General features: G+C 38.0%; 1 protein-coding gene and 1 long non-coding RNA gene across 16 annotated transcripts; one reads left to right on the forward strand and one right to left on the reverse strand.

Moving 5' to 3' along the window:
- Positions 1-4,100: 4,100 nt before the first annotated feature.
- On the reverse strand, positions 4,101-27,736 carry LOC149231876 (uncharacterized). Of its 15 annotated transcripts, none has more exons than XR_016248086.1 (6): positions 27,257-27,736; positions 26,809-27,027; positions 25,138-25,601; positions 13,388-13,771; positions 4,702-4,851; positions 4,101-4,453 (listed from the first exon to the last, which is right to left on the reverse strand). It is a non-coding gene; the product is annotated as an uncharacterized LOC149231876 (long non-coding RNA). The 15 variants fall into 15 exon arrangements; XR_016248093.1 differs by lacking the exons at positions 4,702-4,851; positions 13,388-13,771 and adding an exon at positions 24,766-24,866 and having other exon boundaries at positions 4,102-4,453; positions 25,138-25,198; positions 25,363-25,601; XR_016248094.1 differs by lacking the exon at positions 4,101-4,453 and having other exon boundaries at positions 4,461-4,851; positions 25,138-25,198; positions 25,393-25,601.
- Positions 27,737-28,951: 1,215 nt separating this feature from the next.
- LOC149231877 (uncharacterized) lies at positions 28,952-38,011 on the forward strand. The gene is made up of 5 exons (XM_089381775.1): positions 28,952-29,099; positions 34,216-34,445; positions 34,663-34,785; positions 34,930-35,124; positions 37,745-38,011. The coding sequence occupies exons 1-5, from the start codon at positions 28,952-28,954 to the stop codon at positions 37,877-37,879; spliced, it is 831 nt and encodes a 276-aa protein (XP_089237901.1). The 3' UTR covers positions 37,880-38,011.
- The last annotated feature ends 33,557 nt before the right edge of the window (positions 38,012-71,568 follow it).

Consider the following 71,568-nt stretch of genomic DNA (forward strand, 5'->3'; position numbering starts at 1 on the left):
TTGTGTCCGAACAATCGACGAGCTCTATGAAATATGGTAGGAAGGCCCTCTCCTATACTTCGATTTGCAATATCCCAATGTGGTCCCAATCCCACAGATCGGTGATCGCAAGTGTCAATGGGAGATACCAAAGGCAAGCATTATAAACCGCCGATATGCGGGATATACGTAACAAAAGAAAAAAAGCCCCGAAGGGGAGTCTAATGGCCCTATTGCCCGAGGACTAAACACATGGGCATAGCCCCCAATCACATGAAGTAAAAGGGGCTAAAGTGGATCTGAAAGCCCCATCTTGTAAAGGTTTTTTAATGGAAAATCCCCATGTGATAACTCCGCGACCAGGTAGTGCAGAAGGCGTGGTGGGTCGGCAACTGGGGCATTTAAGAAAGGAGATGGAGCATTCAAACTCAGCATGGACTGACCCAGAAAGGCCCCTTGTGACACAAAACCAAAGTTGACACTGACAGAAGTAAACAAAGACTTGGAAGCTCGAGAGGACTTGATTGTCCAACATAGTGCTCCATACATAGGGAAGACGAAGTATCGCCCAGGGGTCCTTTGCTTCTGTATTGCTGCATGAAACTGATAGTTGCCCACTCCCAGTGTTAAAGAATGAATGATTCAAGCAGTTAAGGCAAAAGCGATAGAAACCGGTCGAGCAGCAAGAAAAGCACATCATGGGAGAGACGTGGCCTGATCAAGGGATTTCACAGGGACATCAAAGGGATATTTCCGCCCCTCATCATTAAGTTTTTATTTTCATTGTATTCTACAATTGTTGTCTTTCAATAAAGGAATTAGATGCTTGCAATCTTTTGGACAACAAGACATCGCTCACCGCGACAACTAGTCTAGCAGACAGCTGGATACTCTGGGAAAGATATTTTTGTAACTGTAACCCAAGCTCCCCCTCTTCTTATAAATAGGGGGGAGAAATACTTACATGAGGTTCCGGAATTTTGCCCCCACTGGGTCTGAATTCTGTGATTCCCTTTTTGATTCTATTTCCCTGTTGAGGGGGGACTTGAGTTATATTTGGCTGAATGTAATGGACTGGTATGTTCTACTCATATCGGATTAATGAAACTCTTTGGTGATTCCAATCAAAGCAAAGTGCAGTATGTTTTCTCCTTTGTAAATCTCATTTCATATATGTTTTTCTTCTTACTGAAATTGTGTAATGAAGTTGTCGGTCTCATGCTTTCATGGTCGTATATTTTGCTTCTAAATAGAGAACAGTACCTGTGTATAATACTTATTTACTTGTGTTATTCAATAGCCTAGAGTACATGTAGTAACTACCAATTTACTTGTGTTATTAGATGAACCTGCAGTACCAGTATGCACACAGATTTACTCACATTGTTTGCTGATGGAGGTACCCATGATGTATATGCATGAAACCTTAATTCACACTCCACTCTTTCTGCTCTTTCATCTCCTCAGTGTTCCATACTTCTACTGGAACATTGCTACTTAGGATTTTGCCCTGTTTACATCCCTATGCATCGAATTCCCTCCTTCCTTCCCTCCTCTTCACTTTACTACAACTTCAATATAAAGTTGTTTGTTGTTGTGTCAGCCACCAAAACCAGATATTTCTCTGAGTTTGGCCCAATTTATCCCCTGAGCATTTGGATCCATGTATCGGATTGAGTTTACTTGGATGACAGACTATTGAACCAAGCCCCATTTATTCTTTTTTAAATTACGTGACAATTGGAATGTTGCAGAAACCTCCTCACAGATAATCTTTCATGCACTCCTTTATCTAAGATGTCCTAGGCACTGGTCTACAATCAACCCAGAGGTTGTCTCTAGGAAGCTTTCCATATTTCCTGAGTCACTTGTGCTCCAGGTTCTAGAAAAAGCGACAATAGTTCTAAACATTTTACTTTATTCAAACTAGATGATCTTTCCCAAAGCAAATTAAACAAGTAGATTCTAATCTTTCTACTATCATGTGCTTCTATCTAAGACCATGCTTTTTACAAAACCAAGACTACTTTCTACTCTAAAAGAAAGACAAGAACTTGATAGAGATGAGGCTTCCTTCAATAGTAGAGACCCTTGGTATCTTTTCCATTTGGCTTCTTCTCAATTCTCCCCTTTCCTCCACTATGTGAGCTTCACTTCTTTCCATTATTTTGTTGCTACGTTTGATGTTTGGACAATCCCTTTTGTAGTGTCCATATTCATTGCATCCAAAGCATTGAATAATGGACATGTTTGTCTTCTTATTGGACTTTTCCAAAATTCCCTTTCTTTGACTTCATGGTTCTTGCAATGAAGGCTTGAGATATTTCATTTGATTCAGTATTATCCTTTGCCTTGATCCTAAATTCTTCCAAAATACATTGAGCCCACAATTCATCAAAGGGTGTAGCATGTTTCATTGAGTAGATGCTAGTTGCAAAACTACTCCAATCAAGAGGCAAAGCAGTCAACACAAACACAGTCATTTCAAAATCAGAAACAGTCTCCCCAAGCCCTTTTAATTGATCCCTTATTTGAGAGATCTTCATCGAATAGGTGGTCATGTCTTCATCCTTGGATTTCCCTATTCTATATCGTTGATCTCTCAAGGAAACATTTTGACCTAATGTACTTGTAGAATACAACTTTACCAACTTATCATACATAGACTTTGTTGTCTTCAAATTCAGAAACAGTGTCCCCAAGCCCTTTTAATTGATCCCTTATTTGAGAGATCTTCATCAAATAGGTGGTCTTGTCTTCATCCTTGGATTTCCTTATTCTATATCGTTGATCTCTCAAGGAAACATTTTGACCTAATATACTTGTAGAATACAACTTTACCAACTTATCATACATAGACTTTGTTGTCTTCAAATCAGCAACAAAAGGAGAATTTTCATAAACCTTCTTTTCATAATTCTTATTGTACTCATGTCAATATGTATAGCTTCGATGCCCCTGGCTCACAGTTTCATAAGCCACGGGTTAAGCCTAAATTCAAACTCAAACAACTTGACAAACAAAAAGAAGGCTTATGAAAATTAATTCAAAATAATAATAAGTACAATCGTTCAAGAGGTGATTACAAAGCTTATCAATTCGCTATCCTTGCCTTGATGAGCATTGCTGGGTTTATTATTTAATGAATTACGCAGTACAATATAACACTTTATTTTCTCCAAATTTAGTTATGTTGTAGCAAAGATTGCTCTAGTCCTTACCACCAAGGCATAAAAATACATTACGATTTCACAACTCACTTTGGCATGTGTTGATTACCAATTATATGTATTAAACAGTAGACCTCATCAAGCAGCAATAATAATAATATTGTGATGTCTTCCGCACAACTTCAAGACTATCCAGCAACATTATTGGGCAAACACGGAGGACATGGGCTGCATCCATTGCAAGTTCAATGACTTTGTTTTAAGATTCAGTTTATAAATCTTCGCTTTTACATGTCTGGATAATTCTATGATCTCCCCACTTGCATGAGTGTAAAGTCTTGCTTTGAAATACAAGCAAATCTTCACCCTCCCTACACGTCCATGATCTGACAACTTGCATGAGTGAAAGTCTTGCTTTGAAATATAATGAAACCTTCAACCACCCTACCTACCTCCAGTGTAAGACAAGTATGGCCAAATACTAAAGTAAAACAACACAAGTTCTTAGAATGAAAAATATAGTGCGTCTTACCATGGGCAATTTTAAAATATATCACCAACAAAATACTTGAAATCTCATTTCAAATAAGGTTAAATCAGTTATTATAACATAACACATTGCTTTAATGTCCACTAACCAATATCTTTAGGTATTTCAGATGTATATTCATCATTGTGATGAATATTGTTATTGAAAACATAATTGGATCGACAGATTATGTTAAGATACAGTGACTAATATGTGGTATTTGTGTTTCAGCAAAATTGATCAAGCAAACACTGGAAAATGGCTTTGCAAATATAACACAACAAGACGCCACTTAGTAAACAATCCAGTGAGTTTGAAGGATATGAGTGCATTATCTGTGACGTGCCCGAGATGTCTATTTATATGTCACATTATTTATTGTGTTTACATAAATGAAATAATCATATCCTACATGTAGTTATAAAGATATAGCATATTTAGAACAGCCTTAGTTTTTCCAGGAAAGAAAAATCAACATTTGTATTCAAGTGAAACGAAGTTTACATTTATCACCTATCAGCAACCAAATTGATATGATAAACAGGATATCCTTCAGCCACCGCAAAATACAAAATAATGGCACACCATATGCCAATCAGCTAATGAAGGCAGATAACCAGAAATATCAGAAAACATACAAAATAAAACGGCCGAAAAAGATGGGATAGAGAACGCTATCCGTGAGCACAAAACATTGAGTCCTGCCACCATGAGAGAGGGATGCACCATCTACATGTACCAAAAACCATAGCCCCCAGCACCAACGAAATGTCCCCTGTTGAAGAAGCACACCTTGACACATATTAGAACAGCCTTAATTATAAAAAAGAAGTGTTAAAATGCTTCTCCTAGAGTCTCGTACACTTTGCTTAAAAAAATAGTAAGATAATCATAAGATCTATTTTTTATAGGCCTTTTTTATTTTAAGTTTTCGAGGATAAACACAATTGATTTACAAAAGTTTGTATTTTCCTACTTTAGAAGGAGCCTTGACTGATGCTTGGTAGTTCAAAAAAGACTAACCTTTGATCCATTACTTTAATTTCACTTAATGTGACCAATCAACCATATATTAATCTATAATCCAAGGACTTGTGTGCATTGCTAGCTTGCACCATAAATCCGAAACTTGTGAAGTCCAAGCCTTTAATCGAAAGAATACAGTTCTTTTCCCTACACACAAAGCAACTGATTGGTCAACCTCTCATCCATTCTATATTCATAGTACAATACTTATATTACTCGAACAATCTCGAGGACATTAATGCTATGATCTCTCAGCACATAACTCCACTCACCTATAGTTCTAGTGGTTTATGCCTTTCTCTATGCAACAATCTATTCTTTCACTCCTTACAATTCTAGCTTCTCATGTTTTTTTCTACACTGCAATTTAGTGTTAACCACGTGATGATGGTTCTTCAAACACATTGTTTCTTTTGTTCACCAAACTCAGGTTACAAATAAGGTTAATTGCTCACTTGTTTGTCTCCATCCGAACTTTGGTTTCAAGTGTTCCTTTGACGACAACAAATAGAAGTGGAATGTTACCTTCCTAGTATCGGTCGTGCAATGTGGCACAATTCAGACCGGAAGTCTACTTGTACACAACTTTTAGATAATCAATAAAAACAGAGTTACACAACATTATCATATTCTTTATACTTTAATGTGATTCAACGATGCCCAATGCATTGTTTTATATGTATATTTCTAGTGAGACCCAAAATGGTTTCCCTAATGGATTCTAAAAGGTGATTTTTTTGTACATCTATGCCATCCTCATGCAAAAAATTATTTTCTTCCTAATAATCTAGCTTTTTGTAATTTTCTTTTTTATCTAAAAATGATAGCTGTTTAAGCATGTCATCAGATGCACTATACTGCAATCCACTATTTCACATTTGATGGAGGCACTCCACACTGCCTTTGCCATTTTCTTTTTCAGTCTTCTTCTCAAAAAATAATAATCTCCCTCCTCGATTGCCTTTGGCTTAGCTTCCACTTCACCCTTTCTAAATACGGGATGGCATCTATTTTAATTGGGTTCAACCTTGATCTGTCACCAAATAAATGTGGGTTGTTGCCTCTATTTTCATCTTAAAACCAGATGGTTGTCGGATGTTTCCTTTATTTTCATCTTATCAGAGACATGTGGGGTGTTGCCTCTACTTTTTCATCAACACCAAAAAGATGTGGAAGATTCCATCTATGTTTAGCTTGCATATGTTACTAATGCATACTAAGGGTTTGACACTGGTGTATCTACTGTGAGATGATCACAATTGCAGAACGTATAAACATATAGAAGTTATAAATCTATAGATAAACATAAAGGAGTTATAATAATATCATACTTCTTTAGATTAGATTGTTTATAGAAGACACAATGGGCAAACCAATTTAAAGGATTCATTGGACAAGCATCTATAACAGTTATCATAATTTAAAAGTGATTGCACAAGGCAAAATGCACTTTCCATCCTGAATACAATTTAAGTTTCAGTCATTTCCCATATTGATCCTCCTATTGGATTTTCATAATGAATGAATTGGTTAAATCTTATTTGCAAGCATCTCAACGTCATCACTAACTGATAATACAAATCCCTATCAAAGGGTGTTATATTCTGCAACACCTCTTTGTGGCTTCTGGTTATGCAACTCCCAATTACAGGATGTTGTATTCTGAAGTTCAGGGTGCTGTATTACGCAACGCCTCTTTGTGAGTTTGTCATCTCCACAATGTCTACTTATAAGCAGTTGAGTTGCACAGTGCAAGGCTATAGCTTACTGCTTTCAGAAAGATAGGTTTACTGTAATCCCATATTCTGCAACTTGAGATTGCAAATCTTCTAAATTCTGTAACATTGGGTTATGCAATTTCTCTAAGGAAACTACCTTCAGGGAACCGCTTGGCATCTTTTAATCAACACTAAATAGATGTAGAATTTTGTTGCCTCTATGTTTTCACTTGCATATTTTCCTAACGTAAACTAATACTTTCGACAATAGTGTATCTACAGTATATTCACAAATGCAGGTGGAATTCTACAGACGAGCACTTTTCAGGAATCATTCAACAAACATATAGTATAATAATATCGTACTTCTTTGGATTATAGTGATTGTACAAGGCACAATGCGCTAGATATCCTAAATACAATTTAAGATTCATCAATTATCCTATTGGAGAATCACGTACATCAGTTACAAGATCTCAGTTATAACTGCAAAGAATATCAATCACCACCCAAATGAATGAATTTGTTAAGCTTCTCAAAGTCATCGCTGACTGATAATGCAACTCTCTATCAAGGATGGGGTATTCTGCAATTCAAAATGTTGCATTCTGTGACACTTCCTTGTGACTTCTGCTTATGCAACTCCCTATTGCTCGTGTTGTATTCTGAAATTCCAGGTGTTGTGTTGTACAATGCCGCTTTGTGGATTTGCCATCTCCACAATATCTGCTTGTGAGCATTTGAAGTCCACAATGCTAGGTTATAGGCTCTCACTGTTTTCAGAAAGATAGGTTGTAATTTCCCTATATTCTGCTACATAAGATTGTAGATCTCTAGATTCTGCAGTATTGGCTTAAGGGGATGTCCATGTTGCCTATACAATTTCTCTACAAAGCTACCAATTCCTGTTGTTGATGCTACCTTGCAGGTATTTGCTTGTATCTTCATTGCTCGACACCAAATAGATGTGGGATGTTGTTACCTCTATTTTTCACTTGCATATTTTACTAATGCATACTAACACTTTTAACACTACCGTATTTATTGTGCTATGCTTACAAACGCAGGTAGAAATCCACATGGACAATTTCAAAAAATCATTGGACAAACATATAGCAGTAATAACAATATCATACTTCTTTAGATTATAGTGAATGTCAAGGCACAACGCATTCAATATCCTAAATACAATTTAAGTTTCAGTCATTACCCAAATTAATCCCCCTATTGAATATTCCAGTGTTACATGGGGATGCATCCCCCAGATTGGAGAGCACACCCCCAACATTTACCACACACTCTAGAGATGGGGGTTCCTGGAAAAACATTTCGCCACATCCCCCTTTTGGGGAAACTCGGGGCAACATTTCCCTGGTGTGAGAAGCATTTTACCAAAAAGGGGATGTTTGGTGGCCCCTCCCCTAGAACAGGGATGCCCAAGACCCCCTCGCATCAAATTTTTTGTTCAATAAAATGAAGATACGAAAAAAGAAATAGGAGATTGAGCTTTGAGTCTATTTTTTGTTCAATAAAATGAAGATATGAAAAAAATAGGAGATTGAGCTTTGAGGACTCTGTGACTTTAGTAATTTATAGTAATATTACATTCTTGAAGTAAAGTAAAAATTTTCATGTGACACTCCTTTATCTCTCGGTCTTAAACTGTTTCGAGATGTTTGAGGGTGATTCCAACCTCATCAAACATCATATGGAGAATGTAGAATTTCATATCCCATTCAGAATTCAGCAGACTAAACAGATTTCAGGATTGGCAACATTATAGTGCTTCCACTGGCTTGCACAATGATGAATTTGCATGGGATGAATTGTTATTGTTGAGATTTTATCATTATTATTTTTTTTATAATTTTGGAGATGGGGACCCCTATGCTAGGGACCCCAACGTCCCCCTGTCCTCCCTGAAGATCTTTAAAATTTAGGGATGCTCCCACATATCTCCCTTTTAGTTCCCCCCACTTCCACACCCCCCCATCCTGGAAACTTGGTGGAACATAGAATTATTCATGTGCACCAGTTACACAATATGTCTGTTACTACTGCAAAGAATATCAACTCACTATCCATAATGAATAAATTGGTTAAGCTCCTTTGTAAGATTCTCAAGGTCGTCATTTAATGGTTATACCACTCCCTATTGCAGAGTGTTGTGTTCTACAATTCAGGCTGTTATATTCTGCAATGCCTCTGTGGTCTTTCCATCTCCACAATCTCTGTTTGTAAGCATTTGAATTGCGCGATGCTAGATTATAGGGTTACTGCTTTCAGAAATGTAGGTAGCAGTTTTCCTGGATTCTGCAACTTAAGAAAGCAAATCTTCTAAGTTCTACAATATCTGGTTATAGGGATGTTCATCGCCTTATGAGCTCTTGTTGTGGATGCTACCTTGCAGGGATTTGCTTGTCATCTTCATTGCTCAATGCCCAAAAGATGTGGGATGTTGCCTCTATTTTTCACTTCCATATTTTACTAATGCATAATAAACCTCTGACACTAGTGTACCTATTGTGCTATTTCATAAATGCAGGTAGAAATCTACAGAAACATTTTTAAGAGTCATTAGACAAAAATATAGCAGTTATACTATCATACTTCTTTAGATTATAGTGATTTTACAAGGCATAATGCACACAATATTCTAAATACAATTCAAGTTTCAGTGACTACCCAAAATTAATCCCCTATTGGATGAGTATATACATTGGTGACAAGATCACAACTGCGAGGAATTTCAATTTGCCTTCTATAGTGAATGACTTGGTTAAGCTTATTTCCAAGCTTCTCAAGGCCATCGCTGACTGGCAATGCAAATCCCTATTGAAGGGTGTTGTATTCTGCAATTTAGAATGTTGCATTCTGTGATGCCTGTCTGTGGATTCTGGTTATGCAACTCCCTAACGCAGGTCATTGTATTCTGCAATTCAGGGTGCTGTGCTTGTGAGCATTTGAATTGCACAATGCTAGGTTATAGGCTTCTTTCAGAAAGATAGGTTTAGCAGTTCTCCCATCTCCTGCAACTTTACAATGCAAAATTTCTAAATTCCACAATATTGGGTTATGGGCATGTTTTGCAGTTCTCCCATCTTCTGCAACTTTAGAATGAAAATTTTCTACATTCCACAATATTGGGTTATGGGCATGTTCCTGTTGCTTATGTGATTTCTCTATGCAACTACAAATTCTTGATGTTGATGCTACCTTGTAGGTGTTTGTCTATATTCTTCATACTAATTCCATATAGCCAACTTTGTACATTTCCTGGTCCCACAGCAAAAGTATTCAATTTCCATGATACAGAAAGCCATGTGCTAAATTGAATACAGAATCAACAGCTAGCCGATTACCAATTAATGTGCAAAAGCAGCAAACTCATGTCCCGATTTCATGACAAGAACCTGATCATATCATGCCTAAAAAATTTCCTTTGTAGTGCCTTTGAACTAATAATAAATGTAAAGGTTCACAAGTCTGTAAAAGGAAATTGTCCACAAGGACACACAAGTCAACATTGGCAGTGACTGTTTTCAGCACATTTTACCCACCTTGCATATAAGAGTATAAATTATCCAAAGCCTTAGTGCATTGAAAAAACATGACGCCAGCGATTTGATTAGAGATCGCAAACATTTCTAATTACAGAAGTTTCTTTTATAGGAGGAAAATCAAAAACAAACTGGGATTATATCCCTCTCGCTAAGTAACCGGATTCGTTGAAACCCCCTGGCGAATCCGAATCCTGCGAATCAGATACAATTTGCTGGGAATTCGAATCCCAGAATCAGGATTTGATGTGTCCGTCCAGGATTCGTACGAATCCCGTACGGGCACATTGAATCCTGATTCTGGGATTCGTATCCCAAAAAACGACTTCTGCAGGTTAAAAAGCACGCTGTTCCTTTATTCATTCACGTTGTTTCTCATTTCATTTGCATAGTTTGAGCTGTGGACAAGGAGCTAAGGGTTTGGAGCAAGGAGCTAGGGGAGTAGAGCGTTTGGCAAGGAAATTCAAGCACCAAGTTCATTTCAGCTCCATTTTTTTGCATTTCTTATTCTATTACAGTAATTTGTATACGATTTTTTGTTTACAAATTTGTGCATGTTTTGTTCATTTTTTTTTACAGTATTCATGGCTCAATCAAAGGCAACAGTTAGGGGGAAAAGGAAGGGGAAGAATGTCTCCATTGGAGATGCCCCTCCTCCCCCAATATCATCAGAGTCTGCTGCAAGTAATGTTGAGGGAAGAGGAGGACCTAAAGACAACATTGAAAAATATCCCTTGTGGAAATATGTCACAAAAGAGGATGGGACAAGCACCAAAGGGAAGGGAATTGGAGCTTGTAAAGCTATTCCTTTACAAAAGAGAAAAGATATGGACAAGGAGTCCAATGTTGGTATGGAAAATGTGGCTGCAAAATCAAGAAAAACCAAGAATGAAGACCCCCTTCCGTTTTAGAGGAAAGGCACCACAAAATTTCCATTTGAGAGTTCTACTTCTATTGGGGGACAAGCGACAAAAAGAAGAGCAATTGCACTTGGTCCAATGGACAAGATTTTCCAAAAAGAGAGACAAGAAGAGCTTGATCTCACCATTGCCTTCTTCTTCTATCAAAACTTCATACCATTTAATGTTGCATGCTCACCTCTATTTATTGAGATGTGCCAAGCTCAAGGGGCTCCATCAGGGTATGTGCCCCTAGGTCAGAGAAGCTGAGAACCACATTGTTGACGAAGGCAAAAAAAGAGGTGCAAAAAATGCTTGAGCCTATTGTAGCATCATGGCCAACATTTGGGGTTAGCATTGTTTCTTATGGATGGACAGATCCAGCACGACACTCAATCATCAACTTCATGGTGTCTTCCTTGAATGGTCCAGTTTTCTTGAAAGCAGTGGATACACTTGGAGAATACAAGGATGCACAATTTATTGGTGAGTTATTTATTAAAGTTATTGAAGATGTAGGTGTTGATTCTTATGTGCAAATCATTACAAATAATGCACCTGTTTGAAAGGCTGCTGGCATGATTGTGGAAGCTAAATATCCACAAGTGTTTTGGACACCTTGTATTGTCCATTCATTGAACTTAGCACTGAAATCCATTGCTTCTGATGTGCTTTGGATTGGTAACATTATTGAGGATGCACGACATATCCGTAACTTTGTGCAAAATCATAAAAATGCCCTCACTATCTACAAGGAGTATACCAATCTATCATTGTTGAAGATTGCTGATACACGGTTTGCCTCTTCATTCATGATGTTGAAGAGGTTGAGGGAGGTCAAGACCACTCTTGGGTCCATGGTTATTTCTGAGTTTTGGTCTTTTTGGAGAAAGACAAATCAGGTAGCCTCTAAAAGAGTGAAGGACACAGTGCTAGATGATGCTTGGTGGGAGGGTAGATTTAATTATTCGAATCCTGGACCCTAGCATTTCTTTGCTTCAATTTGCAGATACAAACAAACCCATCCTAGGAGAGGTTTATGAGGGATGGGATTCCATGATTGAGTCTGTGAGGAGCATTATTCTACAGAGTGAGTGCCCCGAGTATGACACATCACTAGAGGCCTTCTATGATACTATACAAGATATTCTTGTCAGCAGATGGGACAAGAATTGTACACCTTTACATTGTTTCGCTCACTCACTGAACCCAAAATACTACAACCATGAGTGGCTGAATGGTGGACCTTCCTGCAGATTCCCTCCTCGCATGGATAGTGAAATCTCACAGGGGAGGAAAGATGCATTCAGGCAAGTTTTTCAGGAAGCATTGCTTGATGAGGTGGAGGATGCCTTTGTAGAGTTTTCCACCGGCACTGGTCGATTTTCAAGATATGATGTGATTAGAGACAGGGGGGCTAAGAAGCCCTATTCTTGGTGGGCAAATCATGGGGCAACAAGCCCTCCTCTTCAGCAGTTAGCCATGAAGCTCCTCTCTCAGGTGACTTCATCCTCTTGTTGTGAGAGGAATTGGAGCACATATGGGAATTTGTATAGTGTGAAGATGAGCAAGCTTGAGCAGTCCAGGGCAGAGACAATGGTGTATGTGCACACCAACCTTTGTCTTATTTACAGGCAAAGGGAAGAGTGGTTGAGGAGAAAGACAAAGATGTGGGATGTCTTTCCCGATGATATGGGTCTGGACAGCAGTGTTGAATTGGCATTGGCCAACATGGATCTCAATGATCCAGTGCTAGAGCTTGTTAGATTTGATGATTTAGAGGGGTCATCCTCCACACCAGCAAATGTAGAGGCGCCTATGGATATAAGGGAGGAGGAGGATGCAGAGGCGAGCAGTGGTGACCATGATGATGAGGACATTGATGTTGATTCTAATGATGACTCTGAGGATTGATGACTACCTATTGCCTTGAGGCTTGTATACCTGTAGTTGTTTTATATTTTCTATTTCTATTTGCCATTGGCATTGCACCAGCACTACCTATGTAACACATTTTGATTTGATGACTTAATGAGAAAACTACAGTTGTCAAGGTCTTTATCTTACTATCTTGTAGTTGTAAGTTGTCTTTCATTTATGAATTATGAATCATGATTTATGTGACCACTGACATGTATTTGAATTTTGTATGTACTATGCATGCTATAGATGAAGATCTATGTTTGCAATCAATGAATTTGTATCCTTAATTAGAATTTGTGTAAGAAATATCTAATTTTTAATATATATATATATATATATATATATATATATAACGAATCCTACATGTCCTGTTCCAGGGGGTCCACATGTCCGAATCCGACACTCGAATCCCAAAATCCTACGAATCCTGAATCCCCGTGTCAGATGACTTAGCCCTCTCATTGATTGAAACAGTCTAGAAAATATTGGAACTACTTTAACAAAGATGATTTTGCACCGACCACCTTGTTCTTGAAGCTTTCTAACTGCAAAAGAAAACATTGAACATCAAGTTGACATTCACCTTTGAGGCTGAAGCTATAACAAAACACTGCAAATTGATAGAGACAGCACCATAGAATCTGAAATAAATTCAACGGCGTTGCCCGGTACAAGGTCTCTGCAACATAGAGCAAACCAAGACATGTCATTTGATCATTCCGAGGTTACCTCCGTAAATAAGATCCACAATGGACATACATTAATAAAAGTGTTAAACAATGGAATTTTTTTCCCCAAGAGGGGAAGAGATGGAAGAATTTTGATGATTGGAACTGCTGGGATGTTCTTGGGTAATTGTTATATCTTCTGATCATCTTTGAATGTTCGCACTCATAGCCCCTTGAGTCATCTTCTCTGTCTCTTCAGAAGTGCAAATAAAACCATCTGCACAATGCTATAGAACGCCCTGCGATTACAACATAACATACAAATAAATACATCAAATGTCATGGGACATGAAATTGAATCATACTGTTCAAAGTTCAAACAATCAAACAATGTTTTTATCAACAACGATCAGTTGAATATTGAGCTGTTGTACTTGATGTCATGGCATCCCCTACAAGAATCATGTCTCCTTCACTGTCCTTCTGGTTTGGCTGGCACTACCGCAAAAATCCATGGTTAAACACAATTGGTTTGAGATGCACAGGCAGATCAATCTTCCATGTTATCAAAAGCAAAATCTGACAAAGGAATGTTCTCTTTGTTTTCCATAGGACATCAAAACTAGGACTACTCTCATGATCCATAAAAGAAAAATTGGAGAGGCTATGCCAGATTATCACATTCACCTATTGGATTATTTATCAGAGAAAATTGTTCTGCACGCACACTTTTCGAGACCACACAGAACAGGTTCCTCCAAAGTATCTGACTGACATTGTCCACCGTATTGTAAAAAAGGTTGTGGACTACCACTGGCCATCAAAACAATAGCGAGATTTGACATTGCATAATCAAAATTGAGAAGATGTCATAAGCTGCCGTACATAAAATTGAAACATATACTGTTGAAACAATCAAACAACTTTTCGATCATCAATGGTGAGTGAAGTATTTCTCCTAAAACGCATCATATCTCCCACATTATCAGTGCACACAACCCACAAGCCCCTGTTAGGATCCCGAAGTTCTCCATCCATATGAAACATTTGAGGGACAGGCGAGTCTGCTTCATTCTCCCTGGCAATGTTGCAGAAATTTGCTGCTCCTTGAAATGAGATGAGACTATTTACTCTTGTCATATACCCTGTTATTGTTTTGATGGCCAGGCTAGTCTGAATCACTCATCTACAAAACAGTGGAGCACTCTGGTTTGGAAGGTGTAAAAAGCATGATAGCACAGCAATTTTATCCTATAAACATCTCATCGAGTGGATATGATTATGCTGAATAGCCTGTGCACCTCTTTGTTGTGGAACTGCAGAGCTTTATTTTTGCTTTCAAATGGTAAAATTCGTGTCATCAACACCTCTAAAATATGAATAGAGATAACTGATATGTTTGACTCTCCCAAAAACTAATTAACCTCGACTAGCCAACTCCGATAGGCTGATCTTGGGAGGGTCAGGAACCTTGTCACGATCAGCCTGGACGGATAAGTTATGCGACTGAAAAATCATGCCTTATTATTTACTCCCCCGTGGAGACAAGCCAGGCCCCACTAGACCATGACAAATCAACCTCGCTTTTGTTAGCCCGAGATGCTAAAAAGACGAAGCACCTTGAGTCTGGTATATTTGCTTCTAGGTCTCAAAGAAAGCCTATTTTCTACAGGCGATTCTTTTTGGTGTACTGATCTACTATTTGCTGCAAAACGAAGACTCAAATAATTGGCTAGCGAAGTTTCTTTGTAATTTTATTTATAATAAATATTCAATAGGATTTACAATAAAGATACAATCATTTGATTACGGTAGTTGTCGACTTGCAGAAAATTGCATCCCAAAACAAAAACACATCTACATAAACACAACAAAAAGAAAAGCTCCAGTCAGAAGCCATTTATGACAGAGCAAAAAGAGCATGGACCAACTTACCTCACTAACCAATCCCGAATGGATGAAATTCCAGACTGCTGCAGAGATGGAGGAGTATCGCACCTCACAGTTACATAATTTTAACCCTGCTTGCCGACCTACCCCATCCATCAACATAACACATTTTCATTCCATAGACGAGGGAATTTCATTCCTCGATTCAACTATGTTATAAAGACAGTTATTCATAAAAAAAAATTTCATATGTTTTTATTTTTTTCCAAAACTAGGTTGAGGCTAAGTCGGCATAATATATAGTAGCATTAACATCCACGGGTGGCAGGGAAAAGAATTGGGGAAGAAAACCATAGAATTTTTTTAAATAAATATTTATAATTTTTTACTTAAATATTTTATTAGTAATTATTATTATTAATATCTAATTTTAAGGTCACAAGGTCACAGCCAAGCAAAACACCAAACATCCACCTCGGTGTATTACACTTTTTCGTTTATGGGACAAAGGACCCACCTCTGCGCAGTGGTTTGTGGGACAAAGGACCCACCTCCGCGCAGCCAAGCAAGACACCAAACATCCACCTCGGTGTATAAGTTTATAACACCTTTTTGTTTATGGGACAAAGGACCCACCTCCGCGCAGTGGTTTGTGCAGAGGTTTGACTCACTGCTAAATCTACGAAGACATACATACTCTACCCCTTATTATAATAGCATAGCATATACTATTGGTATGTGCAGAGGTTTGACTGACTGCTAAATTTACGAAGACATACATACTCTACCCCTTATTATAATAGCATAGCATATACTATTGGTATATGCTAGCCTAGATCCATCTTAACTCCGGATCTATCAAGCGCAATCTCTTGAGGTGCAAACCTCTTTTTTGAGTGCAAAACTTGATGAAAGGTTTGCAGCTCTAAAGATTTGATCCCCTCTCGGCTTGATAGATCTGGAGATAAGCTTGATAGATCTGGAGTTAAGATGGATCTAGGTTGGTTTCAGTCGTGTGCAGCCAAAGAAAATCTAACAAACAGAAGATTGATTTTATCAATAATATGTAAAATCATCTAATATTAATATAATCATTTTAAATATGCTAAATATGTCTTAAGATTAATCTGGTCATTTTAATTTTAAATTTGCTTAGTTACCTTAGTTTGTTGAGATGATAAATATTGTGAATAACTTTAATGATGAAATAAAAATTTGAATGTAAAGTGACAATGTAATATTGTTGAATGATAGAAAATGTGAATAATAAGAATATAGTGAATTACAAATAGTCTTCATTGTGATTAATGAAGACTATTTTCTTCTACTATTTTTATTGTAATAGTGTTGAATCATTGTGATTAATGAAGACTGTTTTCTTCTAGAATTTTTATTTACGCCCTTGTTACTTTTGGCGTCTTTTCATATCGTCTTTTCATATCAATTATATGAAAAGGACAGGTTAAATCATAAACCATTTTAAATATTTAGCTCAAGATATTATATTAAACATCATACCATGTTTCTCTTTCTCTCCAATATTAATAGGTTGAATTACTATAAGACAAAAATCAATGTACATCGTCAATAATTTTTATGCTTACACTGAAATCAATGCATAATAGTAATCCAAACACTTTAAAATTAATGTACCATAATACGTCCAATTACGTCAACATTAGAAAACAACATTTACACTGAAATCAATGCAAGCAATAAATCAAATAAGATTAGAAAACAACATTAAAGATTGATATTAGGCCTTCTATATAACTTATAGTCTGCCAAGTCATTTCAGTAGAAGTAAATTAAAATAGTTACTTTTCACTGAGGGGTATTATATATCCCCCCTCTCAAGCAAAACATCATCCTCATTGTTTGTTCCTGGCCCTTCAAAATAAGCTAGTTTATGCCTATATAAGATGAAGAAAGCTAGTGGGCTGAAAAGGATGAAGCGCGAGGTTAGAAGACACCATAAGGATTTAGGGTAAAAAACCCTAGTTTTACTGCAGCACGACGCACCTCCTACAAGCACCCGGACCCGGACGACCGACAGTACTCCATTTCTCCTCTGTTACAACCGCAGATGTCTCCATCTGTCGCGGTTAACAGCTATCAGCGTGGGCGATGTCATGGAGGTCGAGGAGCTTGATTACTCCGAGGAACCATTTCCCGACCACGTCATTTTTGGAAACCCTAACCTATATTCGCCGGCTTCAGGCACATCTCCCCCGTCCGTCTCTGTTCCATCAAGCACTGCGTCGGTGGTTTCCTATCCTGGACACAGTACAGCTCCGCTGGTCTTTGGGTCTCTTTCCATTGATTCCCCCGCCCTCGATTGCCCTCCATTATCTCCAGGCACTCTACACATTCTCTCTGCTATCACTCCACCATCGCCCTCTTTTGATCTAAATCCGCCAATTAACCACCTCCATCCATCTAGCTCGACACTATTCTTGGCTCCGCCTAAGGATCTCTCGGCATCCAATGGACAAAACCCTCCCATCTCTGCAAACTCCCCATCGGGTTGCTTTGAAACTCCTGCAGTGAAGGTCAAATCAGCGGCTCATCTACCTCAGGAGGGCTCGGTCACACCAGATTCGTTGTCGGACCATCCATCAGCGCCACGAATTGGGAAACGGAAGACCAAGTGTGAAGGCTACCTCAAAGGACATCACCATATGTTTTGGCGAGAGTACTACTATTGGGGAGGTTGCTTACATGGCTAGTACCATGCTAGTTGGACATGTTCGAGGCAGAGCATACTCAGCAAACAGGCTCACCTTATGGGTCCGAGAGATTTGGGGAAGCATGCTTAAAGAACTGCCTAAGGTGCAGGTATTGCACAGGGGTTGGTTTGCTCTTCATTTTGCTAAAGCAAATTACACAGATCTGATCCTCGCTAGATATTGGCATATTGAGATGGTTCCAATACTCCTCAAGAGATGGAGTTCCCTATTCGACCCAGAGAGGGAGCAGATTGGGGCGGGACCCCTATGGGTTCGTTTGCCAGGGCTTCCACTGCATTATTGGTGCGAGAAGGTTTTCATTAGAATTGGAAATGCGCTCGACACTTACCTGGACCACGATAGAACTTTCGTTCAATCGAAGAACCAAACCCTAGCTCGCATCCTGGTCCATATGGACACTCGCGAAGGATTGGATGAGAAAATCACTCTTCAATGGGCGAAATACACTTGGGTGCAGATCCTAGACTATGAAGGAGTCCCCTTCAGAAGTAGAAGATGTCACAGAGTTGGGCACATCTTTAAGGAATGCCCGCTTATCAAAAAAACCAGAGGATCCTCTGAGGGCACCTACTACAACCATAGGGCCAGATGCACCTGCTCAGAATCGCTCTCCTAGTTCGGTTCCACAGCCACTGGTCAGCAACACCACGAGGACGGCTGAAGGAGAGTACAAAACGCCATCGCCCCCTCTTACAAGAGCTCATGCAGCAGCCGAGGCTGCAAAATCTTCGAGTATTCCTTTGACCTCTTGCCCTTCCTCATTTGCTTTCAGCTCTTCACTTGATTCATCCACCATTAATACATTTGTGGCTCATTGTACACTGGCTCCTCCTTTACCCTCCATTGCCACCACCACTCCATCTTTGCCCTCTATTTCATCCATTTCCACCTCCCCTTCATCTAACGGGAGGCTTTCATCTCACAATTACAACCTTCGATCTCGTTCTCACATTGATAGTCACCCGACTCAATTCTCAAGTTTGGGACTTTCCCAACCTGGTTCGGTCATACTTACATCCCATAGGAGAAAATCTTATCTATCCAAAGCCATTCAAAGGGTTGGGGCAGAGGTCGCCTCTGGTAGACAATTCACTTTGGAAGAGGTTCTTAGAGCACTGAATACCCCAGGCAGGGTTCCCCCATGAAGTGTCTCTCATTCAATTGCAGAGGCATGGCTAGTGCCTCCAAAAAACTAGCCCTATGTCGACTATTTAAAGTTGAGCCTTTTGATATCATCATGCTGCAAGAAACCCTTGGTGAGGCCGATCTCATCACCTGCTCATTAGTCTCCTTACTTCCAGAATGGCACTTTTTCACCATGGATGCTTTGGGACGATCAAGAGGCCTAGCCATTGGTTACAATCCCTGCACCATCAAGGTATTAGCATCCTGGGGAGGCCATGGATTTATCGGCTTAGATCTTTTCTAGGCAGAGCTCGGCCTAAACCTGAGGATCATTAATATATATGGTCCCTGCCATTAGAGAGAAAACTTCTGGCAACATCTGTTAAATCTATCGATCTTTTCTCCTGATCACATCATTCTTGGGGGAGATCTCAATTTCTCCATGGGATTTGGGGAATCATGGGGGTCACAAGCTCAAGTGGACTCTATTACTGGCTTCATGACAAACCTTTTGGAACAGCACAACTTGGTGGATATCCCCATGAATAAGCCACTCCCTACTTGGTGAAACAAAAGGGTGGGAGATGCTGCTCTTGCCAGAAGATTAGATCGTTTTATGATAAAGGTTCCCCTTATGAATCAGTTGCACCATTACAAACAATGGGTGGATTCTGGGGGTGTCTCGGATCACTCTCCCATTTATCTGGAAGTCTTCGGTCCCCATCCCAAACCCAAAGCTCCATTCAAATTTAATCATGTCTGGCTTCAGGACCCCAGTTACATTAACCTGGTCTCGGATTATTGGAAAGCCAACCATATTGACAGACATGAATCCTTAACAAAGGGTTTTTGCCATAACCTGTCCTAGCTCAAGCATCTATCCATCAAATGGGCCAAAGAGAAAAATCAGAGGGAGGAGCTACAATTATCCCTAATCAAGGATGAATTGAGTACAATGCTCGATGACCGCAACCTGGGGTTTACTTCAGTTGATGACAAAGCTCACCTAATCGAGCTGGAAACCGAAAGGCAAGGATCCTGAAGGAGAGAGAGGAATCTTGGCGTCTCAGAAGCAGAGCTATATGGTTACAAGCGGGAGATGACAACACAAGATTCTTCCAGAACTATGCTAAAGGTAGAAAAGTTTCCAACACAATATGGAACTTACCCCTACCTGATGGGGGAGTAGCGAACACCTTCAACAAACTCTCCCATCTTGGCACCTCTTATTTCAAGAATCTCTTTACAAACCTTCCTGGGTCAAACCCGGCTGATATCATCAATGTGGCTGGACATTTCCCTCGTTTTGTGAATGATGACAAGGCCGAGGAGCTAATCGCTCCTGTTACTGCTAGCGAACTAGAAGGAATGTTGAAGTGGTTCAAAAAGGACAAAAGTCCTGGCCCGGATGGGTGGACGATAGAATTCTATCTTGCCTTCTATGAACTCCTAGGGAATGATCTATTAAAAGTAGTGGAAGAGTGTAGAATATCTGGATCCATTTACAATGCTGTCAATACTACATTCATTGCCCTTATTCCGAAAACTGATTCCCCCTCCTCTTTCAATGACTTTAGGCCCATCTAATTATGCAATTGTCTGTATAAAATTATTTCCAAGGTCATTGTGAATCGTCTTCGGCCCATTCTTTCTCGCCATATCGCCCCCCAGCAGTTCGCTTTCCTTGAGCATCGCCAGATCCACGAAGCCATTGGCACAGCCCATGAGGCCATCCACTCGATCTGGACTAAACACATAAAAGGAATCATCTTAAAGATCGACCTGGCAAAAGCTTTTGACTGAGTCAGTTGGCTCTACATCAAGATGCTCCTTATTCACCTGGGCTTTCCTCATGATTTCATTACTTGGATTATGGCATGCATCACCACCCCTACCTTCAGTGTGCTCATCAATGGATCTGCCTCCCACTTCTTTCATGCTGAGCGTGGTCTCAGACAAGGCTGCCCCCTCTCCCCCTTACTCTTTCTGATTGTTATGGATGGGCTTAGCAGACTACTAGCCAAAGCTAAAAGAGATGGCGGCCTTTGTGGCCTCAAGATAACTGAATCCTGCTTCCTCACTCATCTCCTTTTTGTGGATGATGTTCTCATTTTCCTTGATGGGAGCATCCGAGACTCTCTTACTTTCTCCAAAATCCTCTCCCTCTTCTCGAAGGCTACTAGCATGCAGGCTAATCAAGGGAAATCCACCATTACCTTAGCCCTCACTTCCATCCAGGAGTCTCAACTTGCTCAGCAACACTTCCCTTATTGTATCATCCCCCTTGACAGGGATTTCAAATATTTGGGATTTTGGATAAAGCCTCTCAGCCAGAAAATAGCAGATTGGGTCTGGCTTGTCACCAAGTTGGAAAAAAGGCTTTCTAATTGGAGTCATAGATACTTATCCAGAGCAGGCAGATTAGTGCTCATCAAATCTGTTCTTGAGGCCACCCCTGTTTTCTGGATGGCTTTAGCATGGATTCCCAGGAACATTCTGGCCCGTCTGCAACAACTTTGTAGCAGATATCTCTGGAATGGCCATCAAGACAAAAATATTTTTGCCTGGGTCAATTGGAACAAGATTTCTTTGCCCAAAAAATGGGGAGGATGGGGTCTAAAAGACCTAGCCCTATTTGCACAAGCCCTGGCTGCAAAAATGGGCTGGACATTATTGACCGGGCAGAATCTATGGACTACAGTCTCATATTACAAGTACATTTGGCCTCACCAAATTATGGATTGGGTTCACATGCCAAGTTGGTCTAGATCAGGTATATCTTCAGTTTGGAAGGCTCTTCTACACTCCCTGCCTAGCATCAGAAACAATCTCGCTTGGAGAATAAATGATGGATCAAAGGCTTGCATTGGACTGGATCCCTGGACTAGGGAGGAGGTGGATTCCAACTATCAAGAGAACTCATCCAACACCTTAATACACATGAGATAAAGGTATTGGCTCACATAGCGAATCAAATGAATACCAACATATTCTCTCAGGGATGGAAATCTGCCCAACAGCTTGATCTTCCTCCACAGTGGCACCGGGAATGGCAAGATTACATAAATGCACTAAGTGAATCACACATCAGGATTAAAGAAGGACCAGACGAACTTGTTTGGAGCCTTGCTGAGAATGGCATTTATACCCCAAAGGCCGAATACCTCAACCTGATTTCACACAAACAGCCGGAGCAGACAAAAGTATGGTGGAAGAGTATCTGGAAGCTTGTATCGCCCCCAAAGACTGCTCTTTTGGTGTATCCTCAAAAACAAATTCCCCACGGGAGAATCACTATCACACCGCTCCTTCCATGGCCCTCACTGGTGCATCTTATGCAAGAATTCTTCTGAATCGACAGTGCACTTATTCCTTCAATGTGATACTCTGAGCAATCTCTGGCAGATTATCTCTTCATCAATTCATTTATCTGGGAAATGGGAGGGGTGATAACATATGTTGTACCTGGGAAAATTGGTGCAATCTGCACCATGGCACAAAACTAATATGTCTTCCCTTACTTATCTGTTGGCACCTATGGTTGGCCCGGAATCGAATCATATTTGTGGCTCGGCACCATGGATGTGGTGGTGGATTCATATTATATATTAATGAACAGCATTTCTACAAAGTCAAGATGGGGCTTGGCGAGGGAGCGAATAATTATGCAGAGCTTATTACACTCCGTCATTCGCTGCATTTTTCTTTGGGTCATAATTGCATGGATTTAAACATATATGGTGACTCAAAAAACATAGTAAATTGGTTCAATAATATCACTGTCTGTCACTCACACACACTTAGTAATATTCTGGATGAAGTGAACTTGTTCAAAGCACAGTTTAATTCTATTTCATGTCAACACATTTACAGGGAACATAATTGTAGTGCTGACGGGCTTTCCAAGGAGGCCACGGTACTTCCTCGAGGAGAGTGGATGATTCAAGAGCATAGAGGCTCAAATGAGTACCGCTACTATCACAGGCCTTACAATGATCAGATTTACCACAGGGCAGATAGCCCCCAATTTTGAGTCTTTTTTGGTTTTCACTTGATGGATATGCAAGGCTTATATATTGGATATTTCTTACACAAACTATATTTTCTTGTTCATATCTACAAACCTACAAAAAGGACATCACCCTACATGGTGTATGTGGAATATTGTAGATAGCAGACATATATATAGTTTCTATTTATATCAGACAGTGGCTGAGCAGCCTGCGTGGTGATGGATACTATATGCATCCTATTTTTGTTAAACTGGGCAACATTTTTTAAAGATGTCCGCAGAGATGGCAAAGGACCAATAAAACATATGCTGAAAAGCATCTACAACATGTAATTTTTCAATCATAATGAAAGATTACGATTTTTCCAGTGGAAAAAACATAAAAGATTCATCTAATGTAATAAATCAAATAAGATTAGAAAACAACATTTACACTGCAATCAATGCATCTAATGCAAGAAATCAAATATGATTAGAACACAACATAAAAGATTCTAAAATGTCCTATATATGACAATAGAAAATGAAAAAGATAGATTGGGGATTGAGATTGAGATTGAATGTTATAATTGTGAAAGTGACAGAGAACATAAGTGTGTGTGTGTTTTTTTAAGGCAAATAATGGTGTTATTCACATTTTTTTTTATAGTAGTGTGTAACATTGTCATAAATGTAAAAGCTTACGTTTATTGTTACCCATGTCAATAATAGACCTTGTTAAGGTCATTTCTTGCAATTTATGTATAATCAATGCACAAGTTATGTATAATCAATGCACAAGCCATTTTAAGAGGGCTTTTATTTCTCGTTACTTCCTTTTATGAGTGGAATTTGTATATGCATTGGTTGGGTTTGGTCCTATAAAGAACTAATGTATTTATCAAATACCACGGGTTTGGTCCTATAAAAAACTAATGTATTTATCAAATACCACAATGGTTTGGTTTGGTCCTATAAAGAACTAATGTATTTATCAAATACCATGGGTTTGGTCCTATAAAAAAAAAATTAATGTATTTATCAAATACCACAATGGAAGGCTCCATCCTAATGGATATGAGATATAAAATAACTTGCATGACTAATCTGGGAGCACCTTTTACTAATCCTACTCAGACCCATAAATTGCATAATAGCATAAGCCAAACTAATGTATTTATCAAATAGCATAAGCCAAACTAATGTATTTATCAAATACCACAATAAAACTAGCGTATTTATCAAATTAACAAATACCCATAAATTGCATAATAGCATAAGCCAAACTAATGTATTTATCAAAAACCACAATAAAACTAATGTATTTATCAAATACCACAATAACATGTTGGAGCACCTTTGACTAATCCTACTCAGACCCATAAATTGCATAATAGCATAAGTCATTGGCGTACATATAACAATACATGTTTTTTCAGTTGTTCAATCACTTTGTTGGTGTGCTTTTGAGCTACTCATTAATTATGTGACACATCACACAATTAGCATTAAGCATTAAGGGTTATCAAAAGCATGCACTTGTTATGGTTGTGGAGAGAATGTTTGTTGTAAAGAGTTGGATTGAATTATCATATCTTTGACGACTTTTGGTGACGGTCTTCAGCACATTTTATCCACCTTGCATATAAGAGTATAAATCATTCAAAGCCCTAATACATTAAAAAAACATAAAGCCAGACAACTATTTCCTATTTCCTCTTATGGTTTGATTAAAGATCGCAAACATTTCTAACTACAGAAGTCTTAAGTCTCTTTTGTAGGAGGAAAATCAAAAACAAAACTCGGATTATACACCTCTCCTAGATCGAAACAGTCTAGAAAATGCTGGATCGAAACAGTCTAGAAAATGCTGGAACTACTTTAACAAGGATGATTTTGCACTAAGCACCTTATTCCTACTTTAACAAGGATGATTTTGCGCTAAGCACCTTATTCCTGAAGCTTTCTAACTGCAAAACAAAACATCGATCATTAGGTTGACCTTCATCATTGAGGCTGAATTGCAAAATCGAATCATCATCGAATCTGAAATAAATTCAACGTTGTTGCCCCGTACAACGTCTCTGCAACATAAAACAAACCAAAACATGTCATTTGATCATTCCGAGGTTACCTCCGTAAATAAGAGGCATAATGGACATACATTAGTAAAAGTGTTAGGCACTGGAACATTTTTCCCCGAGGGATGTAGAGATGGATGAATTTTGATGATTGGAACTACTTGGATGTTTCTTGGGTAATTGTTATATCTTCTGATCATACTTGAATCTTCGCGCTCACAACCCCTTGAGTCATCTTCTCTGTCTCTTCAGAAGTGTAAATAAAACCTTCTGCACAATGCTACAGAATCCCCTGCGATTACAAGATAGCATACAAATAAATACACCAAATATCATGGGAAATGAAATTGAATCATACTGTTCAAACAATCAAACAATGTTTTCATCATTGAACAATCAAACAATGTTTTCATCAACAATGATCAGTTGAATATTGGGCTGTTGTATTTGATGTAATGGCATCTCCTACAGGAATCTTGTCTCCTTCACTGTCCATCTGGTTTGGCTGGCACTATCGCAGAAATCCATGGTTAAACACAACTGGTCTGAGAAGCACAGGCGAATCAACCTTCCATGGATCAGAAACAAAATCTGACAAAGATATGTTCTCTTTGTTTTCCACGGAAGATCAAAAATAGGATTACTCACATGATCCATAATAGAAAAGTTGGAGAGGCTATGCAAGATCATCACATTCACCTAATGGGTTAGCTTTTAGAAAAAATTGTTTTGCATTCACACTTTTCGAGACCATACAGAACAGGTTCCTCCAAATTATCTGACGACATTGTCCATCATATTGTAAAAAATTGTTGCGGACTACCACTGGCCATCAAAACAATAGCGAGATTTGACATTGCATATCAAAATAGAGAAGACGTCATAAGCTGCCGTAGATAAAATTGAAACATACTGTCTGAAACAATCAAAACACTTTCTCGATCATCGATGATGAGTGGAGTATTTCTCCTACAAGGATCATATCTCCCACATTATCAGTGCACAAGCCACTGCTAGGATCCTCAAGTTCTCCATCGATATGAAACACCATATGAAACATTTGAGGGAAAGGCGAGTCGGCGTCATTCTCACTGGCAATGTTGCAGAAATTTGCTGTTCCTTGAATTGAGATGAGACTATTTATTCTTGCCATATACCCTGTTATTGTTTTGATGGCCAGGCTAGTCTGCATCATTCAGCTGTAAAACAATGGGGCACGATCATATGGAGTACTCTGGTTTGGAAGGTGCAAAATGCATGAATGCAGAACAATTTTATCTAATAAACATCTCATCGAGTGGATATGATTATGCTGCATAGCCTGTGCACTTCTGGTATGTTGAACTACAGAGCTTTATTTTTGCTTTCAAATGTGAAAATTCATGCCATCAACACATCTAAAATATGAAGAGAGATAACTGATCTGTTTGACTCTTCCAAAATTTGATTAACCTCGACTAGCCAATCCCAATCGGCTGGATCTTGGGAGGGTTAGGAACCTTGTCCCAAGCAGCCTGGACGGATAAGTTATGCAACTGAAAATTTGTGCCTTATTTTGTACTCCCCCATGGAGAAAAGCCAGGCACCACTAGGCCACGACAAATCAGCCTCGCTTTTGTTAGCCCGAGATGTTAAAAACATCAAGCACCTTGATTCTAGGTCTCAAAGAAAGCCTATTTCTACAGGCGATTATTTTTGGCGTACTGATCTGCTATTTGCTGCAAAACGAAGAGTCAAACAATTAGCGAGTGAAATTTCTTTGTAATTTTATTAATAATGAACATTGAATCAGGACTTAGAATAAAGATGCATTCATTTGAATACTGTAGTTGTCTACTTTCAGAAAATTGCATACCAAAAGAAAAACGCATCTACATAAACACAACAAAAAGAAGAGCTCCGGTCAGAAGCCATTTATGACAGAGCAAAGAGCATGGAGCAACTTACCTCACTAACCAATCCCGAAAGGATGAAATTCCACTTATTATGACAGCCGAGCCGCGCCTAACGCACAGAGGCTATGGAATTTCGCACCTCACGGTTACATAATTTTAACCCTCCTTACCGGCCTGCCCCATCCAGCAACATAACATTTTCATTCCGTAGACGAGGGATTTTCATTCCTCGATATAAGTCCTGTAAGATTAGTACCCAGCCGTCGGCGTGCCATGTTTCTAAAGGCGCCGCAGTCATTACACCAAGGTCAAATACACAGGAAAGCACGTGACTCTGGAACATGGATTCATGAACTATAAAATAAATCACAACGCCAAGAGGAAATTTGTGGAAATTTGCAAAACAAGAGAAAAACCTTGTTCGACGAAAATCCGTAACATCGATTCATAAACTCACTCAAATACCCGAATAAATAAATAAAAATCACAACCCAAGATGAAATTTTTGGAAATTTGCAAAAGAAAGAATAAAAAAAAACCTTAGTCCACGTTACTCTGGAACATGAATTTCATCCGAGAGTTCTTTGTACAAATGATTCTTCGTCATCGTTCTCTGCAACTTCGTTTTTCGAGAGAGATTGGAATTCCCGATGGGCTTACTGGAGGAAAATAAATAGGATAGACCAAAAATTCCACCTTTCGATCCCTTTTTGCTCCTCGAAATTCCGTTCTATCCCTTTCTGGCCGATCTGACCATTTGGATTATACGGCCGTCTATCTATTTTGGACTAAAGGAAAGATTTGTTTACACAGCCAATCTCCAAGGCTGATCTATCTTTCAGGTTCTGAAGCCTACTATCTAATATAGAATTTGAAAAGAATTCTTATGAGAAGGAAGTATTGGCCAAACTGCCCTTTCAGATTCATACAGTCATCTGCACCAAGGCACATTCAAACAAAACTCACCCTGACATTTGCAGAGTAAGACCTTTCGAACCCCTTATATCTGTAGTGAGCATCCCTCTTTCTCATATGAAGCCGCTTGGGTTGCTGCATCGTCTCCCCAAACCGTTGACCACGATCCTTCCAGAAGCATTACTCCATCGACTTCAGGAGAATCTCTTGGGACTTGTTTTCCAAACATATGACCTCTAGATCCTCACTTTCGAGTATTTATTATTCATTTGTCGCGCTATTGAGGGGTTGATATTAACCCTGAAGGGTTTGCAGAGAATCAAGTCTTTGCTAATGGAATCCACAGAGCAGCACGGCAGTTTGTCCAAATCAGGATCTAGACAGTGGACCAAAAATCAAGCCGATGCGCAGTCGATGACGGAGTCGCAAAGCAGTAACAACCGCTGCAACGACGAGGTCGAGGGTTTGATCCCTGTAGATAGTGGGTTTTTGAGAGATTGCGGTTCTTGGAAGGCTTGGGAGCGGTGATCGAGGTTTGGGATTTCTTGAGGCCGAGCTTCCATCTGCCAGAAGAAAACTCGGGCGACTTCGGAGACGGATCCTTGGCAACAACATTGGAGTTCACAAGAACCGAACTCAGAACCACAGGACTGTTATCAGGAATCATGGGCTTCGGAAACTGGAAAGGAAGAAGCTCGTCCTGATAAAACAATTAAACCTGTCTATATAAGTTGCACCCATTCCCGTGGCTGGGAATTCTGGCATGCACAACGAACGGAAGATATAACAGAGGAGCCAAGGCTACGTTAGGCAAAGGCACAACCGTAACCTGATGGACGATGCCAAAACGTCACACAAGCTTGCTCAGCCTCCTGTTCATGGAATAACTGCTCCGCAAGCCTTATCCGAGACACTGCTCATAGCACATCACAGGGACAGCCTTGTCCGAAACACTGGTCCTCGCACATCACAGGGGTGCTGTGCAGCAACATTTATGCAATTTAAAATTAACTAATTTACCACGTGGCTTTTCTCACGCCACTTGTCATTTATTAGATGCGTACAACATAGGATGAAAATTCCTCAAAGCGCCTTTCGCTTAATATGTATTTACATAGTCACATAAATCAAATGGTCAAACTTAAATGGCTTTGTTCACAACATTTTCCATAGTCACATAAATCAAATGGTCAAATTTAAATGGCTTTGTTCACAACATTTTCCATAGTCGATGTCGATTTTAACATTAATTTCTGAAAATTTGAATTTTAGTGGTTTAATTCCTAGAAGTGAGTGTAATGAAAAACTTCAGTGTATCGAAGTTTAGAATTTATTTATGTATTAAAAAAAAAAAAAAAAAAAAACCTATTTTTGTTTGAAATGGTATATAATTTCATGAAAAAAAAAGAGAAGTTAATTAGTTATTTAGAATTTATTTATATATTTAAAAAATAATTAAATAATAAAAAAATTCATTTTTTTGGTTTATAATTGTATATGATTTTATGAAAAAATTATTTTTTTTAACTGTACTAAAATATTCAAACACTTATTTTATGATATATCTTATATTGCTTAAATTAATAATAAAAAATTTCTCATAATTTTAATAAAAGAACATAAAAAAAATTAATTATGAAATCTCAATCTTACCATGAAGATTTTTAATATGTAAATAGGTTTTGTTACAATATTATGGACCAATATTATGATTTATCAATACAACATGCCCAAAAGTCATATAACATTTTTTTTAGTTAATATATAGCATCTTTTTAATTAATTAATTAATTAAAAAGTCAAAAAAAAACATAATTACTTTGGAGATAAATCTCAACTTTTGATGTGTGTATACTACTAAAAATATTACAAAATATTGCAAGAAAATTAAATACCTATCATCCACATAATAATTATTGATAATTAAATTAGAATTGTTGAAACCTTATTCCAAAATAGACACGTACCATAATCATTAATTACTCTAATAAATGTGGTCTATTTTAGAATAAGATTTCTAGAAATTCCATTTTTTTAAATAAAAAATTATGGATAGTATAGATTGTCTTAGGCTAAAAATTATGCTTTTTTGCCTTGAAAGTTGTGGAAATTTCGGTCATATTTTGAAAAAATCCCGAAGGGATTTTTGTAAATCTAAGTAAAAGCTGTCAAAATTATAATTTTAGGTGCCCTAAACATTTTTGATGGTGTTGAATCCATTTTCACCCTCAAAAACATGATTCAAACACTGCTTCTACAAGATTTTTTGAAATTTTTTTGCCCAAAATCCACTTTTAGCCACCGTGGCAATTTTCCACGTATACACAATTTATGGAATAAAATTAAAGATTTTGTCCAACTCACTCTTATTTTGGTTTTACAAATTTTCAACATTATAAATAATACATAAATATTTTAATTACTAATAATATTTATCAACCATTTAGTTTTTATAATTGTAATTAGGTTAAAAAACAAATACATAAACATAATGGCCAGTACCACTTTTATTAAAAAAATAATAATAAAAATATAATTTTGTTACTGGTATTGATATTTATGTTCTTTTAAGGTTATACAATATTATCATAATTCCTTATACTTTTAATGTGATTCAACCATGTCCAATGCATTAATTTATACGTATATTTTTAGTGAGACCCCAAATTGATTTCCCCATTGGATTCTAACACGCAATTTTTATTTGTATATCTATGTCATCCTCGTGCAAACGATTATTTTCTTCCAAAAATTCTAGCTTTTTGTATTTTCCTTTTTTATCCAAAAATGATGGCTGTTTAAGCATGTCATCAGATGCGCTATAATGCAATCCATTATTTAACATTTGATGGAGGCAATTCACACTGGCTTTGCCATTTTGTTTTTCAGTCTTCGTCTCAAAAATAATAATCACCATTACCCTCCTCTATTGCCTTTAGCTTAGCTTCCACTTCACCCTTTCTAAATATGGGATGGCATCTATTTTAATTGGTTTCAACCTTGATCTGTCACCAAATAAATGTAGGATGTTGCCTCTAACACCAGATGGTTGTCGGATGTTACCTTTATTTTCATCTTATCACCAGAGAGATGTGGGGGGTGTTGCCTCTATTTTTTATCAACTCCAAAAAGGTGTGGAAGATTCTATCTATTTTTTCCTTGCATATGTTACTAATGCATACTAAGGGTTTGACACTAGTGTATCTATTGTGCTATGATCACAACTGCAGAACGTAGAAATCTATAGATAAACTTATAGCAGTTATAATAATATCATACTTCAATAGATTGAAGTGTTTATAGAAGAAACAATGGGCAAACCTTTTTAAAGGATTCATTGGGCAAACATCTATAGCAGTTATAATATCATAACTCTTTAGATTAGAGTGATTGCACAAGGCAAAATGCACTCTCCATCCTAAATACAATTTAACTTTCAGTCATACTCATTTCCCATATTGATCCTCCTATTGGATTTTCATAATGAATGAATTGGTTAAAGCTTATTTGCAAGCATCTCAACGCCATCACTAACTGATAACACAAATCCCTATCGAAGGGTATTATATTCTGCAATGCCTCTTTGTCGCTTCTGGTTATGCAACTCCAAATTACAGGATGTTGTATTCTGAAATTCAGGGTGCTGTATTATGCAATGACTCTTTGTGGGTTTTGCCATCTCCACAATGTCTACTTATGAGCATTTGAGTTGCACAATGCAAGGCTATAACTTACTGCTTTCAGAAAGATAGGTTTGCTGTAATCCCATAATCTGCAACTTGAGATTGCAAATCTTCTAAATTCTGTAACATTGGCTTATGCAATTTCTCTACGGAACTATCTTCCAGGGATTCGCTTGACATCCTTTAATCAACACTAAATAGATGTGGAATGTTGTTGCCTCAATGTTTTCACTTGCATATTTTCCTAACGTATACTAAGACTTTTGACACTAGTGTATCTATGTTGTATTCACAAATGCAGGTGGAAATCTACAGACAAGCACTTTTCAGGAATCATTCAACAAACATATAGCATCTATAATAATATCTACTTCCTTCGATTATAGTGATTGTACAAGGCACAAAGCACTAGATATCCTAAATACAATTTAAGTTTCATTGATTATCCTATTGGATAATCACGTACATCAGTTACAAGATCTCAGTTATAACTGCAAGGAATATCGATCATCACCCAAATGAATGAATTCGTTAAGCTTCTCCAAGTCATCGCTGACTGAAATGCACCTCTCTATTAAGGATGGGGTATTCTGCAATTCAAAATGTTGCATTCTCTGACACTTTTGACTTTTGTTCATGCAACCCCCTATTGTTCGTGTTGTATTCTCAAATTCCGAGTGTTATGTTGTACAATGCCGCTTTGTGGATTTGCCATCTCCACAATATCTACTTGTGGGCATTTGAAGTCCGCAATGCTAGGTTATAGGCTCTCATTTTTTTCAGAAAGATAGGTTGCAATTTCCTATATTCTGCTATATAAGATTGTAAATCTCTAGATTCTGTAGTATTGGCTTGAGGGGATGTCCATGTTGCTTTATAAAATTTCCCTACAAAACTTAAGTTCTTGTTGTTGATGCTACCTTGCAGGTATTTGCTTGGCTCTTCATTGCTCGACACCAGATAGATGTGGGATGTTGTTATCTCTATTTTTCACTTGCATGTTTTACTAATGCATACCAACACTCTAACATTACTGTATTTATTGTGCTATGCTTACAAAAGCATAGTAGAAACCTAGATGCACACTTTGAAAGAATAATTGGACAAACATATAGCAGTAATAACAATATTATACTTCTTTAGATTATAGCAAATGTAAAGGTAAAATGCATTCAATATACTAAATACAATTTAAGTTTCAGTCATTACCCAAATTAATCTCCCTATTTATATAGCAGTACTAACAATATCATACTTCTTTAGATTAAAGCGAATGTAAAGGCACAATGCATTCAATATCCTAAATACAATTTAAGTTTCAGTCATTACCCAAATTAATCTCGCTATTTAATATTCATGTGTCACATGGGGATGCGTACCCCAGATTGGAAAGCACACCCCCACATTTACCCCACACTCCAGGGATGGGAGGTCCCAAGGAGACATTTCCCCACATCCCCTTTTGGGAAAACTTGGGAAACATTTCCATGGTGTGAGATATGCATTTTACCAAAGGGGGCTGTCTGGTGCCCCCTCCCCCAGAACATGGATGCCCGAACCCCTATGCACCAAATTTTTTGTTCAACAAATGAAGATAGAAACAAAAAAATAGGAGATTGAGCTTTGGGGACCCTGTGACTTTAGTAATTAATCATAATATTAAATTTTTGAAGTAAAGTGAAATTTTTCAGCTGGCAATCTCCTTTATTTTTACGCCGTAAGGCGTTTCCTTCTTAAATGAACTCCCCCAAATGCCCTTCTGTCCTAATTGTAGCCGTTAGATCTTTTGTTAGACGATTGAACAAAAATCAGCCGTCTAATTTAATAAAAAAAATGTTTTAAAACATTAAAATACCCTTAAAAAAATTCCGTTCGACATCTGTACTCTTTTTACGGAGGAGTTACAGGTAGAGTCCATTTGAATCCTTAGTGGAGTTTATGGCTCTCCTTACATCTTCGATAGCATCCAGACTGCCTTAGTTAGCTACAGGACTCAGGGAGTCCATTACAGAAACAAAACTAGCTACATAGCAACTACAAGAACAATGCTCTCCGCTCCACATCTGTGCGCAGGGCAGTTTATTGATTGTCTTGGCATCTCACGGCGATGAACAACGAGGCTTGGTGGTGTATGCAGCTTGATTTACATGTTTTTCTCTCTTCTGGTGATTTTCTGAAAGGTTTTTGTTTCGGTGGCACAGATCTTTTGTAGTAATTGTTTGGAGTGGGAACGGGCGGAGAAAAAATTCTCATGATTATTTTCATGCACAGCATATGTCCTTCTAGGCTTTACTGAGGTCCTAGGGCATGTTTTGCTTGTGGTGTATATGGAGTTCATTTGAGAGATCATTTTATTTTCTTTATAAATGTTAATCAGTTACCGCTCATGCTTGACATTGCTTAATCTTCTGAGTTTTTCACTTTGGCTCAGGTGTGACATATTTGCCAAAACTAGACCGTCCACACCTTCAAAGACTGGATTTTCCCAGAACTGGATTTCGAACGGATGGAGTGACTGAGCTTGGGAGTTTAGTGAAGCTGAAGAATGTTCCCTTATGGGCAATTTTTCTGGCAGTCATTCCTGGATCATTGCTTGCATCCATGATTTTTGTAGACCACAATGCTGCTTCCATTTTGATACAAGTAATCCTTCTGGCATCCCCAATTTACTTTTTAGTTTCATTGAGCAAAGGTTACTATTATTGCTTTTAACTTTCTAGAATTTATTAGGGTGCCATTTATTGTCATCTCTTTCTCTACTCTCAGTCCATATTGACTGGAATACAGGACAGGGTCACTATTAGACTGAATCAGACCCAAGTTTAGCCTAAATGAAATCAATAATTCCCTTTCGCTGCAGAATAAAGTTGGCCCCAATGCAAGAAGGACCATGTCAAGAAACTGGGATATATCAATTATAGCCATCCTTGTATTTATGTGTGGCATATTTGGGTTGCCTTTCTGCTACGGTCTTTTCTTTCAGGTAAAAGTGTGCTGAACATATCAGAGATGAAACCTGCTTCTACTGCAATCAACAACTTGACAGTCAAAATTATTGGTAGACTTCAATTATTTCAAATATAATTCAAGTATCTCAAATATTCCTCTTGTCATGTACACTTAACAGAGCCTGAAGCATGACCAAGCTCTTACACATGAGAAACATTCGGATCTGGAGAGCCAGGAGTCCCAGAATGATATTAGAGTCCAGCGCATTTCAGGCCTGATTGCTTCCTTGCTGTCAGGCCTTCCGCTTGCTCCAGGATTAAGTTGGGTCACTGCAAAAATTCCTCTTGCTGTGGTTGTTGGCTTATTCATAGAGGTAAGTTGAGATCATGACCTAAAAACCTGTTTGCAGAGTTCCATTTAAATCATTTTCACTAACTACAGGAAATTGCAATACCATGTTGGCTCATCTCATTTTCATCATCTCTTTGAATCCACATAGGAAGCTATATTGTAATATTATGTTTTGTCACAACATTTTCGTCATCTATTCAAATATGCATTGGAAGGGTTTTTTTTTTTTTTTTTTGAGCCAGCAAAGCTGACCCATGTGTATAAGCACCAATATTCTCACCAGGGCTCCAGAGATCTGAACCAGCCATTTGAGAGGTCTGCATCAGCCAAAACATAAAGCCTTTGTTATAAATAAAACATGTATACATAGTCTGCCTGCTCTTACTTTCTTCGATTTCCTTCGAATATTCATATGGGCATGAAAAGTTTTGTTGAAAGAAGTCCCCTTTTAACAAACATGCACCACCATAGTGTATCTATTCTACTTGAACCCTCTTAAAAGAGTTGTCCAATACTCCTATAATTGATTTTGTTGACCTTATTGTTATGGATTCTTGTGATGAGAGAAATGTGGTGCATTCTATAGCTTGGCTAGGGTTGTAAGTGATCTATCAACTCTTGATTTTGTTAACCTTGTTGTCATGGATTCTTGTAATGAGAGAAATGGGGTGCATTCTATAGCTTGGGTATGGTTGTAAGTTTTCTATCAACTCTTCTGTTTATGTCTTTGAAGTTTGTACGAGAGAAATGGGTTCATTATATAGCCTGGTAAGATTGTAAATGATCTATCAACTCTAGTTTTTGTGTGTGTGTGTGTCCGTGTAATAATTCATTTAATGATACATTTTGATTTAATCTAAATAATATATAAAGTACATTGAATCCAAATACTTGCACGAGCCCATCTAAACTCAGGTCCAATATAGACCTAAAGTTTGTGTAGCTCAAAATTGCATGTGTCTAGTTCACACAGATCTAAGTCAAGGTACTTAGCAGACCACTTAGTACATGTCCAGCTTCCTAGTTGAAAACTTGCTGATTATAGTTACTAGTAAGCTAATTATTTCAAGGGTGACTATCGATTGCTGTGGTTATAATCCTCTTTGCTAATAAGGTATATAATCGGAAATTTGCATAAATGTCAAGTGCATGCATAACAAGAAGGCTAGATAATTCTGTGAATGTATGTCTTCATAGATAGTTGGTCTTCTGGCTGCATTGTCGTTGTAATCCTCTCTGCTCATCAGGTATATAGTTAGAAAATTTGCATAAATGTCAAGTGCATGCATAATAACAAAGGCTAGAGAATTCTGTGAATGTATGTCTATTGTGTGAGTGTATGTTTATATAGATAGTTGGTATTCTGGCTGCATTGTTCCAACAAATTGCTCCAAGTTATCATTTCCCTGACAATATGGACATGTATGAATTTCTGTTGATGGGACAGAGAACGGTGTGTTTTTGGATGCTTGTAAACCAATGTATATTTATATCAACCCTGAATTTGTCAACTGTTGAAAGGGATCAGATCTTTCTGATATGTAAACCCTTTTGATAGTGCAAAAAATTGGGAAAAGATTGCTATCTTGAAAGACCTGATACCTCTGCGTTCTTCACAGATTTTCAGTAAACATATATCTAGGCTTATATATATGTTAAAAAAAGCTGATTAGATTTTCTTTTCTATTGTTTGGGACACTGTTATAATCTTTTCATACTGAACTGTACAGTGTCATCTGGGTGCAATGATAAGCCTCAACTTAATTATTTCAGAGTATTGATTTCTTTTGGTTGTAAGTGCCAAGGTTACACACTTACTCCTAAAAATATGTGTCTTCATTGTAATTCAACAAGTGCATGATTAACAGAACAGGCTGCACAGTCTTATCAATGTATATCAAAATAGATGGTTAGTCTTCTGATTGCGCTGTCCCAACAGAGCCAACCAACTTACTGCTACACAGCATCAAAGAATATATAGAAATGGATGTATTCTCTCTAAATTTGCCGGTGAATCCATATCCACAGGTAGTTGGTTTTGAGTTTGATCCATGTGCCCTGCATTGCTATAACCTTGCATATAGCTCCATGATGTGGGTACGTTGCCAAATGCCCTTATTGAATGTTTTGATTTAGTATTTTAGTTAAGAATCACAGGTGGTTGGTTTTGAATTTGATCCCGATGCCCTGCATTGCTATAACCTTGCATACAACTCCATGATATGGGTACCTTCCCAAATGCCCTTATTGAATGTTTCAGTTTGTTATTTTAGTTAAGAATCCATGTTGACCCTAAATGCTTTAGTTTGTCATATTGGCTGTACAGTGTAAACCCATGTCATCATTTAGTTGGTTTTGAGTTCTATAAGAATTTACCCCGTTTATAATTGATCGAATTTTACATAGAATCTGAATAGACTTGCGAATTGGGTTACTCTAGGTGGTTGAGAATGTCCTCCCACCCATAATTAAAGAATCTGAATGGACTTGCCAATTGGGTCTAACCTAGGTGGTTGGGTTTAGCCTAGAATGTTGTCCTTCCCAAGAATTAATTTTCACTCAGTGAATTGATGATTGTGCTTTTAATATCCAGTAATGGTACACAACTTATAATGACTCACTGTGTTGGGTATTTTCTGCAGATGGCCTTTCAGACCTTGTCACCGTTGCGTTTTGTTGACAACGCAAGGCTAATATTGGTAGACCCATCACTGCGTTCAGTCCCATCAAGGCAGTTCAGTTCGATAAAAGAAGTGGTACAGTACACCTCTATCTAGATCGCTTGCACCCTTGTAATCTTCGCAACAAGCAAGACCCCAGCTGCAATTATTTTCCCATTGTTCATCCTGCTCATGATATGGGCTCGCCATTGCCCATTACGCAGCCTTTTCATAAAAAAGGCCTTGATAAGCTCGATAGCAAGCTGCCCAACAAGCAACCCAAAATTCAAACCCTAGGCATGAAAATATTCAATAACCCCCATGCCAGGGGCCGCAGTATCCATCGTCGTGCTTCACAAAATCGACAAAATCGACAGAATAACAAAGTGGGTCGCAGAAAAACCATGGAAGTTGATCAAACACCTGATCAGTCTCCGCTGCTATGGAACAATAATAACCCTAACTCAGCTGTTCTCCCACCTGCAACCAAGCGGAGGCTGAACGAGCGGAGGAGAAGGCGGAATAAACGAATGAAAAAGACATTAGCTCTGGATTCATCACATCATTGTGATGTGAATCCTCCTCTCCATACAGTTATTTTACCTCTTCCGTGCAGATACAAATTGAAAAACCCACAAGAGCAAGAAGAAGAAGAATCCTTTTCTTTTACTGCATCAAGATCAATAATGAAGCAGATGTCAACCCAATTGATCCTCAAGCCCAAAAATAGTTTTGAACTACAAAATCCTATAGAAATGCACTCAAATATACTGTATGATCCAGGACCCAATGATCCACCCAATACAGATCCTATTATAAACCTCAGTCCTGCAAGATCAGCAAGCAAACCCAAGAGAGGAGATTACGTGGATTACACCATAAATGATGAGACTATGATAAAAGTGGTGAATAGCCAAAGCTCACCATATCCCAGAGCACAAACACAGCAAAATAATGTATTGAACCAGAGAAAAGAAGGCAGCACTGCCTGTGCTCCTGCTGTTATTCCTGAGATTAGGCCATTGCCAAAGCCCATAAAGCATGACATTTTTCCAATGGAAGGGAGGATACAACCCAAGAAAAAGATCAGCAATGTGATTGATGAGACCAGCAGGAGGACGAGGATGATTTTAAACCAGAGAAGATGGCCATCCAACAAGCCTATGCCATCTGCAAGTAAAGGCCCTGATGGTGGGTGAACTTTTCCAATGTCGCTGGTGGATTGGATTGTACTGGATACTTGTAAAAATTTTGAATGTTCAATTTTGCAAAAGAGACAACTTTTCATAAGGCTTGATCTATTCAAATTCTTCATCCTCTACTGTCAAAATGTAATCATGTTATCTTTATTTGTTGATATAAAATAAGCTTGTTTAATTTAAAGGTTATAGTTTGCAGAGATATTCATGATTTATTCTATAAAGATAAACCTTACAAACCTTATGTATCAACCGGTAAAGTATTATTAATATTGCATATGGTAGAGTATATATTATATGATTTAAATTCAGAATAATATATTAATTGATTTGCTATTCAATACTATAGATAATCTACGGATACTAAAATTAATATTGATAATCTACGGATACTAAAATGTTTATGGCCTTTAACATAAACATTTCATTTCTCATATCCTTAAACTCATTGAAAATTTACAATATTATTTGTATATTTATTAGTTTGACAAGTCAAGTAAATGTGTCCATATAAGCTTATCGGGCTTATATCAATTACATTTAATAATCTAATTGTCCTAGTAAAGAACACAATTATTATATCAATTACATTTAATAATCTAATTGTACTAGTAAAGAACACAATTATTATATGATAGTTAGTTTTATAAACGATAAGATAATAATCAATATCAATAATAATTTGAAAAATGAATTTAGCAACTTTATCCTTATATGTAAAAAGAAATTTAAAAATTAAGTTAAATTTTTAGGTTTTTAAAAATATTTATCTATATCAACATATTTGATATAAAAATAGTTGGTTAGTTTTTTCTAAAATTATATTAATTTTTATAAATTTAAGCATCTTTATAAAAACGTAAAACGTCATGCACTAATCAATCAATGTTTTACAAATTTATTTATTTTTCATAAAAATATCTCAGTGGTTACGATTTTAAAACTAACATTGATTCTCCCAGATCTTTACTCTTTAATAAGCATGGATGCTTGAATTTTTTCGGTTGAACCTTATATATAAATTACGTTTAAGGTACAGCCAAAACCAAAACATGATTCAAGCTTTCATAAATTCAGATCCAATCTGATATTGCTCCAACTGCAAACACTGGGCAGATCAAAGGGGGTCAATTTAAGGAATTTAACTTGTGATATGGCCTTCAAACTATCTGCCTCTATCACTGGAGCAGCATGGATTTTATTAGCTTCTTTGGTTTTTGTGTTGTTGCAGGCCTCTGTGTGTTCTTCAGCTAGCAACAACCCCGTTGACAACTGCTGGAACAATGGAAATTGGAAACAAAATCGACAGAAGCTGGCAGATTGCGCCTTAGGCTTCAGAAGCGCAGCCAAAGGAGGAAAAGCAGGACAGATATGCACAGTGACCACCCCAGAGGACGATGCCGCAAATCCACGAGCTGGCAGTTTGAGATATGGGGTGACACGTAAGAATCCATTGTGGATTGTTTTTGCTAAGGAATGCATTGCTTAATAGTCTCTGGTTATCCGCAGAAGGCACACCCATCAGAGATGATCAGTCATGAATATATCAGTATAGTTGACCAGCATGAAATGTTTCTTGGTTTAGGCTTTCTTAGGGTTTTTCATTTTCCTGGTTTAGGTATGGAACTTGAAAAGTTTCAGGGCTTTTCTAGTTTATGATCTCGAAAAGGAATGCATTGCTTGATAGTCTCTGGTTATCCGCAAAAGGCATACCCATCAGAGATGATCAGTCATGAATATATCAGTAAAGCTGACCAACATGAAATGTTTCTTGGTTTAGGGTTTCTTAGGGTTTTTCATTTTCTTGGTTTAGGTATGGAACTCGAAAAGTTTCGGGGCTTTTCCAGTTTATGATCTCGAAAAAAATCAGTTTAAGTCAGTTTATTTAAGTCGTAGAGAGAGTCGGGGATAGTATGCTTGTATTGCCTTTCGCAACAACTTTTAAAAACTCCTCCTTCACGGAGGTTGACTGCTCCAGCTATTTTTTTCTTTGTTGATTTTGGATGATGCGAATTTTGTGGCGTTTCCTTGTGTTGAGGCAGTTAGGATTTTTCTTGAAAATAAATTGGTGAATATTGTCATTTTCATTCCTCGATGAAGTTTTGTATGGAGACTCGGGGATAATATGCTTGTAGGCTTTTGCATCTTTTAAAAACATCAGTTGATCTTGTCATCCCTGGAATTTTTAGAATACACATAACTAAATATTACAATTGTAACTCATTATCATCCACCCTTGCTTTCAACAACGTCCATTCACATGTCCCTATTCTTCCCCACTCTATGCTATTCTTCCCCACTCTATACATGTCTCTATTCTTCCCCATTCTATGCTATTCTTCCCCACTCTATGCCTTACGGCGTTTCCTTTGTAACATAAGGTGCAAATGCTAGTACATTCTAATTTAAACTGTTTCAAGATGTTTGAGAGTGGTTCCAACCTCATCAGACATCATATGGAGAAAGTAGAATTTTATATCCCATTCAAAATTCAACAGACTAAACAGTTTTAAGAATTGGCAACATTATAGTGTTTCCACTGTATTGCACAATGATGGATTTGTATGGGATGACTTGTTATTGTTGAGATTTTATCATTATTTTTATTTTTATAATTTTGGAGATGGGGACCCCTATGTTAGGGCCCCCAACGTCCCCCCTGTCCTCCCTGAATTTCTTTAAAATTTACGGATACTCCCACATGTCTCATTTTTTAGTCTCCCCACATCCACACTCCCCCATCTTATTTTTGAGTCTCCCCATTCTGGAAACTTGGTGGAACATAGATATATTCATGTGCATCAGTTTCAAGATATGTCTGTTACAACTGCAAAGGATATCAACTCACCATCCATAATGAAAAAAATTGGTTAAGCTTCTTAGCAAGATTCTCAAGGTCGACGCTTAATGGCAATACTACTCCCTATTGCAGTGTGTTGTGTTCTGCAATTTAGGGTGTTATATTCTGCAATGCCTCTTTGTGGCCTTGCCATTTCCACAATCTCTGCTTGTTGGCATTTGAATTGCACGATACTAGGTTATAGGGTTACTGCTTTCAGAAATATAGGTAGCAGTTTTCCTGGATTCTGCAACTTATGACAGCAAATCTTCTAAATTCTAATTTCTCTGGTTATAGGGATGTTCATCGCCTTACAAATCCTTGTTGTGGTAACTACCTTGCACGGATTTGCTTGTCATCTTCATTGCTCTATGCCCAATGGATGTGGGATGTTGTTGCCTCTATTTTTCACTTCCATATTTTACTAATGCATAATAAACCTTTGACACTAGCGTACCGATTGTGCTATGTTCATAAATGCAGGTGGAAATCTACAAAAACATTTTTAAGAGTCATTAGACAAAAATATAGCAGTTATAATATCATAATTCTTTAGATTGTAGTGATTATACAAGGCATAATGCATACGATATTCTAAATACAATTCAAGTTTCAGTGACTACCCAAAATTAATCCCCTATTGGATGAGTATCTACATTGCTAACAAGATCACAATTACAAGGAACATCAATTTACCTTCTATAGTGAATGACTTGGTTAAGCTTCTTTCCAAGCTTCTCAAGGCCGTCGGTGAATGGCAATGCAGTTGGCTACTGAAGGGTGCGTATTCTGCAATTTATAATGTTGCATTTTGTGATGCCGGTTTGTGGATTCTGGTTATGCAACTCCCTAACACAGGTTATTTTATTCTGCAATTCAGGGTGCTGTAATTGTGAGCATCTGAATTGCACAATGCTAGGTTATGGGCTTACTTCTTTCAGAAAGATAAGTTTTGCAGTTCTCCCATCTTCTGCAACTTTAGAATGCAAATTGTCTAAATTCCACAATATTGGGTTATGGGCATGTTTTGCAGTTCTCCCATCTTCTGCAAATTTAGAATGCAAACTTTCTACGTTCCACAATATTGGGCTATGGGCATGTTCCTGTTGCTTATGTGATTTCCCTGTGCAACTACAAATTCTTGATGTGGATGCTACGTTGTAGGGGTTTGTTTATATTCTTCATACTCATTCTATATAGCCAACTTTGTACAATATGTAAAACACTTGAGATGATCCATAAAATGAGAAAGAACAAAAGCAATAACCACAAGGATTAGCCTTTTAAAATGTTGCATTTTCTATTTTCTGGACATGAGGCTGCTTGTTGTACTTTTACAATTGAAAATACAATATCTAAATCACCAGAAATCCAATTTGTACAAAAGCTTTAGATTCAATGCATTACAAAAATAACGGATGGGAAAAATTATCATATTGTTCAAGCATCAATGTCCATGATTCTCAAAATTGAAGTTTTATGCCTAAGTCACCGGATTTGCACCCCTCTCCTACTGTGAAAATTTCAAATATATAATCCTATTGCAACAACTGAAATTTATTTTTCTAATTGTTGATTACTTTAACAATTTATCTACTACAACAAATATCAAATCAATCACACTGCAACCTTCACAAATAAATACTGCGGAAAAAAAAATAGCGTTGGAAACTGAGAAAATATAGCACACACATAAAAATGACACTATTATTTTTGGACAAATGTCCCCAGAAAAACCCAACTTGGGAAAACCGGTGCAGCAGCAAAAGGTTTTCATTATTAAGCAACAGCGAAATTTGAGTACAATCTATGGATGTCCAACTGACAATCCAAACAATAAGTAAATCTGGCCAAAATTACCTTAAGGGAATTTGCCTTCCTCCACAAGCAACCTCGACACAACTTTCCTTCAGAGAACTCGTCTTCCTAGACCATCTGCGTCAGCGTCTGCGTTGTGCTTGCGCAAACCCTTGGATGTCTAAGCCCGAAACTACCTCTAATGAAGTCATTTTGCCTATCTCTGTTGAGGAAACTGATTCTCTGGCCCTCTAGAATCCTAATTGAATTTTCCTCCAACCAAATCAAACTGCTCTTCTGAAGCAACTACGCAGTCCTCTGTGCTGCCTCACTGGGAATAACTCAGCCCCTTGCTGCTACTGCCTCTCTAGATCTAGAAAACTTCCTCAGGGTCACTATCTCTGCCACTTACTAACTCTGCTTTGATTTTTGGCTCTCTGGCAACTGTTGCTGCTCTCTCAAAATTGATCTGCCAAGGAAATTCAACTGTTGAAGTGTCTTCTCCAGGTGACCATCGACTTCTTCCTATAATCCTCTATTGGGACTTCAACGGCCAAGATTAAATCTTAATCAAGGGCTAAGATCTTCTTGAAGTCAATCCATATGAGTTTCTAGACTACTCTCACCTTGATTTAATTAATTATGATTAATTAACCATATTCCCCAAGTTTAAACTTAAGAAACATTAAAAAATAGGTTAATAATCTAATTAAGTCATCTCTAGGTGGAATTTCTAGCCTCTCCACCAAGTTTCGTGGCTAGAACACATCTGATGCTACAAAAACTAACACTCCCTCTTAGCGAGGGTTGTGTTCTAGTGTTGCTTACCTTGCTACAACACTTTGTCTTTGTATCATCCCTCTGTCATGTTGTTGATGTCTCGTTGTTGCTGCCCACCAACCACTGGGCAACTCTAATGTTGCATCCATGTTGCTCCTGACACTGCATAATGTTGTCAACCCTGCAATTGTACTGCAACTCCATCTTGCAATTTTACTGCAAATCCCTCTTAGGTAACCTCGTGTATTCTAGTCTCTGCACAAGGTTTCGTGGCTAGAACACACCCGACGTTACAAAAACTAACACTCCCTCTTTACGAAGATTGTGTTCTAGTGTTGCACACCTTGCTACAACACTTTGTCCTTGTATCGTCCCTTTGTCACGTTGTTGTTGCCTACCAACCACTACGCAACTCTGATGTTGCATCTGTGTTGCTGCTGACATTGAATATTGTTGCCACCCCTGCAATTGTACTGCAACTCCCTCTCATATGTTGTTGTTGCAACTACAACAACTGCAACCAAGAAACATCTGAAATACTGAATCATCTGTGTTCAGTATGATGCATCTGTCTCCTAAGACTTTGACTGCTACTAGCCTTTGCACTGTCTCTGAAGAATCTGCGGTGTTGTTGACTCTGCACCGGGCCACTCTGCACTACACTCTCCAGCATCTTACTGCAACTTGTCTGTAACTGTCACACTGGAATCTGACTACATCTATAGTGTTGATTCATCCTGCTACCGGAATATTGTGGGCCCCCATAGCAAGGTAATGATACATGAAGTGGACTCCTCGAGGACCCTGCCCAATCTCTGTAGTTCTCCGGGGCTACAACACCAATTCACCCCACCTCACTCCTAAGGGTATGTCTACGAACATCGCAAAATATCATCCAACCTAGAGGACAGCCTATCTATCTCTTTTCAAGCCTATTCCCTAGTTGGGACCCTTTCTTTCTTTGCAACTCGCACTTCCGCCGGCACTTATTTCTGACAACTAGAAGTCGAATTGCTGCCCAGATCTGCATTCTTGCTAACTCGCACAACCTCCTCTGGCAATCTCGTATCTGTGAAAATCAAAATTGAAGAAAATAAACCCAAAAATCTCCCTCTTTCTTGTTGCTCTGCTACTCACACTCCCTCTTGGAATGTGCAGTTCTATTGGCTGCTACTGCCAATCTACAACTAGGAAAATCAGATTTCTTGGCTGGAAACCCACTGAGAGAAATCTCCCTCTGTGTGTGTAATTTCTCTTCCAACCGACGTTGGTTTTACTGCAGCAAAACCTTGTGCGTCCAACCAAGGAATTTGCTCAACGAAAATATGAGTTGCAACTGCTCCCTTTGGTTGTTGGAATCATTAACTCGGGCAACTCAACTTTTCTGCAACTCTGTAACTGAAAATTGAATTCCTGCCCCAGCAATTCAGCCTACCTGTTTGAGCACTGCGCTGCCTCTAAGAATTTCAACCTGCTGCTCCCGTCGAGCAACGAAAATCTTTCCTTTGTTTCTGAGCTTCCTGGATGATCACTCACGCTCTAATACCATGTGAAAATTTCAAATCTGAAATCCTACTACAACAACTGGAGTTTATTTTTCATAATTGTTAATTATTTTAACAATTTATCTCCTACAACAAATATCAAATAAATCACAATACAATTTTCACAAATAAATCATACTTCAATCATTGGACAACCATATAGCAGTAATAACAATATCATACTTCTTTAGATTATAGTGAATGTAAAGGCATAATGCATTCAATATCCTAAATACAATTTAAGTTTCAGTCATTACCCAAATTAATCTCCCTATTTATATAGCAGTAATAACAATATCATACTTCTTTATATTATAGCGAATGTAAAGGCACAATGCATTCAATACCTAAATACAATTTAAGTTTCAATCATTACCCAAATTAATCTCCCTATTTATATAGCAGTAATAACAATATCATACTTCTTTAGATTATAGCGATTGTAAAGGCACAATGCATTCAATATCCTAAATAAAATTTAAGTTTCAGTCATAACCCAAATTAATCTCCCTATTTAATATTCCTGTGTCAAATGGGGATGCGTACCCCAGATTGGAGAGCACACCCCCACGTTTACCCCACACTCCAGGGATGGGAGGTCCCAGGGAGACATTTCCCCACATCCCCCTTTTGGGGAAACTTGGGAAACGTTTCCATGGTGTGAGAGATGCATTTTACCAAAGGGGGTTGTCTGGTGCCCCCTCCCTAGAACAGGGATTCCTGGACCCCTATGCACCAAATTTTTTGTTCAACAAATGAAGATAGAAAAAAAAAATAGAAGATTGAGCTTTGGGGAGCCTATGACTTTAGAAATTAATCATAATATTAAGTTTTTAAAGTAAAGTGATATTTTTCAACTGACAATCTCCTTTATTTTACTTTCTAATTTAAATTGTTTCAAGATGTTTGAGAGTGGTTCCAACCTCATCAGACATCATATGGAGAAAGTAGAATTTTATATCCCATTCAGAATACAACATACAAAACAGTTTTAAGAATTGGCAAGATTATAGTGTTTCCATTGTATTGCACAATGATGGATTTGCATGGGATGACTTGTTATTGTTGAGATTTTATCATTATTTTTATTTTTATAATTTTGGAGATGGGGACCCCTATGTTAGGGCCCCCAACATCCCCCCTGTCCTCCCTGAATTTCTTTAAAATTTACGGATACTCCGACATGTCTCATTTTTTAGTCTCCCCACATCCACACTCCCCCATCTTATTTTTGAGTCTCCCCATTCTGGAAACTTGGTGGAACATAGATATATTCATGTGCATCAGTTTCAAGATATGTCTGTTACAACTGCAAAGTATATCAACTCACCATCCATAATGAAAAAAATTGGTTAAGCTTCTTTGCAAGATTCTCAAGGTCGACGCTCAATGGCAATACTACTCCCTATTGCAGTGTGTTGTGTTCTGCAATTTAGGGTGTTATATTCTGCAATGCCTCTTTGTGGCCTTGCCATTTCCACAATCTCTGCTTGTTGGCATTTGAATTGCAAGATACTAGGTTATAGGGTTACTGCTTTCAGAAAAATAGGTAGCAGTTTTCCTGGATTCTGCAACTTATGACGGCAAATCTTCTAAATTCTAATTTCTCTGGTTATAGGGATGTTCATCGCCTTACAAATCCTTCTTGTGGTAACTACCTTGCACGAATTTGCTTGTCATCTTCATTGCTCTATGCCCAATGGATGTGGGATGTTGTTGCCTCTATTTTTCACTTCCATATTTTACTAATGCATAATAAACCTTTGACACTAGCGTACCCACTGTGCTATGTTCATAAATGCAGGTGGAAATCTACAAAAACATTTTTAAGAGTCATTAGACAAAAATATAGCAGTTATAATATCATAATTCTTTAGATTGTAGTGATTATACAAGGCATAATGCATACGATATTCTAAATACAATTCAAGTTTCAGTGACTACCCAAAATTAATCCCCTATTGGATGAGTATGTACATTGCTAACAAGATCACAATTACAAGGAACATCAATTTACCTTCTATAGTGAATGACTTGGTTAAGCTTCTTTCCAAGCTTCTCAAGGCCGTCGTTGAATGGCAATGCAGTTGGCTACTGAAGGGTGCGTATTCTGCAATTTAGAATGTTGCATTTTGTGATGCCGGTTTGTGGATTCTGGTTATGCAACTCCCTAACGCAGGTTATTTTATTCTGCAATTCAGGGTGCTGTAATTGTGAGCATTTGAATTGCACAATGCTAGGTTATGGGCTTACTTCTTTCAGAAAGATAAGTTTTGCAGTTCTCCCATCTTCTGCAACTTTAGAATGCAAATTGTCTAAATTCCACAATATTGGGTTATGGGCATGTTTTGCAGTTCTCCCATCTTCTGCCACTTTAGAATGCAAACTTTCTACGGCATGTTCCTGTTGCTTATGTGATTTCCCTGTGCAACTACAAATTCTTGATGTGGATGCTACGTTATAGGGGTTTGTTTATATTCTTCATACTCATTATATATAGCCAACTTTGTACAATATGTAAAACACTTGAGATGATCCATAAAATGAGAAAGAACAAAAGCAATAACCGCAAGGATTAGCCTTTTAAAATGTTGCATTTTCTATTTTCTTGACATGATGCTGCTTGTAATTTTACAATTGAAAATACAATATCTAAATCACCAGAAATCCAATTTGTGCAAAAGCTTTAGATTCAATGCATTACAAAAATAACGGATGGGAAAAATTATCATATTGTTCAAGCATCAATGTCCATGATTCTCAAAATTGAAGTTTTATGACTAAGTCTCCAGATTTGCACCCCTCTCCTACTGTGAAAATTTCAAATCTATAATCCTATTGCAACAACTAAAATTTATTTTTCTAATTGTTGATTATTTTAACAATTTATCTGCTACAACAAATATCAAATCAATCACACTGCAACCTTCATAAATAAATACTGCGGAAAAAAAATAGCGTTGGAAACTGAGAAAATATAGCACACACATAAAAATGACACTATTATTTTTGGACAAATGTCCCCGGAAAAACCCAACTTGGGAAAACCGGTGCAGCAGCTAAAGGTTTTCATTATTAAGCAATAGTGAAATTTGAGTACAATCTATGGATGTCCAACTGACAATCCAAACAATAAGTAAATCTGGCCAAAATTACCTTAAGGGAATTTGCCTTCCTCCACAAGCAACCTCGACACAACTTTCCTTCAGAGAACTCGTCTTCCTAGACCATCTGCATCAGCTTCTGCATTGTGCTTGCGCAAACCCTTGGATGTCTAAGCCCGAAACTACCTCTAATGAAGTCATTTTGCCTATCTCTGTTGAGGAAACTGATTCTCTGGCCCTCTAAAATCCTAATCGAATTTTCCTCCAGCCAAATCAAACTACTCTTCTGAAGCAACTACGCAGTCCTCTGTGCTGCCTCACTGGGAATAACTCAGCCCCTTGCTGCTACTGCCTCTCTAGATCTAAAAAACTTCCTCGGGATCACTATCTCTGCCACTTACTAACTCTGCTTTGATTTTGGCTCTCTAGCAATTATTGCTGCTCTCTCGAAATTGATCTGCCAAGGAAATTCAACTGTTGAAGTGTCTTCTCCAAGTGACCATCGACTTCTTCCTATAATCCTCTATTGGGACTTCAACGGCCAAGATTAAATCTTAATCAAGGGCTAAGATCTTCTTGAAGTCAATCGATATGAGTTTCTAGACTATTCTCACCTTGATTTAATTAATTATGATTAGTTAACCATATTCCCCAAGTTTAAACTTAAGAAACATTAAAAAATAGGTTAATAATCTAATTAAGTCATCTCTAGGTGGAATTTCTAGCCTCTCCACCAAGTTTCGTGGCTAGAACACATCTGATGCTACAAAAACTAACACCCCCTCTTAGTGAGGACTGTGTTCTAGTGTTGCTTACCTTGCTACAACACTTTGTCTTTGTATCATCCCTTTGTCATGTTGTTGATGTCTCGTTGTTGCTACCCACCAACCACTAGGCAACTCTAATGTTGCATCCATGTTACTGTTGACACTGCATAATGTTGTCAACCCTGCAATTGTACTGCAACTCCATCTTGCAATTTCACTGCAAATCCCTCTTAGGTAACCTCGTGTATTCTAGTCTCTCCACCAAGTTCGGTGGCTAGAACACATCCGATGTTACAAAAACTAACCCTCCCTCTTAGCGAAGATTGTGTTCTAGTGTTGCACATGCTGCTACAACACTTTGTCCTTGTATCGTCCCTTTGTCACGTTGTTGTTGCCTACCAACCACTACGCAACTCTGATGTTGCATCTGTGTTGCTGCTGACATTGAATATTGTTGCCAACCCTGCAATTGTACTGCAAGTCCCTCTCATATGTTGTTGTTGCAACTACAACAACTGCAACCAAGAAACATCTGAAATATTGAATCATCTGTGTTCAGTATGATGCATCTGTCTCCTAAGACTTTGACTGCTACTAGCCTTTGCAGTGTCTCTGAAGAATCTGCGGTGTTGTTTGACTCTGCACTGGGCCACTCTGCACTACACTATCCAGCATCTTACTGCAACTAGTCTGTAACTGCCACACTTGAATCTGACTACATCTATAGTGTTTATCCATCCTGCTACCGAATATTGTGGGCCCCCATAGTAAGGTAATGATACATGAAGTGGACTCCTCAAGGACCCTGCCCAATCTTTGTAGTTCTCTAGGGCTACAACACCAATTCACCCCACCTCACTCCTAAAGGTATGTCTGCGAACATCGCAAAATATCATCCAACCTAGAGGATAGCCTATCTATCTCTTTTCAAGCCTATTCCCTAGCTGGGACCCTTTCTTTCTTTGCAACTCGCACTTCCGTCGGCACTTATTTCTGACAACTAGAAGTCGAATTGTTGCCCAGATCTTCATTCTTGATAACTCGCACAACCTCCTCTGGCAATCTCGTATGGTCATCCCTGCAAAACTACAAAAATCTGTGAAACTTAAAACTGAAGAAAATAAACCCAAAAATCTCCCTCTTTCTTGTTGCTCTGCTACTCGCACTCCTTCTTGGAATGTGCAGTTCTATTGGCTGCTACTGCCAATCTACAACTAGGAAAATCAGATTTCTTGGCTAGAAACCCACTAAGAGAAATCTCCCTCTGTGTGTAATTTCTCTTCCAACCGACGTTGGTTTTACTGCTGCAAAACCTTGTGCGTCCAACCAAGGAATTTGCTCAACGAAAATCTGAGTTGCAGCTGCTCCCTTTGGTTGTTGAAATCATTAACTCGGGCAACTCAGCTTTTCTGCAACTCTGTAACTGAAAATTGAATTCCTGCCCCAGCAATTCAGCCTACCTGTTTGAGCACTGCGCTGCCTCTAAGAATTTCAACCTGTTGCTCCCGTCGAGCAACGAAATTCTTTCCTTTGCTTTTGAGCTTCCTGGATGATCACTCACGCTCTGATACCATGTGAAAATTTCAAATCTGAAATCCTACTACAACAACTGGAATTTATTTTTCTAATTGTTAATTATTTTAACAATTTATCTCCTACAACAAATATCAAATAAATCACACTGCAATTTTCACAAATAAATCATACTTCAATCATTGGACAACCATATAGCAGTAATAACAATATCATACTTCTTTAGATTATAGCGAATGTAAAGGCACAATGCATTCAATACCTAAATACAATTTAAGTTTGAGTCATTACCCAAATTAATCTCCCTATTTATATAGCAGTAATAACAATATCATACTTCTTTAGATTATAGCGAATGTAAAGGCACAATGCATTCAATATCCTAAATACAATTTAAGTTTTAGTCATTACCCAAATTAATCTCCCTATTTAATATTCTTGTGTCAAATGGGGATGCGTACCCCAGATTGGAGAGCACACCCCCACGTTTACCCCACACTCCAGGGATGGGAGGTCCCAGGGAAACATTTCCCCACATCCCCCTTTTGGGGAAACTTGGGAAACGTTTCCATGGTGTGAGAGATGCATTTTACCAAAGGGCGTTGTCTGGTGCCCCCTCCCCTAGAATAGGGATGCTCGGACGCCTATGCACCAAATTTTTTGTTCAACAAATGAAAATAGAAAAAAAAATAGAAGATTGAGCTTTGGGGAGCCTATGACTTTAGTAATTAATCATAATATTAAATTTTTAAAGTAAAGTGATATTTTTCAACTAACAATCTCCTTTATTTTACATTCTAATTTAAATTGTTTCACGATGTTTGAGAGTGGTTCCAACCTCATCAGACATCATATGGAGAAAGTAGAATTTTATATCCCATTCAGAATACAACATAGTAAACAGTTTTAAGAATTGGCAAGATTATAGTGTTTCCATTGTATTGCACAATGATGGATTTGCATGGGATGACTTGTTATTGTTGAGATTTTATCATTATTTTTATTTTTATAATTTTGGAGATGGGGACCTATGTTAGGGCCCCCAACGTCCCCCCTGTCCTCCCTGAATTTCTTTAAAATTTACGGATACTCCCACATGTCTCATTTTTTAGTCTCCCCACATCCACACTCCCCCATCTTATTTTTGAGTCTCCCCATTCTGGAAACTTGGTGGAACATAGATATATTCATGTGCATCAGTTTCAAGATATGTCTGTTACAACTGCAAAGGATATCAACTCACCATCCATAATGAAAAAAATTGGTTAAGCTTCTTTGCAAGATTCTCAAGGTCGACGCTCAATGACAATACTACTCCCTATTGCAGTGTGTTGTGTTCTGCAATTTAGGGTGTTATATTCTGCAATGCCTCTTTGTGGCCTTGCCATTTCCACAATCTCTGCTTGTTGGCATTTGAATTGCACGATACTAGGTTATAGGGTTACTGCTTTCAGAAATATAGGTAGCAGTTTTCCTGGATTCTGCAACTTATGACAGCAAATCTTCTAAATTCTAATTTCTCTGGTTATAGGGATGTTCATCGCCTTACATATCCTTGTTGTGGTAACTACCTTGCACGGATTTGCTTGTCATCTTCATTGCTCTATACCCAATGGATGTGGGATGTTGTTGCCTCTATTTTTCACTTCCATATTTTACTAATGCATAATAAACCTTTGACACTAGCGTACTGATTGTGCTATGTTCATAAATGCAGGTGGAAATCTACAAAAACATCTTTAAGAGTCATTAGACAAAAATATAGCAGTTATAATATTATAATTCTTTAGATTGTAGTGATTATACAAGGCATAATGCATACGATATTCTAAATACAATTCAAGTTTCAGTGACTACCCAAAATTAATCCCCTCTTGGATGAGTATGTACATTGCTAACAAGATCACAATTACAAGGAACATCACTTTACCTTCTATAGTGAATGACTTGGTTAAGCTTCTTTCCAAGCTTCTCAAGGCCGTCGCTGAATGGCAATGCAGTTGGCTACTGAAGGGTGCGTATTCTGCAATTTAGAATGTTGCATTTTGTGATGTCGGTGTGTGGATTCTGGTTATGCAACTCCCTAACGCAGGTTATTTTATTCTGCAATTCAGGATGCTGTAATTGTGAGCATTTGAATTGCACAATGCTAGGTTATGGGCTTACTTCTTTCAGAAAGATAAGTTTTGCAGTTCTCCCATCTTCTGCAACTTTAGAATGCAAATTGTCTAAATTCCACAATATTGGGTTATAGGCATGTTTTGCAGTTCTCCCATCGTATGCAACTTTAGAATGCAAACTTTCTACGTTCCACAATATTGGGTTATGGGCATGTTCCTGTTGCTTATGTGATTTCCCTGTGCAACTACAAATTCTTGATGTGGATGCTACGTTGTAGGGGTTCGTTTATATTCTTCATACTCATTCTATATATCCAACTTTGTACAATATGTAAAACACTTGAGATGATCGATAAAATGAGAAAGAACAAAAGCAATAACCACAAGGGCCTTTTAAAATGTTGCATTTTCTATTTTCTTGACATGAGGCTGCTTGTTGTAATTTTACAATGGAAAATACAATATCTAAATCACCAGAAACCCAATTTGTACCAAAGCTTTAGATTCAATGCATTACAAAAATAACGGAACGGAAAAATTATCATATTGTTCAAGCATCAATGTCCATGATTCTCAAAATTGAAGTTTTATGCCTAAGTCACCGGATTTGCACTCCTCTCCTACTGTGAAAATTTCAAATCTATAATCCTATTGCAACAACTTAAATTTATTTTTCTAATCACTTAAATTTATTTTTCTAATTGTTGATTATTTTAACAATTTATCTGCTACAGCAAATATCAAATCAATCACACTGCAACCTTCACAAATAAATACTGCGGAAAAAAAAAATAGCGTTGGAAACTGAGAAAATATAGCACACACATAAAAATGACACTATTATTTTTGGACAAATGTCCCCGGAAACCCAACTTGGGAAAACCAGTGCAGCAGCAAAAGGTTTTCATTATTAAGCAACAGTGAAATTTGAGTACAATCTATGGATGTCCAACTGAAAATCCAAACAATAAGTAAATCTGGCCAAAATTACCTTAAGGGAATTTGCCTTACTCCACAAGCAACCTCGACACAACTTTCCTTCAGAGAACTTGTCTTCCTAGACCATTTGCGTTAGCTTCTGTGTTGTGCTTGCGCAAACCCTTGGATGTCTTAGCCCGAAACTACCTCTAATGAAGTCATTTTGCCTATCTCTGTTGAGGAAATTGATTCTCTGGCCCTCTAGAATCCTAATCGAATTTTCCTCCAGCCAAATCAAACTGCTCTTCTGAAGCAACTATGCAGTCCTCTGTGCTGCCTCACTGGGAATAACTCAGCCCAATGTTACTTGGGAGCGGGAGCGGGAGCGACCATTTTCAGAAGCTCCCGGTTTGGGAGCGAATCCCGGAGCGATTTTTTAAAAATATATATATATTTTATATTTTTTTATTTTTGATACATATATGTCAACAAAAACATGTAGAATGATGAATTAGATATAAAAAACATAAAAAAGCATAGATTGAACCATATAACAACAATCATCTAGAAGTTATAATCTTCATCAACCACGTCCGCAAGTTAGTAACATAGTAACATACAACATATTGAGTCTCATGATTCATCAATCTTAAAGTTTCAAGCTTTCAAAATTCAATATATAACATTTATCATCATTGATCACCAAAGTTGTACTTGTAAGCTAAGTGTAACCATTACAACAAATAATATCTAACATGAAATGAAATGTTATAAAATGAAATGAAATGAAACAACTTTCAACTTTCATGAAGCATCATATTCATAATTCATTACTAATGAGTTATAATTGCCAACTTCAAACTTAAATTGTCATATATTGTTTAAAAAAATATCATAAATATGAAAGAGTCAATAGTTATAAAAGCTACTAGAAACTAGAAAAGAGAAGTAAATCTATTATCTATTTCTTATGCTTGGGCCTCTTGCCACCACGAGAAATGTCTAATTTTTTAGTCTTGTTGCAAAATCAGGATCTTTGTCATTAATATCACCCTCCAAGCATTAATATCCAGAGGTATCTTTGTCATTACCTTTGTATCTGTATAGGGATTTTTGTCATTAATATCACCCTCTAAGCATTAACATAAGATAGAAAAAGCATAGCATGTCAAGTCAAGATTTTGTTTGAGTGATGCGTACATTTTTAGAAGGGTCATGATAGAGGAGTTCGACAACCAATGTCACTAACATCAAGGTACATAGAGGGATTGGTACTCTTGATTAAATATGAGTTCCATACCCTAATACATGACAAAATTCAATGGAAACATTGCAATCCCCCAATCCTGAAATCCTGAAAAACTGATAAGTCTGCAGGATTTTGAATGAAATCTAAAATTCTACTTTCTCCATATGAAATCCAATGAGGACGAAACCACTCTCAAACATCCTGAGTCATTTCATGGTAATGTTAAAAATTTAAGTAAAAGGATGAAAATGAAAATTAAAGAAAATGTCACTTTTACTTTAAGAATTTAACATTACCATGAATAGCATATCAATACTAGGGCCTAGACTTGATCATTAAGTTGCCCCACTCAAAAACTATTTGTTTCTTTCAAAAAAAATTGCATTTCGAACATTACTACAAAAAAAAAAATGCAAAAAAGGCAAAACGCTCCCGAAAAGGCAGGGAGCGAAATTTTTTTTAGGGAGCGCGCTCCCGAAATCGCTCCCTTTTCGGGAGCGCGCTCCCGACCCGCTCCCGAGTCGCTCCCGCCCGGAGCGCGGATCGGGAGCGGGAGCGAGGGGAGGGGGGGGGGCGCTCCCCCGACCCACTGACTCAGCCCCTTGCTGCTACTGCCTCTCTAGATCTAGAAAACTTCCTCGGGATTACTATCTCTGCCACTTACTAACTCTGCTTTGATTTTTGGCTCTCTGGCAACTGTTGCTGCTCTCTCGAAATTGATCTGCCAAGGAAATTCAACTGTTGAAGTGTCTTCTCCAAGTGACCATCGACTTGTTCCTATAATCCTCTATTGGGACTTCAACGGCCAAGATTAAATCTTAATCAAGGGCTAAGATCTTCTTGAAGTCAATCCATATGAGTTTCTAGACTATTCTCACCTTGATTTAATTAATTATGATTAATTAACCATATTCCCAAAGTTTAAACTTAAGAAACATTAAAAAATAGGTTAATAATCTAATTAAGTCATCTTTAGGTGGAATTTCTAGCCTCTCCACCAAGTTTCGTGGCTAAAACACATCTGATGCTACAAAAACTAACACTCCCTCTTAGCGAGGATTGTGTTCTAGTGTTGCTTACCTTGCTACAACACTTTGTCTTTGTATCATCCCTCTGTCATGTTGTTGATGTCTCGTTGTTGCTGCCCACCAACCACTGGGCAACTCTAATGTTGCATCCATGTTGCTGCTGACACTGCATAATGTTGTCAACCCTGCAATTGTACTACAACTCCATCTTGCAATTTTACTGCAAATCCCTCTTAGGTAACCTCGTGTATTCTAGTCTCTGCACAAGGTTTCGTGGCTAGAACACATCCGACGTTACAAAAACTAACACTCCCTCTTTGCGAAGATTGTGTTCTAGTGTTGCACACCTTGCTACAACACTTTGTCCTTGTATCGTCCCTTTGTCACGTTGTTGTTGCCTACCAACCACTACGCAACTCTGATGTTGCATCTGTGTTGCTGCTGACATTGAATATTGTTGCCACCCCTTCAATTGTACAGCAACTCCCTCTCATATGTTGTTGTTGCAACTACAACAACTGCAACCAAGAAACATCTGAAATACTGAATCATCTGTGTTCAGTATGATGCATCTGTCTCCTAAGACTTTGACTGCTACTAGCCTTTGCACTGTCTCTGAAGAATCTGCGGTGTTGTTGACTCTGCACCGGGCCACTCTGCACTACACTCTCCAGCATCTTACTGCAACTTGTCTGTAACTGTCACACTGGAATCTAACTACATCTATAGTGTTGATTCATCCTGCTACCGGAATATTGTGGGCCCCCATAGCAAGGTAATGATACATGAAGTGGACTCCTCGAGGACCCTGCCCAATCTCTGTAGTTCTCTGGGGCTACAACACCAATTCACCCCACCTCACTCCTAAGGGTATGTCTGCGAACATCGCAAAATATCATTCAACCTAGAGGACAGCCTATCTATCTCTTTTCAAGCCTATTCCCTAGCTGGGACCCTTTCTTTCTTTGCAACTCGCACTTCTGCCGGCACCTATTTCTGACAACTAGAAGTCGAATTGCTAACCAGATCTTCATTCTTGCTAACTCGCACAACCTCCTTTGGCAATCTCGTATGGTCATCCCTACAAAACTACAAAATCTGTGAAACTCAAAACTGAAGAAAATAAAACCAAAAATCTCCCTCTTTCTTGTTGCTCTGCTACTCGCACTCCTTGGAATGTGCAGTTCTATTGGCTGCTACTGCCAATCTGCAACTAGGAAAATCAGATTTCTTGGCTGGAAACCTACTGAGAGAAATCTCCCTCTGTGTGTGTAATTTTTCTTCCAACCGACGTTGGTTTTACTGCTGCAAAACCTTGTGCGTCCAACCAAGGAAATTGCTCAACGAAAATTTGAGTTGCAGCTACTCCCTTTAGTTGTTGGAATCATTAACTCGGGCAACTCAACTTTTCTGCAACTCTGTAACTGAAAATTGAATTCCTACCCCAGCAATTCAACCTACCTGTTTGAGCATTGCGCTACCTCTAAGAATTTCAACCCGCTGCTCCCGCCGAGCAACGAAATTCTTTCTTTTGCTTCTAAGCTTCCTGGATGATCACTCACGCTCTGATACCATGTGAAAATTTCAAATCTGAAATCCTACTACAACAACTGGAATTTATTTTTCTAATTGTTAATTATTTTAACAATTTATCTCCTACAACAAATATCAAATAAATCAAACTGCAATTTTCACAAATAAATCATACTTCAATCATTGGATAACCATATAGCAGTAATAACACTATCATACTTCTTTAGATTATAGCGAATGTAAAGGCACAATGCATTCAATATCCTAAATACAATTTAAGTTTCAGTCATTACCCAAATTAATCTCCCTATTTATATAGCAGTAATAACAATATCATACTTCTTTTGATTATAGCGAATGTAAAGGCACAATGCATTCAATACCTAAATACAATTTAAGTTTCCGTCGTTACCCAAATTAATCTCCCTATTTATATAGTAGCAATAACAATATCATACTTCTTTAGATTATAGCGAATGTAAAGGCACAATGCATTCAATATCCTAAATATAATTTAAGTTTCAGTCATTACCCAAATTAATCTCCCTATTTAATATTCCTGTGTCAAATGGGGATGCGTACCCCAGATTGGAGAGCACACCCCCACGTTTACCCCACACTCCAGGGATGGGAGGTCCCAGGTGACATTTCCCTACATCCCCCTTTTGGGGAAACTTGGGAAACGTTTCCATGGTGTGAGAGATGCATTTTACCAAAGGGGGTTGTCTGGTGCCCCCTCCCCTAGAACAGGGATGCCCGGACCCCTATGCACCAAATTTTTTGTTCAACAAATGAAGATAGAAAAAAAAAAAAATAGAAGATTGAGCTTTGGGGAGCCTATGACTTTAGTAATTAATCATAATATTAAATTTTTAAAGTAAAGTGATATTTTTCAACTAACAATCTCCTTTATTTTACATTCTAATTTAAATTGTTTCAAGATGTTTGAGAGTGGTTCCAACCTCATCAGACATCATATGGAGAAAGTAGAATTTTATATCCCATTCAGAATACAACATTCTAAACAGTTTTAAGAATTGGCAAGATTATAGTGTTTCCATTGTATTGCACAATGATGGATTTGCATGGGATGACTTGTTATTGTTGAGATTTTATCATTATTTTTATTTTTATAATTTTGGAGATGGGGACCCCTATGCTAGGGTCCCCAACGTCCCCCCTGTCCTCCCTGAATTTCTTTAAAATTTAGGGATACTCCCACATGTCTCATTATTTAGTCTCCCCACATCCACACTCCCTCATTTTATTTTTGAGTCTCCCCATCCTGGAAACTTGGTGGAACATAGATATATATTATATTCATGTGCATCAGTTTTAAGATATTTCTGTTACAACTGCAAAGGACATTAACTCACCATCCATAATGAAAAAAAATTGGTTAAGCTTCTTTGCAAGATTCTCAATGTCGACGCTCAATGGCAATACTACTCCCTATCACAGTGTGTTGTGTTTTGCAATTTAGGGTGTTATATTCTGCAATGCCTTTTGTGGCCTTGCCATTTCCACAATCTCTGCTTGTTGGCATTTGAATTGCACGATACTAGGTTATAGGGTTACTGCTTTCAGAAATATAGGTAGCAGTTTTCCTGGATTCTGCAACTTATGATAGCAAATCTTCTAAATTCTAATTTCTCTAATTATAGGGATGTTCATCGCCTTACGAGTCCTTGTTGTGGAAGCTACCTTGCACAGATTTGCTTGTCATCTTCATTGCTCGATGCCCAATGGATGTAGGATGTTGTTGCCTCTATTTTTCACTTCCATATTTTACGAATGCATAATAGACCTTTGACACTAGCGTACCAATTGTGTTATGTTCATAAATGCAGGTGGAAATCTACAAAAACATTTTTAAGAGTCATTAGACAAAAATATAGTATTTATAATATCATAATTCTTTAGATTGTAGTGATTATACAAGGCATAATGCATACGATATTCTAAACACAATTCAAGTTTCAGTGACTACCCAAAATTAATCCCCTATTGGATGAGTATGTACATTGCTAACAAGATCACAATTACAAGGAACATCAATTTACCTTCTATAGTGAATGACTTGGTTAAGCTTCTTTCCAAGCTTCTCAAGGCCGTCGCTAAATAGCAATGCAGTCGGCTACTGAAGGGTGCGTATTCTGCAATTTAAAATGTTGCATTTTGTGATGCCGGTTTGTGGATTCTGGTTATGCAACTCCCTAACACAGGTTATTTTATTCTGCAATTCAGGGTGTTGTAATTGTCAGCATTTGAATTGCACAATGCTAGGTTATGGGCTTACTTCTTTCAGAAAGATAGGTTTTGCAGTTCTCCCATCTTCTGCAACTTTAGAATGCAAATTGTCTAAATTCCACAATATTGGGTTATGGGCATGTTTTGCAGCTCTCCCATCTTCTGCAACTTTAGAATGCAAACTTTCTACGTTCCACAATATTGGGTTATGGGCATGTTCTTGTTGCTTATGTGATTTCCCTGTGCAACTACAAAATCTTGATGCGGATGCTACCTTGTAGGGGTTTGTTTATATTCTTCATACTCATTCTATATAGCCAACTTTGTACAATATGTAAAACACTTGAGATGATCCATAAAATGAGAAAGAACAAAAGCAATAAACACAGGGATTAGCCTTTTAAAATGTTGCATTTTCTATTTTCTTGACATGAGGCTGCTTGTTGTAATTTTCAATTGAAAATACAATATCTAAATCACCAGAAATCCAATTTGTACAAAAGCTTTAGATTCAATGCATTACAAAAATAACGGATGGGAAAAATTATCATATTGTTCAAGCATCAATGTCCATGATTCTCAAAATTGAAGTTTTATGCCTAAGTCACCGGATTTTCACCCCCCTCCTACTGTGAGAAATTGAAATCTATAATCCTATTGCAACAACTGAAATTTATTTTTCTAATTGTTAATTATTTTAACAATTTATCTGCTACAAAAAATATCAAATCAATCACATTGCAACCTTTACAAATAAATACTGCGGAAAAAAAAATAGCGTTGGAAACTGAGAAAATATAGCACACACATAAAAATGACACTATTATTTTTGGACAAATGTCCCTGGAAAAACCCAACTTGGGAAAATCGGTGTAGCAGCTAAAGGTTTTCATTATTAAGCAACAATGAAATTTGAGTACAATCTATGGATGTCCAACTGACAATCCAAACAATAAGTAAATCTGGCCAAAATTACCCTAAGGGAATTTGCCTTCCTCCACAAGCAACCTCGACACAACTTTCCTTCAGAAAACTTGTCTTCGTGGACCATCTGTGTCAGCTTTTGTGTTGTGCTTGCACAAACCCTTAGACTTCTAAGCCCGAAACTACCTGTAATGAAGTCATTTTGCCTATCTCTATTGAGGAAACTGATTCTCTGGCCCTCTAGAATCCTAATCGAATTTTCCTCCAGCCAAATCAAACTACTCTTCTGAAGCAACTACGCAATCCTCTGTGCTGCCTCACTGGGAATAACTCGGCCCCTTGCTGTTGTTGCCTCCAGATCTAGAAAACTTCCTCAGGATCACTGTCTCTACCCCTTACTAACTCTGCTTTGATTTTTGGCTCTCTGGCAACTGTTGTTGCTCTCTTGAAATTGATCTGCCAAGGAAATTGAATTGTTGAAGTGTCTTCTCCAAGTGACCATCGACTTCTTCCTATAATCCTATGTTGGGACTCCAACGGCCAAGATTTAATCTTAATCAAGGGCTAAGATTTTCTTGAATTCAATCCATATGAGTTTCTAAACTATTCTCACCTTGATTTAATTAATTATGATTAATTAACCATATTCCCCAAGTTTAGACTTAAGAAACATTAAAAAATAGGTTAATAATATAATTAAGTCATCTCTAGGTGGAATTTCCATAAACGATTTTGGGTTATGGAGATCTCATGTATTCTAGCCTCTCCATCAAGTTTCATGGCTAGAACACATTTGATGCTACAAAAACTAACACTTCCTCTTAGCGAGGACTGTGTTCTAGTGTTGCTTACTTTGTTACAACACTTTGTCTTTGTGTCATCCCTTTGTCACGTTGTTGATGTCTCACTGTTGCTGCCCACCAACCACTGGGCAACTCTAATGTTGCATCCATGCTGCTGCTGACATTGCATAATGTTGTCAACCTTGCAATTGTTCTGCAACTCCATCTTGCAATTGTACTACAAATCCCTCTTAGATTTATGGGTTATGGAGATCTCATGTATTCTAGTCTCTCCACCAAGTTTCGTGGCTAGAACACATCCGATGTTACAAAAACTAACACTCCCTCTTAGCGAGGATTTTGTTCTAGTGTTGCACACCCTGCTACAACACTTTGTCCTTGTATCATCCCTCTATCACGTTGTTGTTGCCTACCAACCACTGCGCAACTCTGATAATGCATTTGTGTTGCTGCTGACATTGAATATTGTTGTCAAACCTGCAATTGTACCACAACTCCCTCTCATCTGTTGTTGTTGCAACTACAAAAACTGCAACCGAGAAACATCTGAATCACTGAATCATCTGTGTTCAGTATGATGCATCTGTCTCCCTAATCTTTGACTGCTACTAGCCTTTGCACTGTCTCTGAAGAATCTGTGGTGTTGTTGACTCTGCACTGGGCCACTTTGCACTACACTCTCCAGCATCTTACTGCAACTAGTCTGTAACTATCACTCTGAAATCTGACTACATCTATAGTGTTGATCCATCCTGCTATTGAATATTGTGGGCCCCCATAGCAAGGTAATGATACATGAAGTGGACTCCTCAAGGACCCTACCAAATCTCTATAGTTCTGTGGGGCTACAGCACCAATTCACCCCACCTTACTCCTGGAGGTATGTCTGCGAACATCACAAAATCTTCCTCCAACCTGGAGGACAGCCTATCTATCTCTTTTCAAGCCTAGTCCCTAGCTAGGACCCTTCCTTTCTTTGCAACTCGCACTTCCGCCGGCACTTATTTCTGACAACTGGAAGTCGAATTGCTGCCCAAATCTACATTGTTGCTAACTCGTATGGTCATACCTGCAAAACTACAAAAACCTGTGAAACTCAAAACTGAAGAAAATAAACCCAAAAATCTCCCTCTTTCTTGTTGCTCTGCTACTCGCACTCCCTCTTGGAATGTGCAGTTCTATTGGCTGCTACTGCCAATCTACAACTAGGAAAATCAGATTTCTTGGCTAGAAACCCACTGAGAGAAATCTCCCTCTGTGTATGCAATTTCTCTTCCAATCGACGTTGGTTCTCCCGCTGCAAAACCTTGCGCGTCCAACCAAGGAATTTGCTCAATGAAAATCTGAGTTGCAGCTGCTCCATTTGGCTACTGGAATCATTAACTCGGGCAACTCAACTTTTTGCAACTCTGTAACTGAAAATTGAATTCCTGCCCCAGCAATTCGGCCTGCCTATCTAAGCACTGCGCTGCCTCTAATAATTTCAACCTGCTGCTCTCACTGAGCAACGAAATTCTTTCCTCCGCTTCTAAGCTTCTTGGGTGATCACTCATGCTCTGATACCATGTGAAAATTTCAAATTTGAAACCCTACTACAACAACTAGAATTTATTTTTCTAATTATTAATTATTTGAACAATTTATCTCCTACAACAAATATCAAATAAATCACACTACAATTTTCGCAAATAAATACTGCAGAAGAAAAATAGCGCTAGAAACTGAGAAAATCTAGCACACATTGTTATGCAATCAACTCACAAAATAGAAGAAAAGATAGATCAACGACTTCAAAATCAGTGTGTTCGGGGGCAACCTCCTTTACATTACACAAATGAACAATCCTTGGATGATACAAATGACAAGACCTCCTTTCTATATATAGGAGTCTAAGGGGTCACAATATAATCAGAGTCGACATAACAATAATAATGTAAGGGCACAACAATAACAATAAGGGCTACAATGACAATACTAATAAGGAAATACAATAGTATTACAGGGACCTAACATGCCCCTCTCCTTCAGAAAAGTGTTGTCCTCAACGCTTGAGTGGTTCTCGATGCTTTTGTGTAAAATTCTCATCCTCCCATGTGGAATCTTCAGCGGGTAAGTTCTTCCACTTGATGAGATACTCTGAAATTGATCGATTTCATAGCTGTCGAGTTCTTGTTTTTGTTACTACTTCAAGTTCCAATATGATTTTTTTTCTTCCTCATCAAGTTCTGGCAATATTGTTTGAACTAAGAGCTTCTTTAAGCATGAAACATGGAAAACTAAGTGCACTCGGGAAGCTGCAGGAAGCTCCAATTTGTAGGCCATAGTACCAATCTTTTGCAACACCTTGTATGTACCATAATACTTTGGTGATAATTTATTATCATTCTTAGCTTGCTTGAGGGACATTTGTTTATATGGTTGTAGCCATAGAAATACCCAGTCACCTACATCAAAACTTCTTTCGCTGCGATGTTGATCTGCGTGTTGTTTCATTTTATTCTGTGCCAAAGTGAGGTTATCCTTTAAGAGTTGGGGAACTTCTTGTTGATGCTCGATGCGATCTTCCACTACTTGAACCTTAGAATTTTCTCTTAAATATGATGTGATGGACGGTGGATGATATCCATAAAGTGCCATAAATGGGGTCGTTTTCGCTGCAGTATGGAAAGAAGTATTATACCATCATTCAGCCAAAGGCAACCATTTGACCCATTATGTTTGTTTATCAGATACAAAGCAACGAAAATATCCTTCAAAACATTTGTTTACTATCTCGATTTGCCCATCAAATTGAGGATGATAAGATGAGCTATGAGATAACTGAGTACCTAGACAAGAAAATAATTATGTCCAAAAATTTCCAATGAAAATGGGATCTTTGTCACTTACAATAATGTTTGGGTTTCCATGTAGCTTTTGAATTGTTTCCATAAATGCAGTAGCAACTGTACTGGCTTTATGGATGAGATAATGCACAAAAGTGTGCATACTTGGTAAGTCTATCAACTACCACCATGATGACACTCTTTCCTTCAGACTTGGGTAAACCTGTGATAAAATCCATTCAAACCTCCTCACAATGTTAACTTGGAATGGATAAAGGTTGTAATAGACCTAGGGTCTTAATTGTTTCAACTTTATTTTGTTGGCAAACCAAACATTCTGCCACAAACTTTTGAATATCAGATTTAAGGTCATCCCAAAAAAATTCTTTCTTAACCTTGTGGTAAGTTTTTAGAAATTCTAAGTGCCCTCCTAAGGGAGGTGTGCAATTTCATAAGAATATTTTGTTTGAGTTGGGAATTCTTACAAGATGTATAAGCAATCTTTGTACCATAACGAATCATTTTTCCATCTAAATGTATCAGATGTACTGGAATCTTGTTGTAACTTTTGAATGAGTGCCCACACTTCTTCGTCATTCTTCCATTCATCCCTTGTTTCGTTTATCCAATCTAGTTGGATAATAGAAATGGCACAAAGCAATGCTTCCACATCCTCATCTTTTCTTGAGAGTGCATCCACAACAACATTTTGCTTCCCTTTTTTGTAGATGATTTCAAAGTCATAACCCAACATCTTTGTGACCCATTTATGCTGCTCTTCTGAAAATAATCTTTGTTCTAAAAAATATTTAAGACTATCATGATCCGTTTTTACCTTGAAGTGTCTTCCCATTAGGTAAGATCGCCATTTCTTAAGTGCATGTAGCATTGTCAACATTTCTTTCTCATAAATAGCTTTGCGTAAATGCTTTCCTTTGATTTAACGACTTTCAAAAGCAATGGGTCTTTCTTCTTGCAGTAAAACAACACCAATTCCATTTCCCGAGGCATCACATTCCACAATAAAGGCCTTTTGTGAAGTCTGGCGTAGCTAAGACCAGTGCTTGGCACATTGCCTCTTTACGATGTTCAAAGACCTTTGTTGCTTCTGGAGTCCATGAAAATGCATCTTTCTTCAATAATGTTGTTAGAGGTGTTGTTATTCTCCCATAATTCTTAACAAACTTGCAATAATACCCTATCAACCCAAGAAATCACTGCAAATGCTTTATGGATGTGGGGATTTTCCATTCCTTAATGGCTTTAATTTTGCTAGGGTCTACCTTAACACCTTTATGAGATACAATATGGCCCAGATATTCCACATCTTGTACTCCAAAGAAACATTTGAAGGTTTTTGCATATAATTGTTTCTCCTCCAATAGTTTAAGTGTCAACATGTTGAACGTGATCTTTCCAAGACTTGTTGTAGATTAGTATATCATCAAAAAATACTAACACAAATTTTTTAAGACAGGGTTTGAGAATGGAATTCATCAAACCTTGAAATGTAGAAGGTGCATTAGTAAGGCCAAAGGCATGACCAAAAATTCATAATGACCCTCATGAGTTCTAAATGTTGTTTTTGGAATGTCTTCAGTCTTCATTCTAATTTGATGATATCCTGAACGAAGATCCAACTTGGTGAAGTAAATTGATCCATGCAATTCATCAATGACAAGAATGGGAAATTTATCTTTACTAGTGAGCGTGTTAAGCTCCCTATAATTCGGACACATGCGCCATGATCCATCCTTCTTGTGCACCAACACTACTGGAGCAGAGAAAGAACTTTGACTAGGCTGACTTATACCATCCTCTAGCATTTCTGCAACTATACATTCAATTTCACTCTTTTGGGCATAGGCATATCTGTAAGACCTGATGTTTGGAGGAACACTTCCTGGAATCAAATGAATAGCATGATCATGATCCCAAATAGGTGGGAGGCCTTTGGGAGTCTCAAATACCTTGGAATGATTGTCCAAGACTTTTTGGAGATCTGGAAAAATAATGATTTTGATGTGAAAACCTCTAGCGAACATAATTGTGCAATTACGCCTCGTTGTTCTTTCTGTAGAAGCTTTGTCATGCCATTAGAGCTAATTATCTTTCACGGTTTCCCTGCAATACCCCTTAATTCAACTTCCTTTCCTTCCGACAAAAAAAAATAAAAAAATCGTGGAAATTAAAAGCTATCGTACCCAAAGGTTGTAGCCATTGGACTCCTAGTACAACATCAGTACCACCCACTAGAATGGAAAGCATTGGACTATTCAATACATATTCTCCCATGGATAGCTTGATATTATGGCACTTTCCAGAGCAATTTATGGTTCCTCCATTTGCAACCATCACTTGACACTTTGGTGCTGGATATAGGAAGCAATTCAATTCCTTCGCTATCTTACAATGAATAAGATTAAGGGTACTGCCTGAATCAATCAACATTATTACTTTTTTCTTCTTGATGTGTCCTTCTATCTTGAGAGTTTGAGGAGTGGTAATTCTGGCCAATGCATTACAAGATATGGTCGGATTCATTTCTTCCTTCTCTAGGATTTGTTCCTAGTGTATATCCTCTTCTTTTGACAATTCTTGTTCATTTTCTTCCTCCTCACAATCTATGTAGAATATTTTTTTCTCAGCATACTTATGACCTTTAGCGTATTTGTTATCACAACTATAACAAAGCTCTTTTTCTCCTTTTTCTTCCAATTGTTGTGGTGTCAACCTTGTAAGTTGTGGAAGGCTAAGGGCAACAACACTTCCATATTTATAGTTGTGAGTGGTAGGCTTCCATGTTGCCATAATTTTTCTTTCAATTTTTCTTGCCAACCTGAATGTCTTCTCCAATGAATCAGGTTCCCAAAGGCAAACTTCATGTTAGATGTTATCCTTTAAAGTCCCTATGAACACATCAATCCTATGTTCCTCTAGAATATCTTTTACCCTTATATTCAATTTTTAGAAGTCTTCAAAGTGCTCCACCATTGAATCTTTTTATTTAAGATTTATCAATTGGCTAAAAAAGGTGTTGCTTTTTGTATCCTCATAATGTGCTATCATTTCTTCCGTAAAAATTGCCCAAGTGACAATTTGTTTACGATAGCAAAGCCATCGATACCATACAAACTGATTGGGTTCCAAATATAAAGTTGCAATGCGTACCTTTTTGTGTGTTTTGCATATTATGGAGATCGAAATATTGCTCCATCTGTAGTATCCATGTTACAGGATCTTTGCCATCAAACTTCCTCATATCGATCTTTGGAACATAGTGGGTTTTTAATCCAACGTTAGAGTCTATGAAATCATGATTAACATTCCTTTTGTTCTCATCATGAGTTTCCTTTACTACCATTTCGCCATTAGTAAGCATTTCTTATAGCAACTTTGTCAGATATATCTTCAAATCTTCCATGTTGCCTTTAAGTTTTGCTTCTATACCATCCATTTTAGCTTCTACGCCATCCGTCTTAAGCTTCCACGCCATTCATCTTAGCTTCCTTGCCTTTCTTGAAACCATTCATCTTAGCTTCTGTTATTTTTTGTGAGAGTGAATATTGTTGCACTTGGTCTCGTAATTTTGATATATCATGTTGCATTTCTTCCTCTTCTTCATGAGCCATGGTAAAGCTTTCAGGTTGCTTACTAGCTAAGTAACCGGATTCGTCCAAACCCCTCTACGAATCTGAATCCTATGAATCGGATATGATTCGCTAGGAATTCGAATCCTAGAACAGGATTCGACATGTTCGTACGGGTTTCATACGAATCCCGTACGGACACATCGAATCTCGATTCTGGGATTCGAATCCCCTAAATATGCCTTCCGCGGACTTAAAAACGCTCTGTTCTTTTTTGTTTTCACCTTATTTCTCATTCACTTTTGCATAGTTTGAGTTGTGGGAAAGGAGCTAAGGGTTTGGAGCAAGGAGCTAAGGGAGTAGAGCGTTCAGCTCCATTTTTTTGCATTTCTTATTCTATTACCGTAGTTTGTATATGATTTTTTTTTACAAATTTGTGCATGTTTTGTTCATTTTTTTTACAGTATTAATGGCTCAATCAAAGACAGCAGTTAGGGGGCAAAGGAAGGGGAAGAATGTCTCCATTGGAGATGCCCCTCCTCCCCCACTATCATTAAAGTCTACTACAAGTAATGTTGAGGGAAGAGGAGGACCTAAAGACAACATTGAGAAATATCCCTTGTGGAAATATGTCACAAGAGAGGATGAGATAAGCACCAAGGGGAAGGGAGGAGGCAATGTGCAATGGAGATGCAACTTTTGTCACATTGCTTTCAAAAGCGCATATTTCCGTGTGGAAGGCCATTTGTTGGCTTTACCGGGTTGTGGAATTGGAGCTTGTAAAGCTATTCCTTTACAAAAGAAGAAAGAAATGGAAAAGGAGTCCATTGTTGGTATGGAAAATGTGGCTGCAAAATCAAGAAAAACCAAGCATGAAGACCCCCTTCCATTTTTTAGGAAAGGCACCACCAAATTTCCATTTAAGAGTTCTATTAGGGGACAAGCAGCAAAAAGAAGAGCAATTACACTTGGTCCAATGGACAAGATTTTTCAAAAAGAGAAACAAGAAGAGCTTGATCTCACCATTGCCTTCTTTTTCTACCAAAACTTCATATCATTTAATGTTGCACGCTCACCTTTATTTATTGAAATGTGTCGAGCTCTAACTCATGGGGGTCTCCATCATGGTATGTGCCTCCTGGTTCAGAGAAGCTTAGAACCACATTGTTGACGAAGGCAAAAAAAGAGGTGCAAAAAATGTTTGAGCCTATTGTAGCATCATGGCCAACATCTGGGCTTAGCATTGTTTCTGATGGATGGATAGATCCGGCACGACACCCAATCATCAACTTCATGGTGTCTTCCTTGAATGGTCCAGTTTTCTTGAAAGTAGTGGATACACTTGGAGAATACAAGGATGCACAATTTATTGGTGAGTTATTTATTAAAGTTATTGAAGATGTAGGTGTTGATTCTTGTGTGCAAATCATTACAGATAATGCACCTATTTGCAAGGCTACTAGCATGATTATGGAAGCTAAATATCCACAAGTGTTTTGGACACCTTGCATTGTCCATTCATTGAACTTAGCATTGAAATCCATTGCTTCTGATGTGCTTTGATTGTAAACATTATTGAGGATGCACGACATATCCGTAACTTTGTGCAAAATCATACAAATGCCCTCACTATCTACAAGGAGTACACCAATCTATCATTGTTGAAGATTGTTAATACACGGTTTGCCTCTTCATTCATGATGTTGAAGAGGTTGAGGGAGGTGAAGACCAATCTTAGGTCCATGGTTATTTCTGAGTTTTTGTCTTTTTGGAGAAAGACAGATCAGGTAGCCTCTAAAAGAGTGAAGGACACAATGCTAGATGATGCTTGGTGGGAGAGGGTAGATCTAATTATTCAGATCATGGACCCTGTCATTTCTTTGCTTCGATTTGCAGATACAGACAAACCCATCCTAGGAGAGGTTTATGAGGGATGGGATTCCATGATTGAGTCTGTGAGGAGCATTATTCTACAGAGTGAGTGCCCCAAGTATGAGACATCACCAGAGGCCTTCTGTGATACTATACAGGATATTCTTGTCAGTATATGGGACAAGAATTGTACACCTTTACATTGTTTGGCTCACTCATTGAACCCAAAATACTACAACCATGAGTGGCTGAATGGTGGACCTTCTTGCAGATTCCCTCCTCACATGGATGGTGAGATCTCACAGGGGAGGAAAGAGGCATTCAAGTGGGTTTTTCAGGATAGTGCATTGCTTGATGAGGTGGAGGATGCCTTTGCAGAGTTTTCCACTGGCACTAGTCGATTTGCAGGATATGATGTGATTAGAGACAGGGGGGCTAAGAAGCCCTATTCTTGGTGGGAAAATCATGGGGCAACAAGCCCTCCTCTTTAGCAATTAGCCATGAGGCTCCTCTCTCAGGTGACTTCATCCTCTTGTTGCGAGAGGAATTGGAGCACATATGGGAATTTGTATAGTGTGAAAAAGAGCAGGCTTGAGCAGTCCAGGGCAGAGACAATGGTGTATGTGCACACCAACCTTCGTCCTATTTACAGGCAGAGGGAAGAGTGGTTGAGGGGAAGGACAAATATGTGGGATGTCTTTCTTGATGATATGGATCTGGACAGCAGTGTTGAGTTGGCATTGGCCAACATGGATCTCAATGATCCAGTGCTAGAGCCTGTTAGATTTGATGACGGTGATATTTTTGAGGGGTCATCCTCCGCACCAGCAGATGCAGAGGCGACTATGGATACAGGGGAGGAGGAGGATGTAGAGGAGAGCAGTGGTGACCATGATGACGAGGAAATTGATGCTGATCCCGATGATGACTCTAAGGATTGATGACTAACTATTTCCTTGAAGCTTGTATACATGTAGTTGTTTTATATTTTTTATTTCTATTTGCCATTGGCATTGCACCAGCACTACCTATGTAACACATTTTGATTTGATGACTTAATGAAAAACTACAACTGTCAGTGTCTTTATCTTACTATCTTGTAGTTGTAAGTTGTCTTTCATTTATGAATTA

Source organism: Pinus tabuliformis, chromosome J, assembly GCF_031772625.1.
Source record: "Pinus tabuliformis cultivar Carrire ecotype Pingquan chromosome J, CPIR1, whole genome shotgun sequence".
NCBI classification, from domain to species: domain Eukaryota; kingdom Viridiplantae; phylum Streptophyta; class Pinopsida; order Pinales; family Pinaceae; genus Pinus; species Pinus tabuliformis.

Coding starts and splice junctions, on each gene's coding strand:
- LOC149231877 (XM_089381775.1), top strand. CDS start 28,952: ATGGACGATGCCAAAACGTCACACAAGCTTGCTCAGCCTCCTGTTCAT. Junction 34,786..34,929: donor GCTACGGTCTTTTCTTTCAG/GTAAAAGTGTGC, acceptor TACACTTAACAG/AGCCTGAAGCATGACCAAGC. Junction 35,125..37,744: donor TTGTTGGCTTATTCATAGAG/GTAAGTTGAGAT, acceptor TATTTTCTGCAG/ATGGCCTTTCAGACCTTGTC.